A 66,537-nucleotide genomic window follows, 5' to 3' on the forward strand; every position below is an offset into this window, starting at 1 on the left:
ACTGTTTTATAAGCAATGAGTGAGATATACGTTTACCTACTGAATATGCTAATTCAAATTTTCATCAGGACAAGCTGAAAAATAGCATGTGTTCAATGCCATAAGATGCCTGTATACTCCAAGCTGAAAGCAGGTGTGTGTGCTGTGTTGGCTTGCTGCAGAGTGGTCCAAGGAACATTTCTAGAGCGACTTCCCAACTGTGATAGCTCTACTATGTCCTCGCCTAGAGAAATGACTTGTTTTTCCTTGAGGACAGCCCTTACTCTTGGGGCTGAGGACAAAGGTTATATCTGAATTATGAAAATGAACACTTACAAGTAAAGGCCAATGTAAACAGATCAGCAAGTGCTGAAGGGATACCAGATATATTAGAATAAAGAAAAGGACGATGCAGATTTCCTGAATTGTGATTGCTATAAATGCCTCATGGGCTCGGCCAGTGATGAAACAAGCTACTGCTCCTACGATAAGAGCCTGCAATAAAGAAAGGGGATTTGTTTTAATGAACATGTCTATTTAAAAAATTGTCAGAATGTAAATTTGATTATATAGCAATTGCCTGTTTTATTTTTTAAATTTTTCAGAAATGAAATAACATATGTAAATAATAAATAATAAAAATGCACATAATATAGAAAGGTTAAAAAATGTCAATTTTTTCTCCTCTCCTGGTCTCTTTCTGAAAAAGAAATCATTATTAACAGTTTACATTTCTAGAAAGAAGTCTGTATATATACTGGTAAAGTAAACATGTATTGATTTTGAAAGTGAGATGAGCCTCAATTTCTCTTTTCCCAAACTACTGCTAATTATCTTAACATCATTTATTGCAAAATGCCAGTATTTTCCCAATCAATCTGAAACCCAGCCTCTGTTGTATACTAAATCCTCAGATGTGTTTGGATCTCTTTTGAGACAGTTTTCTCTGCCAATTTGTTCTCTATTCTTTGCCCTAGTCATCCTCTCATTTCTCACTCTCTGGCTATTTATGTCTCCCATATTTGTCTTGGTCAAGTTCCTTAAACTAAGCCTTTGGTATTTTATAATTGGGACTTTGTTTAACTTGTAACTTGGAAAGATGACAAAATTCAGTCTTCCTGTTCAAGAATAAAGTATGAGCTGGGTGTTGGTGGCTCATGCCCGTAATCCTAGCTACTTAGGAAGCTGATATAGGGAGGATTGAGGTTTGAGGCCCAGCCCAGGCAAATAGTTTGAGACCACATCTCCAAAATAACCAAGCAAGATGGACAAAGAGACTGGAGATGTGGCTCAAGCAGTAGAGTGCCTGCTTTCCAGGTGTGAAGCCCTGAGTTCAACTCTTAGTCCCATGAAAAAAAAAAGAACAAAGTATGTCTTTCTGGTTATTTTAGTATTTCCCAGTTGAGTATTAGAGTTTTCTTGGTGTAGGTGTTCCATATTATTTTATTTACTTTTAGGTATTTGATCATTTTGATTGCTGTTGTGAAATATATGATTTGTGGTACTAGGGTTTGAACTCAGGGCCTCACACTTGCTAGGCAGGTGTTCTATTTGAGCCATGCTTCCAGTCCCAAGACTTTGTTCTTTTTTTTCATGGGACTAAGAGTTGAACCAGGGCTCACACTTGCAAGGCAGGATCTATGAGCCATCTCCAATCTGGCTTGCTCATTGAGATAGAGTTCTTGCTAACCTTGAGCTAGATTACGCATGAGCCACTACACTGGGTTAGTCTATGAACTCATTAGTCACTTAACTAAATTATCTACTTCTAAATTATTTCTCAGCTGATTTGGGGTTTTTAGATTTACAATCATATCAGCTGAAAGAAATATGCTTTGCCTCTTCAAAAAATTAAAAATTTCTTTTTCATATATATGTGTATATATATACATATGTATTTATAGACACACATACATACATATATATATACATACATACATATATATGTATATATATGTATGTATGTATATATATATATATATATATAGAGAGAGAGAGAGAGAGAGAGACACACACACACACAGGATCTCACTATGTAGCCCAGCTAGCCTTGAACTTGAGATTCTCTTGCCTCTGCCTCCTGAGTGTTGGAATTACACATGCATGCCACCATGCCTGGCTTCTTTTTCCTACTTGTGGTTCCAGAAAACTACTGAGTAATAGTGTTGGTAGTGGGCATCCTTTTTCTCCCTTGTTTTAATAGGAACACTTCATATATTTAATTAAAGATGATGCTGACTTTTGGGTTGAGAGGTTTTATGTTTTATGTCAATGAATATTCCTATTTTTCGGGTCTGTCCTCTTTCTCCTTTTTGAAAATCAGAAATGAATGTTGAATTTTGTCATTTTTTCTGAACCCTATTTGATCTAATCTCATAATTTTCTCCTTTTTTCTTCTAATAGATTATTTTAAGAGTCCTAATATTGAATCATCTGTTTCTTCATTGTGATATTTAAAAAATACTTTCCATGTTGTTAGATGTTTTTTGTTTGCTTGTTTGGTTTTTTTTGGTGGGACCGGGGCTTGAACTGTGCACTTTACAAAGTAGGCGCTCTACTGCTTGAGTCACACCTCCAGTCCTAAGAAATACGTTCTGTTATTACATTATTAAAATAATTTTTTTTCCATGCCAGAGATCCACCTCAGGGCCTAACCTATGATACAATACCCCTAGCCCATATACAAATATTTTGCTTTGGTACATATGAGATCTCTATTTTGTTTTTTCTGAAATTGATCAGATTTTGATATCAGTTTAAAACTGATTTTGAAAAAGTAGTTTTCTACTCTTTGAAAAAGTTTGAGTACTATCAGAATTGCATCCCATGAAGGTATGGAAGCATTTTAGCCTGTGAAAATGTCTGGGCCTGATTCATTTTTGGAAGATACTCCTTTGATACGTTCTCATTTTCTTCTAATATTTATATAGTGGTCTGTTTAGATTTGTCTGAACTGTTTTGGTAATTTATATTTTCCTGGCAAAACAAGTGTTCCATCAAATTATTCACACCTATTTGTGACCTACTCCTGCAGGTCCCTCCCTTCCCTCTACCAGTATTCATGATTACCTTCCCATTCTTTCTAATTTTAAATATGTCATATATTTGCCCTTTTTTCTGAATTACATTGCCCAGTGATTTATCAATTTAATAGGTGTTTCAAATGATAGCTTCTGTAATGATCAAATCTATCATTTGTATTTGCAAATTTACAAATTTCTGCTATAATCTTCATTGCTTCCTCTATTTCTTGTATGACGGGAAAGCCGAGGGTGGAGTAAAAAAAAAACCCACAGGGGAAAAAGCCAAATTTGGTTGTAAGGACTGAGTGTGGCGGGGGCACCGGGAGGTGGGGAGAAAAGACAAGGTGGCAAAGGACAAGTGAGTGGCATAGGGAATGACAGACACTTTCCCGAGGTGGCACCCCGGGGCCTCACTCCCCCAAGGCCATGCCGCCCTGCACCTGCCCGGCTAGGTCATCAGCTCTCTGCTCACCAATCTCAGGATCTTTAACAATCCGGTGGCTGAGAAGAAAAAAACCTTGCAGCCGTCACTGAATTTCTGCGGGACTCTGGCCCGGCCCTCAGCCCGCTCTTGGATGGCCGCGTCTGCTTGTATTTGCGTGGACAGGGCGCGTGGATATCCGGACTGCGCAGCGAGTGGGCGTGCTGTGGGAGTCCGACCCCACTTTTTGCGGCTCCCGGAAGCCCTTCGAATAGGCCGGGGTCTGGGACGCGCCGAATGCGGGGAACCGGTGGAGTTTACGGAGAGCGCTGACTGAGCAGTGGAGGACGAGGAACGCATCCCGTGGGGCCTCGCACGGGATGCATGGGGCCCTGGTTCTTCCAAGTGCCCGCTTTCCGAATTCATGGTGGGGGTGTCCTCAGGCCTGGATGTGTCAGGCAGGCCGGGCAGCTCTCCTGGGAACCAGCGTCGTGTCCAACGGCTGCTGGCAGCCCACACCACGTGCGCTGCGGGCGTGCGCCACGCTCTTGACGCCCCGAGGACAAGCCGAGCTGCCTTCCGGTAGCCTGGGAACTTAAAATTCTCGTGGAAGCGGGTTCCGGAGCCCTTCCTGGTGGGGCTGCTGCATTCTTCCCGCCACTGGCCCAGGAGCTGGGAAACCAGACCCCAGCCTTGTGCTCTGGCCTCCCTGGAAAGTTACAGTAAGGCTGCGTGCAGGAAATAAATCTCTGCCTCGAGCTCCCACATTGAGATTAAAATAAGAACTACAGAAAATATATGGAAGAATAATGAAATATGTTTAATATTTAGTATCAACTAAAAAGGCATATAAAATTACAAAACCTCGCTTTTGTCATGATCAGGCTTTTTCTGATAAGGACCACTTGGATTAAATAGAAGTTTCCGGTAAATAAGGGCGCCATCCGCAAGACAGCATGTTGCTGTCACGAGACCGAACACCTGGAAACAAAGACACACTGTCACTGCTTCTGTCATTAACAGTTTCAAGTGGTCTGCCCACTGGATTCCTCACCTCTAGGGTGCTCAGATGGCTCCCTGTACTGCCACCCAATACTAAAATGGGTGGGTTTACAGGTCATTGCCAATTTTTCCTAATACCTGCCTACAAAAAGGGAAAAGATCATTTCCGTGAGCAGAAATAGTACCGAAATGGTGAGCACTCTGAAATACTTGCCTGCTTTCATCTGTTCACTTGCTCCTGCATGTATTCTTTTAAGCCCTACTGACCATATTTAGTTATCAATCATTTTCTATCTCCAGTGTTCAACTGTTTGATTGTCAGGCTCCACTGGAAAAAGGGCCAAAGCTGTGGTGGTGTACCTCTGCAATCCCAGCTACTCTGGGATACAGGAGGATTCCAGGTTCCAGGCCAGCCTGGGCAGAAGGGAGTGATCCTATCTGAGAAAAAATAAACTAAAAAGCAAAAGAGGTGGGGGTGTGGTTCAAGTAGTAAAGAGGACCTGATTTCAAGCCCCACTACTGCAAAGCAAAACAAAATAGACAAAGACTAACATCAGCTCAAGATTAAATTATGGGTACCAATAATGCAATAACAGGTTTGGAGAACTAGAGTGATAAAATGATCCTAAGTGAACCCTCATAGGCTGGGTGACATCCACTTAAGGGGAGGAATGCCAAACAGGGTTAAACAAAACTGAGGTAAAGGGAACAAAGCAGAACAAGAGGGGGCTTTTAGGTGTTCTAATGACTGTTGGAGAGCTGGTACTAGTCTGGAGAAGGCATTCCTCACCTGCCATTCAGTCTGTCATAGTACCACCACATAAAGCCTTCTATGCCATAGCCAGCCATCTTTGCTGGTGGAAGCATAGCAGCTGACAGTCTGCAAGAGACTGTGCAGTGCAGAGCCAGTTAGGTACAGGCCAGTTGGGGAGCTAAACTCCTTTTCTGTGTTTCAGTTTTATCAGGCTGCCAGCAATGCTGGAATCCTGGCTCCTACAGCCTCCTTTTCCACTTGGTCTCAAGCCACTGCCTCCTAGGTTCTGACCACACTGAACACCTCTACCAATCCTTCTATGACTGGCATTTCTGCACATTGCTGGTTCCTCCTCCAGGAACCTTTCCCTTTTTCTTCTTAGTCTCAACAAACTGCAAATCCACTGCCAGAGAGGGGTGGTGATTTCCTCTGTTCTGTGCTGGACAGCACTCTGTCAATCACATATAGCAGTTTGCACTCTCCTGTGTTAGGCTCGAAGCAACCTGAGGATAGGTAGGATAGGTAGGTAGACTCATGTTCTAGCCCAGTACTATCCAAAGGAATATGTGAATCACCAGTGTAAGCCATAATTAAAGATCTTCCAAGAGTCACATTCAAATGTAAAACAAAAAGTGAAACTGATTTTAATATTTTGTTTAGTATGTCCAAAATATTATCACTTAACATGTCATTAATGTTATGTGTATTTTATGCTTACAGCTGATCTCAATTTACACCAGCCACATTTCCAGTGTTCAGTAGCTACATATGGCTGGTGGCTACTGGACTGAACAGCATAGCTATCCACTTGTCAGTACTTAATACACGAATGAATAAATAAGTTAGTGAACGTAAATTCTATGACTGGTCCCTCTTCGTAGCAAACAGGGATAAAACTGTGTAAAAATAACTGGGGGAGACTGTTGCTAGCATCTCCTTTCTAGAATAATTCTAATTCCTCATGAGTTTGCTTAGTTCTTAAAGGAGATGAAAACTGTAGATTCTGACATACTTGGTTGGGAGTGGTTAACTCTCCTGAGTGGCCCATATTATGAAAGAACAAGGAAGCAGGAGGGAAGAACTTTCTAATTCAATTCTACAAATCAGAATCTAGAAAAGTCAAATGATTTTGAACCTTGGAAGAATATCACATGGAAGTATAATTAAGTTACTTGACTCTCATTTTGGCTGGCTTCCCAAGATAAAGTCCAATTGCGTTGATTTGCTTCTCTTCAAGAAGTGTTCAAAATAATCATTTAGTTGCAAGGCTTCCTACCATATTCCCTTATCATAAGGCCCTCTATTATATGCCACTTGAAGAACTATCAGAACATTCTGTTTCAGCTTAACAAGGAACATGTATCCTCTTCTTTAAAAGGGAGAACTATGCACTCATCTATCATGTTTGCCTTTTGCTTGACATAAGGTTTCACAGAGCTAAGTGTTGTAACTGATCCTAGCAGCTTTTCTCAGTCTGGTGTAGCCCTATATACCTATAAGAAATATGTAGAAACCTCCTTATTTGACTAACTCCAGTTCTAGTATGAAATCATGTTCCTTCCTTTCAATCAGGGCACACTTTTACTCATATAAAACATTAAGTTAGGTACCGTATATTGGCCCAGGAGCTCCAAGGATGAATATCGAATAAATGCATTCTGATCAAACCTGAGGAAACTAGAAAGACCTCTACTTACCCCTCCAAGGACTGTGAACGTTGTGGTTTCTGGAATCAGTGCCAGTATAGATATAATGACCATGAATAACGTTGTTACCATTGAGTTGATAATGTCCTGAAAACACAGAATAGGCAGGCAGTTCACGTGAAGGCCAGCAAGCGACAGGGATGTAGGCCAGTTGTGGAGTGCTTTTCTAGCATGTGCAAGGCCCTAGGTTTGATCCCCAGTAACAATTAAAAAAAATGCAACAGACAACAGGCAATGCTTCAAATAAAGGGCTAGCTCTCCAAAGATTTTGAAAGCTCCATTTTATTAAATTTATTTAGCATATTATCTTTAAGGAAACCAAAATGCCAAAGTAAAAAGATACCTATATAGTTGTTCTAATAATCTACAGTGACATCTAGTGTTTCCCTTTACCCAGTCACTTAACTACTTAAACATTTCTTTCTTTATTTAACATAAATGTAGTTAGAGGGAGAACTCATCTGGTTAGGAAAGAAAGTAGACAATGTATTTTGTAGGTTTAGGATGGAACGGGTACCCTGGGAAGTCAGAACACTCATTTTAAATAAGGTAAGAGAAAATGTGGATTAGTCTATACTGTATGTCAAACAACTTTATGTTACTAAAATACAGTTAACAAAACTGAAAATGGTGCATATTTCAGAGATAGTAGTAATTTTCAGGATAAACCCTACATATGTCTATATGCAATGGCTGAGCTATTATGTTATTCCTGATTAGATAGCACATTCATTTAATAATTTTCCTAAGTGAAGCATTTTCACTCTGAACTGTGGCTTTTAGAGGTGCAATTTACATTTTTGAATGAATGTTTGGCATGGGGAAATAAATTGTCTTTATTCTGGATGGTTTATGTATGTTTGCAGTTAAGTAGGCAGGAAGGAATTAACAGAAATACTAAACTTTGAAATGCTGATAAATTAGAGTAGCTATTAAAAAGAAAGTAGGAAGAGATTTTATGGGAGGTAGGAGATTAGACATATTTTAGGAAGGAAAAAAGTTCCCATTTGCAGGAGATACTGAGACTGGCTGCCCTGTGTTAACCTCCTCTGTGCTGGGTATTTTGCTCTGCCTCAAGGCAACAGACCACACCACTATTTTAAACTAGGCAGTCCTGTCTCCAGTGAGAAATTTGGGCTTTAAGCAGCTTTGGATAAAAGTGTGTTCTAGGAAGTGCAGAGAACCATCAGCCAAAAATGATGTGTCTGTCCCAGAACATCAGTGATCCTTATATTAAAAACTAAACATCAATATGCCATGAAGCAGAATGCAAACTTAAATTACAAAAATGGAGGTTTCACAGAACCTTTGAGCCTCAAAGCCCTAGGCTGGCTCACTCTGTGTGTTGCATGTCATGGGGCACTTGAGGGTACAGGTTATGTCAGGGACTACAACTCTGGAACAATCACACGAATAACAAATCTGAGTGCAGCAGGCCAAGTCTTCTAAGCAGTGAGGACACTGACCATCACACACAAGTCCTTACACGTTACCTTTCTCCTACCTACAGATTAACTGCAATCTTCAGCCACTCGTGCACTTATATGCAGGAAAAGAGACCCTGGCAACTTGTCTAGCTGTGCTTTGCTCCCACTCTACCCAGCAGGGATCTTGTTCTGCTCATTACCTTTCTTTGTCCCTGACCACATTTCCTCAACTTAGTGACAGCCTCTCTGGATAGAGCTGTCTCTTTCCTTCCCTGCTCAGGGAATTTTTATACAATTTTCTTATTACCTGTCACTCAAGGCAAACCACTCTGGAAAAGGCCACCAGAGGCCTCTCTACAAACACAACCAATGACTATATATATTTCTCTGTACTTTTCTTTCTTTATATGACATTACTCACTGCTCTTTTCTTCTTGAAATGCTCTCCTGTGTGGCCTCTGTGACACCGGTTTCCCTTGGGTCTCCTCCTGCCTTTCTATAACCACTCCTCTTTCTCATCGTAGCTGTTGGTGTTTCTGTTTTATCTTCATCTCTCTCTCTCTCTACCCTCTTTCCAGGTCCTTCTGGCTAATCTGAGCTCAGTAGCCATCATCGGGTGAGGACTTCCAAACCACAGCTCCCTCTAAGCTTCAAACCTGTATGGAACATTTCCACCTGAATATCCCACAAGCAACAAAACTTAATTATTTCGTAAACTGATCTCATTGCATTCTGCACTCCACACCCTTCCTAAACCTATTCTTCTTACTTCAGTATCCTCCCAAGAAAGTTATTCAGACAGCAGGTATTCTCGCTTGTCATCCAGTCCCAGTAATTCTACCTTTCTTTCCAGGTACAGTTATAACCATAGATCATGACTTTACCATTTTCATGTCTGGATTATGATAACAGAATTTTGTTGTTTTGTTTGTTTTGAGAACACAGTCTTGCTATGTAGCCAACCCTGGGCTTGAAGTCATGATCCTCCTGCCTCAGTCTCCCAGTGCAGGGATTACAGATGTGGGCACCACACCCAGCTATTATAACAGACAAATAAGTGGTCTCAGAACCACCTCAAGTTTTTTTTCTCTTTGACCATTATAGACACTGCTGCCAGCAATTTCCTAAGTTGTAAGTTTATCATGTCACTCCCCTGCTTAAAACCTCCCAAAGCTCCCACCAGCATTTGGTTTATTAAAGCCCAGGACACACAAACCCTTGCATGCTCTGACTTGCTGCTGCCTAAAGACTCCACTCCTATTCCTTTTCTTGTCCACAACTCAATACTCCAGCCATTTGGAGCCCCCTGCAGTCATGCTGTACCTCCACCTGGACACTCATGGTGCTGCTTCCTCTACCTAGAAAGCCCTTTCTCTTCTATCAGTCAGCTAACGACTTCTCATCCTTCAGCCCTCGGTGGGCAGTTTTCCTTCACAAGCCTATTGTGATTTTGTCCCCTTTCCTGTGGATTTTATTTATTTACTTTTTGTAAGTACTGGTGTTTGAACTCAGGGCTTTGCACTTACTAAGCTGATGCTCTGCTACGTGAGCCACACCTCCAGCACATTCCCTTTTCTGGCTGGGTTGCTTTCACACCATCCTGCGTGTACATTTACCAAGCACCTAGTCAGTGAATTCTCATCTGTCTTGCTTTCTGGGTACATTTAAAGCTTCTCAGGTGCAAGATTTGTGTTTTATATTATCAAAGAGCAGATTACAAAATCTGAGATTAGCAGATATTTATTGAATAATTCATTAGATCAAGATCAAAGAGGAATCTGGGACTCAAAGTGGAGGAATAATCTAATTACTCATATAGCACAATTTTTAAGAAATTGCAGGATTGCCTAAGTTTGATCCTTAAGAGATCTGGAGACCATTCCTTTCAGTGAGCTACACAGAGACCACTCCTTCTCAGTATATTCTGTTAAACTTGGTGCTCCAGTTTTATTACTAAGTACACTTAAGAAGCTCCAGAGAATTATTAAAGTTTGGATAAAAGGGTTAAATGTGTTAGTTTCATTAAAACACTGAAGAAGGTGAAGAGCAACTATACCACCATTTCTTGAGTATAAGATCAAGAGAATGTGGACCAGTGTTTATTGTCTCCTTGAAGAAATCCTTAGAAAAATCTGGTTTAGCTCTTTCTGCCTCTAAGTGAGGGCCAGCTAAGGAAGACCTTGCAATCTCTTTTCCTAGACCTTGTTTTAATCTGGTCCAGCTCTGAAGTGTAGCTGAAGTAGGAATTTTGAGAGGTACTGTGAAGGTCCTCTGTTTCCCAGTGTTCCCCCTTTAAGGCTTTTTTTAGCTTATGATTAGCCTGAAATGCTTATCACTGGTCCCCAAAGATGGCTATGCTTATGGTTTGAGAATACCTCTAAAGTCCTCTGTCCTTAATAGGAGTTATCGACTTGGATATAAACACTTTGGAATCCAAGAGGATGAGATAAATGATGCAGAGGAAGACAGGGGAGCTACTAGTCAAAAGAGGGGAAGAACAGTGGGGGACCCAAGGGGGAACACCTTGAAAGAGGACAAAGAGGTGAAGTCTATCATAGCTTTTTGCTAGAACCAGCTTCCAGTCCAGACTAAAGATTCACATATTCCTTAACTAATATCATTAATCTACCCAGTTCGACAGTTTTCTGAGCCACTTGGGCATGTCACTGGGTAGTTACTTATAATGCTAAGAGTCTGGCAAGTGAAAGTATATATGCTACCAAATGAGGCTCAAAAAGACAGGTTAAAATTATTTAGCACTAATAACTGCAGACATTTTCAACTAAGACACCATTGTACTTCTTTTAGCTTACCCAATTAGTTTGATTCTCATTTAGTGATCAGGGACATACAAGGACAGATACTAGTGTCCCTCCATCTTTATCTGAGGTCATATCAGTATGTGTGTAAAAAGGAGATAAAGACTAAGAATGTTATATAATTTTATTAACATGATCTTAAATTTAAATTTCTTTAGAAGAGACTAAAGAGAATTCTAACAGAAAGGCCAGTCACACTGGTTGAAAGATGGAGTGCATTATGTTCTGGGGCTGCCCTGGATCCCTCAGAACCTCCCCCAAGGACAATACAGAACACCGTAGCCTGTCTGGCTTGCTAGGTGAGGCCCTGAGTTCAAACCTCAGTAATGCAAAAACAAAAAACAAAATTAAAAAATCCCCCAAACCAACCAACTAAACAAAACCAGAACACGTTAGTAATGAGTAGAGTTCCCCCTTCTTAAACCTATCAGAGACCACCTTAAAGTTTTTTTTTTCCAGTCTTCAAACACAACCTTAAAGGTTTAAGAGGACCAAAGAAACCAGTATTTGTAGCTCCTCAAGAGGTGGAGCTTGGGAGGGCGGGAGGGTGGACCCTCATCTCAAGCAATAAAAAGCTGGGTGTGGGGTGTGCACCTGTCAGCCCAGTTGCATGGGGAGCACAAATAGGAGGATGTGGTTCTGGTTGTCCTGGGCATAAATGTGAGGCCCTATTGGAATAAGAAGCTAAAGCAAAAGGGTCAAGGTTGTTGGTTGAGTGGTAGAGTGCCTACCTAGCAAGTGTGAGGCCCTGAGTTCAGGGCTGAGTACATACTCCCACCCCCCAAACAAAAGAGAACCAAGGAATAAAGTTTACTAAAATGTCTCACTACAATAGGAAAACACAGTTAAATTCTGATGAAACCGAATACTTACAAGCAAAGGCCAAAATAACCATTTCATCAAGCGATCAAGTCTGACTATATATAAAATTATGAAAAACAAAACAACTGCGACTTCAAATCCAGTAATAACAATGTATGGTTCAGGAGCTTGTGCCATGATAAAAAAGGTCATAGATGTCACAGTTACTGCCTAGAAGAAAAACAAACACGATTTAGTCAGTGATTACTAAATATAAGCTTGAGCTGCAAAAATGAACATTTTAATTAATTAATTAATTTTTTTGTGGTACTGGAAATCAAAACCAGGGTCCTGTGCATGCTAAGCAAGTGCCAAACCACTGAGATATCTCCCTAATCTCAAAACGATCATTTCTAAAACAACTAAAGAAATGTGTGGGTTTCTTTGCCATACACACATAAGAAAAACATGACTAAATGTTTATTGACTTCTCTTTGTGTTTTAGGGGACTAGTATCTTTCTTTGAAATGCAACTAATTATTCCACTTGTACTTGTGATACTAGCCTTTCCCATATCTCTTCTCTGATCTTTTACCCATCAAAGATCCTTCCTCTCACACCTTTAATCTGTCCTCCTCGAGTTCCTTTCTTCATCATCCTATAAATATAACTAAGTTGTCTCTTACACACGCACATACCCCTTTCCTTTCATCCTGCTCCCCACAGAAAACACTGTTCTGTTTTCTATTTCTTGTAATACATTTTTAAAGTCTGTCTATAATTCCACACCATCTTTTTATCATTCCTTAAATCTTTTTTTCTGGGACTAGGGATTCCTTAACTCTTAGCAAACTGGGATCTACTGTCAAACTTAGGTCTAATGCTGCCATGAAAAATACTTGTGGGGGGGAAGAGTGTAGTTTAAAACACATTGTAAAAGAAAAATTGTTATGTTAATAGCTTTATTACTAAACATACATTTTTATATAATTCCTCTTATTAAATGCAATGATGTTAGAATTAAGGATATTTTAAATGGAAAAAATACTCTAAAGATAATGAACCTAATCCACTTTCTTCATTTCCAAAGGAAAATACAGAACATGGCAATATACAGAATAAAGAGTTGTGAAGGAAAAAAAATGAGTCCCAAAGAGTTCTATGAATATCATGATGAGATCTGTGGCTCATGCTTATAATCCTAGCAAGTGGGGAGGCTAAGGTTGGGAGGATTGAGGCTCGAGGCTAACTTGGGCAAATAGTTTGTGAGACTACACCTACAAAATAATCAGAGCAAAATGGACTGGAGGTATGGCTCAAGTGGTATAGTGCCTGCTTTGCAAGCATGAAGTCCTGAGTTCAAATCTGTCCCACCAAAAAAATACAGCTTCATTCCAAGTTTGTGTTCTAGGTAAATGGTTTAGTTGAGTCTTACCCTGGCTAGATTTTTATAAATACCTTCCAATTAAAATATTCCCTTTAACTTTAAATCTATACAGGTTTATTCATAACTTTTGATTACTTTATTAGTATAAAAATATCTAACCTTTGAACTTCCAAATTAGTCAGTTTGACAACCAATAACTATCTACTAAATAACCATTCCTTATAATGACAGTAGCAATATGTTACCTCAAACCACTTCATTTAGTGTACTGGACCAAGGTCTTAAGGTCATGGATTGTGAAATAGAGGCTCACTTTTTCAGGGTCCCTCCTCTGTAACCTTTCTGCATCATGGTAATTGGTATTGGTGATGACTTCAATGTCTTAAAATTTCCTGTGATTTTTGTTCCTAGTTACCTTTTAACATCGCAAACATTTCTTGAAACACTGTACAGACACCGATTTTGTTAACATCAATGATTTCAGAATGAACATTTTCAATTCTTATCCTACTGGACCCCTATGACTTACTTGTCATTGGCTGTCCTTCCCCTGCTTCTCTCCCCTTTGGCTCTCATGTTGTATTTCCTAGTTCTTATACCTCTGTAACTGTTCTCTTTTCGTGGGCTCCTCTCCTTTTACCTACTCCTTTAGAATGCTGAATTCTCCTGGATTCTGTCCATATCCTGCTCAATGAATCTGGGTCTCTATCCCAGGTCTAACATCCACAATATACACCTGAATAGCTATTTGGGAACCCCTAACTGGATAACCCATAAGAATTTCAAATTCACCAAAACTAAGCTCAGGTCCAAAACTGAACTGAGTTTTATCCCTTCCTACTCTATTCACCACCCCAATCGGTGCTACTACAATGTATGTTGTCACCCATGTTAGGAACCCCAGACCATAGCTCCCACTCATTTCTCACAACTACTGAATAATGCCTAAAGATGCTTGGCTCTCCCTCCTCTTCACCCCTACGATGACTGCTCTTTGGTATCTTTCCCCATGAACTGCTATGGCAAAGATACTAGAGTGAAATTTCTAAAATGCAAATTTGTTTACATAGTTCTTTCTCTTTTTAAAGTCCTCCAATAGCTCTCCATGGTCTTTAGAATAAAGCCTCCCTCTACACATACTCCAGGTCTTTTTTGGTTCCGTTCCTATCTACTTCTCTAGCAAAGACTTGCCTCAGTTTAATCCATGGTATCATTTCAATGTTTACTTCTTGGTCCTCATTTTACTTGAATTATCATCAGATTTGCCTCTTGAGTCCCTTAAGAGAGTTTCTTCATTTAATCTCCAGTATATATCAAACTCTTGACTTGTCCTACCTCCTTAATTGTTCCATATCGTTCTTTTTGGCTAATTCCTCCTCTTCTCCCTGACCTTTTAATGTTGAATTGTTCCAGGGCTTAATCCACATTGTTCTTTGCTCTATCTACACTTCTCTCCTGATGGCCTCTTCAGTCTTGTGCTTTAAATATTTATATTTGTGAAACATGACCTCTCTAAAAAAATCCAGCTTTGTCTGTTCCAACTTCTTACTTAATACTGACACCTGGATGTCTAATAGGTATCTCTACTTTAATACCAAAACCTCAAATTGAACTTCTGGCCTTCCTTTCATATTTGCTTTATCTGTAGGCTTTCTGATCTCAATGGATGGCAATTCTGTACTTATAGTTGCTTAGGAAAAACAAGCTTTTGGAGTCATCTTGACTCCTCTTTTTCTCTTATCTCACATATGTTTCATTAGCAAATCTTGTTGGTGCCACTTTCAAAACACAGGTGGTGCATCACTGACCTAAAAATCTGAAATGCTCCAAAATTCAAAACTTTTTTTTTTGGTGGGACTAGGCTTTGAACTCAGGGCTTTGCACTTGCAAAGCAGGTGCTTTGTTACTTCAGCCACACCTCCAGTCTATTTTGCTCTGGCTATTCTGGAGATGGGGGTCTCAAACTATTTGCCCAAGCTTGCCTCCAACCTTGATCCTCCCCATCTCAGCCTCCCAAGTAGCTAGGATTACAGGTGTGAGCCACCAGCACCCTGCTCAAAATTTAAAACTTTCTGAGTGCTAACATGACATCAAAAGAGGAAAATTCCACACTTGACTTAGATGGTTTATGGTGTACAATCTTTGCTTCATGCACAAAATTATTTAAAATACTGCATAAAATTACCTTTTATGTGCATGAGATATATATAAAACATAAATGAATTTTGTGTTTAGATTTGGGTTATGTTCTCAAGATATATCACTGGTATATGCAAATATAAAAATCTAAACCACTTCCAGTCCCAAGCATTTTGGATAAGGGATGTTCAACCTATGTATTTCAAATGTTAACTACTTCTTATTACCGGCTCTGCTATCACCAACCACTAGGTGGCGGGATTGAGCCATCATCTCTTGCTCAGAACTTTGTCACAGCTCTAACATGCCTCCTTGGTTGTACCTCTGCCCCAGTCTTCTCCTGTCCCGCCCCACCAATCTCCTTACTGTCAACATGGCAGTCAGTGGATGTACTTAAAAAAAAAAGTCAGATTATATACTTTTTAAAACCTTCATCTCCACCTAGCTCCCTTACCCACTCCATGTCAGTGAGTGGTTTCCTTGCTCTGTCTTGACCCTTTAGGCACAGTCCTCTGTAGAGCCATTATTGGACTTTCCTCCGCCTTAAACAATCTTCCTCTACAAATTCTCACAACTTACTCCCTCACCCCTGACTAAATGGTTGAATTCTCTGAGTCAGGGACTTTTGCCTTGGTTCCTCTTTGTCGTTCCAGGGATTGGACCACACTAAATATTCAGATCATTCGTTTAAGGAAGTAATGTCAAAACTAAACTTTTTTCATAAAACCTTGTTCCTCTTCTAGGGTTCCAGAGCTTTCGTACGTAACAAAAAACTCCAGACCCACTTCCCTGATTGTTTATCTATTCCTAAACAAACTCCAGAACACTTTTTTGTACATTTCTCACACACATCCTAATCTGTATTACGTTATAATTACTTCTCAGAGTGACAGACTTTGAGTGTGGGAAGGGACTTACATGCAGTTTGTTTTACTCACCCACCAGAAGTCTGACTATCCTTTACACCATCCTCACAAGAGCTCATCTGCACTTGTCACCTTTGTCACCTGGGATGTACTGCCTTCCCAAAAGGCATTTACTTTCCAGACCTTTCCCAATACAAAACTCTTCCTCCTATTATGTGGAAATGTTTTCCTACCACTGTGCCCAATTTCAACCTCCTCTTCCACACTTCAGCTCTTCAAAACCTTTTTCCTTCCCCTTGAGTTTTCTTGAATTCCTTCAACTATGATAGCTTCTACTCTAACTTGCCAGGTCACTGCCCTCCAAATAATGACCCACTTTCTCTAAACCTCTGTTCAGAGATGACTTAAATGCTTCTGTTAAGTCTGAAGTCCTACAAAGGGCAGTTCCCTCTTTGTCCTTGCTCTGGACTGTATCAGCCTTAAGCACCATCCCATCAAGTGTGTGACTTTCAGTGACCATCGCATCCACCTATAAATAAACATATATTTAAATCTCGCTGGCTTCTGAGTAGCACAAGTGCAGCAGCCTCACTTGGTGGTAGGTAACCTGGACACAGGCTCGCGGGTTCAAGTCAAGGTCATTCAGGAAGACCTGCTGGTTTTGTTAAATCCTCTGAAGGGCAGGGCAATGTCCCAGGGTGCTCCTTCATTCCCCAGGGGGCAGAGCGACACGCCAGGCTGCCGGGAAGACGTCTGATCATAGCAAGGTTGACAGATAAAAGCATGGCCACGTCTCACCGCTTGGCCACCGCCCTGGAACCCGCCCAGGCCCTCACCAGCCGCAGCAACTTCACATGGCCTTTCACACTGAAGCAGAAGGGGCGATGTTTTCCTTTCAGCTGTAGCTTCTCCATCTCGCCCACAGACCCAACAGCCGCGCTTGACTTTCAACCCTTCCTCTCCGAGAATCGTCACCGTCCCAGCGCGCGGACACCACAACCACCGCGGCCGCGGGCTGTCGCGGCTCTGGGCTGCGCGTCCTCGCGCGTACGCGCACGGCCCCGCGGCTCCGCCCTGTGCGCATGCGCGGGCGCGAGCCCCGGCCATCTGCCCCGGCCATGGCTCCTGTCGCTTTTGCCTGTAGTACAAACGCAGACCTAAACCCGGGCCACGCAGGTCCAATCTGCCCCACCGCGCCTGTACTGATGACCACGGCGCTAACTGCTCTCCCCAGTAGCTTTCCTGTCGGGAAACACTTGCAGGATTGGGGTAGGGAACAGTGGACTGGCTAGGCAGGGAGGCCCAGGAAAGGCAGCCCTGTCCTTCCCAGACCTTGAGCATCTCAAATGCCACCTCTTTAGAGAGGATTTTCCTTGGTCACCCCGTCTAGAGTAGCCACTGTCACTCTCTTCTCACCTTTACCCCTAGCTGAGATACATCATAAGAATATGAATTCCACAGGGGAAAAGATCGATTAATGGGTACTAAGTTACAGTTAAGAGAAAGAAGTTCTGGTGTTTTATTGCACAGTATGGTTGACTATAGAGAATGATAACGTACTGTTTTACTTAAAAATAAAAAGCTAGATGTATGGACACAAAAATAGACATGAAGACCAATGGATTAGAATAGAAGACCCGGACATAAACTCATGCAGCTACAGCCAACTGATTTTTTACAAGAGAGCCCAAAGCACATGATGGAGGAAAAACACCCTCTTCAACAAATGTTGCTGGGAAAACTGGATATCCATGTGTAGAAGACTGAAACTAGATCCCTGTCTCTCACACTGTGCCAATATCAGCTCAAAATGGATCAAAGACCTCAATAGAAGGTCTGAAACTTTGAAACAACTACAGGAAGTAGTAGGAAATACACTGGAACATACAGGCATATGACTTCCTAAATAGAACTCCAGTGGCTCAGCGTCAAAGAGAAATAATTAACAAATGGGACTGCATCAAACCAAAAAGCTTCTGCACAGCAAAAGAAACAGTCACTAAAGAGAGTGATCACAGAATGGGAGAAAAATCTTTGCTAGCTATTCATCCGATAAGGGCCTAATATCCAGAATCTGCAGGGAATTCAAAAAACACAACCCCAATGAATTAACATCCCAATAAAGAAATGGGCACATGAATTGAATAGGAAATTTCGAAGGAAGAGGTACAAATGGTCAATAAAAACATGAACTGTTCAACTTCCCTGGCTATTAAAGAAATACAAATCAAAACTACACTAAGATTTCATCTCACCACAGTTAGAATGGCCATCTTCAAGAGCAAAAGCAACAAATTCTAGCAAGGATGTCAAAACAGGAACTCTTAAACACCATCTGTTGGAGGGATTGCAAATTAATACAATCATTATGGAAAGCAGTATGGAGATTCCTCAAAAAGCTAAACCTAGAACTGCCATATGATCCAGTGATACCTCTCCTGGGCATCTACCCAAAGGAACGTAAATTAGGATACAATAGAGACACTTGCACACAGGTGTTTATTGCTGTACTGTTTATAATAGCCAAGCTATGGAAACACCCCAGATGCCCTAAAACTGATGAATGAAGAAAATGTAGTGCAGTTTTACTCAGCCATAAGGAAGAATGACACCATGTGGTCTGAATGTAAATGAATGCAATTGGAAGACATCATGTTAAGTGAAGTAAGCCAGGTTCAGAAAGACAAAGGCCACATGTTTTCTCTCATATGTGGAAGATAGATCCAAAAGATAAGCATATACACAAAAACAAACATGACCATATACAAACATGTGTGTAATAGTGGAACTCCTTTATGGAATTTGGGGAAGGAGGGAAAGGAAAAGGTAGAGAATATAATGTTAAGTATTGAAAGCTGTTGAATAATGCGGGGTGGGAGAGAAGGAGTAAGGGAGAGTAATGGAAGGGGCTGAATGGACCAAAGTAAAGTATATTCACAGCAGGGATACATTAAGAAACCTTTGAACATTGACTTAGAAATTAGTAACGAAAGATAGGACTGTAAAGTAGGTACAGTGTGTGTGGGGTACTTGTGGGAAGGAGGAGGGTGAACGAAGGAGATTATGGTGAGGGAATATAGTTGATGAATTTCTATTCCTTATATGAACTAGAACAATGAAACCTCTTGCAATTGCTTTAAGTGGGGTGTGGAGGGGGTTGAGCAGGAGAGTGGTGGGAGTGATCTAACCAATGTACAATATAAGCCCATTTGGAATTGTCACAATGAATCCCCACTGCACAACGAATATATCCCAATAAAAAAAATTTTAAAAACCAACAAAATAAAAAGCTAGGAGTTTGAATGTTTTCATCACAAAGAAATGATGCTTGAGGCAATAGATTTACCCTGGTTTGAACAAAACATGTATGCATGTACTAAACATTGAATGGAACCCTGAAATTACATTTAATTTTTTACATATCAGATTTTTTAAAAGAATGTAAATTCCACAAAGTAAGGGTTCTTCTGTCTCCATGGTCTGGCACTTAGTTACAGTACATGCATAGCCTGAACTAAAGGACCTTGTACTAGGGCTTTGTGCAGTGTAGGTGTGTGATGTTTGCTTCCCACTGGTGCTAGTTTGTCAGTAGGTCGAACAGCCCGCATCCTTTCAGATGCTTGAATTCAGTTTGTGTTTTTTACAAGTGTGCCAATGAAGCCAGCGCTGCACCATCTTGGAGTGTTTCTTTTTAGAGATCAGAAGTATATGTTGCTCCTTTTATGTGATTTACTTATATGACTTAAGCCTTGGATAATTTGGCCACCAATCCAGTCCATTTGTATCCTGCCCAGTCTCAGCAACAGTTCATTTCATCTGACGAATCTGATCAGCAGTTATTTCCAACAACCTCAACCTGAGTCACTTACAAAATGTTGACCTTAATTCTGGTTTATTTACAGAGAGCACATTTGCTTTTGCCTAGGTGCATGGCAGATAAGCAGGAAACACAGGATGGGGTGGTGGTTTTCAGTAACAGATCTAGAGGTTTAGACTGAAAATGACTTCCTTCCTCCTGTCCAGGAGTGACTGCCAGCACCTTGAACTTCTGATAGGAGAGGCCGGAAACTTCTACCAATACACTGGAACTGTCCATAGACTCAAGAGTGGCAACAGCTAGTTACTGGGTCTGGGTCGGTTGAATGTATAGTAATTCATCTACCTTCAATCTGAGCTGAATTTTTACTGCCTGATTATTGATGGGACTTGGGCATCTGCCCTATCCTTATTTGTCCATCCAGTTGGAATATTGGTTGTGCCTTCCTGAGGGATCTAGCACATTTAGAGTGCAGACCCAAGCACTTGGACCACACATTTTATTTTAGTGGGGCTGGGGTTTGAACTCAGGGCTTCAGGCTTGCTAGGCAGGCGCTGTACTACTTGAGTCACTATGCCAGCTCTTTTTTGGTTTGAGGTTTTTTTTTTTTTTTTTTTTGGCTGTATTGGGGTTTGAACTCAGGGCCTTGTGCTTTCTAGGCAGAAGCTCTACCACCTGGGCCAAGTCCTCAGTCTGGGTTGAGTATTTTAGAGATGGAGTCTCTCAAACTATTTGCCAGGGGCTGGATTGGAACTGCGACCCTCCTGATCTCTGCTTCCTGAGTATTTAGGATTACAGGTATGAGCCACCATCACCTGGGGGACCCAAGCACTTGGGAGGCAAGGCAAGAGGAGGTTAGAGGTCAGCCTGGGCTACAGTAGCAGACCCTGTCTTAAAAAATTAAACCAAACCAATCAACCAACCAACCAAAGTAACTCTTTTTTCATTCTTCCAGTACTGGGGATTGAACCCAGGAACTCGTGCCGTGTAGTCATGCAATCTAACCCTGTGCCATTCTCTCAGCCTAAAAACCGTTTTGAGCATAGGCTTGGAAGATACAGAGTGGCTTGACTTCCAGCTCCACCTCTCCTTCAATACCCGCTTCTCCCCTGGCGCTGGGAATCAAACCCAGGACTGTTTTGGGCAGTTGCCCAATTCTCCAAGACTAGCTCAAGAGAACGAGAGTGGCACTATCTGCTTGTAGTGTCATGGAACACATGACACGAAGAGTGCAAGTGTGCCGGGTGTGGATGGATGGAGTAGGCGCTCAAGGAAGTAATCTGCGGTAACTCACGAACCAGTCGGTCCCTGGAATTATTAGGCAGCAATCTTTTACCACTTCTTAAGGAAGGTACGGGCACGTTTTCCCAGCTGCAGCTGCGCCTGCTCCCCCCCCCCACCCCGCTCTCGCCCCGCCCCCACCTTCCCTGTCTTGCACGGAAGGGGAAAAGCCGCGCAGTCTCTTTAAGAGCCGGCGCCGCAGGCTCCCGGGGGCGGGCGCGTGCGGGGCGGACGTGCGGCGGGGCGGTGCTCGCATCCCGCGCCGGAAGAGAGCCGGGGCCGCCGCCTCCACCCGCAGGGCCATGCTGCTGCGGCCGCTGCGGGGCTGGGCAGCCCGGGCACTGCGGGGCTTCGGGCGGGAGAGCCCCGGCATCCCCGCCCCGGGCGCCCGGCCGCCGGGGGCGCAGCACCGCGCCTGGCTTCCTGGTAATTCGTGCCTTTGTCCCGCCTCGCAGCAGTGGCGCAGCGGCCCCGCTCCCCTCCCGCCTTGCGCACGCGGTATCCGCTTGGCCCCGAGAGCCTGCGAGACACAGGACTTCCCGGGTCTGCGGCGAGGGGCCGACGGCCATTGGCCACCACCTGGTCGCTAGCTCGCTGCGAGCAGGCGGGACTGCGGGGCCCTGGGCAGCTCTGAACATTCAGGCTCGGATTCCCCCGCCCATTTCCTGGACACAGTTTTCCGGCCCTGGGGGGAGGTGGGGGCGGGAAGCTGCAGCTGGTGCCACCAGTGGGTGGCCTGGGGCGGGGGGGAAGAGAGGTAAGGCTCCTGGCGCCCTCCCACCCTGTGGGAACTCTCCCCTGCAGAAATGTGGGCCACTGTCTTGGACAGGTTGTGGCCTTCGCTGGTTTCAGGTTGCTGCCAGCTGCCCAAACCACCGGCGGAGTGGATGGGCTGCGCTGTCAGCCCTGGCCTAAAGGACAACCGGGGACTAGCCCCGAACCCAGCCTTCTGGGGAAATGGTGATCCTTCCCGAGCTGAGTTCAGGCCCAGGCTGCGCTGTGCCCGGTGTGAAGATCTTAAATATAAGATGCCTGGAAATTGAAAAGTATATTATGCCAGGTGAAAGGACCTGAGCACACATGGGGCCTGGATGTGCCCACACATGTGCATAGTTGTCACACCCACGTAGACATTGGTGCGTTTCTTCCTCTCACCCAAGGACTGTCCTGTTTTCCAGGAATGGAAAACATTTTTAGGTCAGGGAGCAGACATCAATATTACTGTTTTTGTCGTCATTTAGCAAATTAGTATAGAGGAGAGTGAGTTATTTAAAAGTTTATAAAAATTGATTTCCTTTGTTTTGTAGATAAAGGTAGAGAAAATGAAAAGGAGAAAAAATCAGTGGTAAGTCCCTCTTCTGAGTGCACTCTGCAATATAGAATAACATTTATTTTTGAGGAGGGAGGTGAAAGAATATGTGCACCTAGTAAAAAAACAAATACAAATGGACCTCCAGGGGTAAGAAAATCTGTTTCAGACCCCCTCGCCAGAGATCACCTCTGTTAACAATTTATGTCCTCCCCAGAGTTTGCACAGGTGGGAGCACACATGTATTCCTGTCCTCCAGGTGGATGTGGACTGCTAAAGCCAGAGGGGTGATTGTTAAAAGATTGAAAAATGCTCTCCCTCTGTAGGAAAGGTTGGTTTTGCTGTGGGGAGGGTGGGCTGACCACCTCCCCCTGCTGTCCTGTGCTGAGGCTGATGGGTGGAGGGAAGATCAGAGTGAATCCATGAGGGTCCCCAGATGTGGGTTCGGTCTTGAGGTAGTTTTGAGATCCTGGCTCTGGGGTGGGGGTGTAACTGGTGTGGTGTTGAAGGTCAAAGGAAGTTCAAGTTGGAGTTATCCGGGGATGTTGGATGCTTTAGTTGGCTGGGGTGGGGGTAGCATTTCTATTACCATCAGGCCAGGTGCTCAGTTCCTTAAGGGAGCTGGAATTCAGTAGCTCCAATGACTGGGAAAGAAGTGGCTTGGCTAGTGGCTGTGTAAGTATTTTGGCAAGGCTCTGCAGACGGTGGTAAGTGAGGGCATGTGCTGGGGGGACTCAGGGATGGAGGGGCTGGGGAAGGTGTGACATCACAGGCAGAGGACTGGTGGTTGAAATGCTTGGGACTCAGGGAGGTTTGTGGAATTAGAGGAAGGGGTGCAGTATGACAGTAGGCACCTTAGAAAGGGAGGGGAAGCTAGGTTGAGCTGGATGGGAATTAATGCATTATTGTATGGTTAATTATTGAGCTAGCATTGATGTCAGTGGGGCCTGTTCTAAGTGCTTTCTAAGTGTGGTCTGATATACCCCCAGACACACAGTCCACAGTTGGAAGTGGTATGGACTGCTGGGCTATAGGTAACCATTTAAATTCTGTGAGGTCCTGTGCAGGAGGCACTGGACTAGGACCTGGAGACCTGGGGTCAAAACAGCATCTCTTGTTAGGGAGCCCTGAAGTGGGTCTGATGGGGGAGATGACAATAAGTAGGCAGTTGTAGATCTAGAGCAGCAGTGAATCTGGAGACTGGGAGAGAGGGCTTGAGAAGCCTTGGTGGCTTCTGGGAGATGGAGGAGAGCTGGAGACAGAGTGTTGGAACAGAAGGAAGAGAACCTGTAGAGTAGCCCTAGAAAGGTGACTGGGGAGGGCTTGGGAGTGTGCAGAGGGACTGGGGACAGGTTTCAACACCTAGAGCCATGGAAGGACTTTACCTCTGGCTTAGTTCATTCAAGGGGCCAGCTTCTGGTGAGGGCTTTCATGCTGCGTGTGTGTGTGTTTCTCATCCCATGGATGAGAGCAAGAGAGCAAAAGTGAGACCATGAGGGGGGAGGGGCAGTTCATCCTTTTGTCATGAACCCACTCCTGTGTTAACTAAACTACTCGCTACTTGCACAATAACGGGTGGAGCCCATGTGACCTAATCTCTTCTTAAAGGCCTCACCTCTCAATACTGAGGCATTGGGTTTTAAATTTCCAACACTGAACTGTAGAAGACTCATCCAAACCATAGCATTCCCATGCAATTCCATCTGGGTTGCCTCATAGGAAGAGATGGTGGTGGACCATGGGTGAAGGGCCCTGCAGGGCAGGACTAGAGGTGCTGAAGCTGGGGAGGCTGATCCAACAAGGACTTGGCTAGGGGCCTGGTGGGGGTGGGGGGTGTGGACAAAGATTTTGCAGATGAGTGGGAAACAGGGCCCAGAGGTGTTGCTGAACGTTGCTGGGAGAGGAGAAATATCCAGGGTGTTTGGGCAGATGATGCAGGCGTCACACAGCTCTATTACAACATTAAAAACGTGAGCACCACAGCACGATTTTGTAATAAAACAATTGGACAGAGCTTAACATTCAACAGTAAGGATTTAATAAATCATGGGATATCTTATGCAATGGACTACATAAGCCATTATAACTTACATTTTTGAAAAATATGAAAGGTACTCGCTATGTGAAAGAATAATTAAAAACCCTCAAACCAACAAAAATGAAAATATATCAAGTGTGATCTAAATAAAAATACATAAACTGCACTTAGGAAAAAAAGCAGGAAAGAAATCTTACAAACTTATTGATATAGACATTCTCAGTGAAGAGAAAGTGGTGCGGTTAACAGGAGGTGTATGACAGAAGAAAGGGGAAGAGATTGCATTTGAGAGTAGTGGTCTTTGTTAAATGATGTTGAACTAGGTTCCTTTTTTTAAAAGCAACTATTATAATTTGCATACCATAAGATTCACCCATTTTACGTGGCAATGAGAGGATTTTTAGTAAGTTTTCAGAAGTGTACAACATTTCTGTGATCAAATTTTGGAACATTTTTATCACTCCAGAAAGAAACCTTGTGCCTGTCTACAGTCGCTCTCCTAAGGCCAGGTGACCATTAATCTACTTCTGTCTTTTTGCCTTTTATGGGCATTTTATAGAGAATGAGTTCTATAGCTTGTGATCTTTTGTGTCTGCCTTCTTTCACTCACACAGTATTTGGATACATGTGCACTGTAGCACGCATCAACACTTCATTCTTTATTGATGAATAGTGTTCTACTGTGTGGCTATACCACACTGTTTCTTCATTTACTAAATGTTAGACATTTGGATGACTTGTCTTTTTACTGCAGATTTCTCAGGGGCTTTGATAGGATATTTTAATGTTGATCGTATTTATTTATTTATTTATTTATTTTTGCAGTGGTGGGAATTGAACCCAGGGCCTCGTCATGCTAGGCAAGCATTCTGGCTCTGAGCTAATATCCCCAGCCCTTGGAGCTCAAGGCTGTTTGCCACCTGTTTGTCTTTGGTTTTGATTAAACATCCAACAGGCAGTTCTATGGAATTATGAGTGATTTTTATTTTCTTGTGATAACGCTGTATTTCTACAATGGGAATGCTTATCTTCCCTTTTTAGAAAAGGTAAAATGTTATTTAAAAATAAGGGTAGTGACCCAAGCATGTTGGTTTATGCTTGTAATCCCAACACTCAGGAGGCTGAGGCAGGAAGATTGAGAGTTTGAGGCCAGTGTGGGCTATACAGCAAGACTCAAAAAAAAAAAAAAAAAAAGTCCAGGTGTGGGAGAAGGAGATTGGAGGATCACTGTTGGAGACCAGCCAGGGCAAAAAAGTTAGTGAGACCCCATCTCAGCCAACAATCTGGGCATGGTGGCATGCACCTGTGGTTCCCAGCTATAGTGAGTAGGCAGGGATTGAGTGCTAGGGCAAAAACGAGAGACCCTATCCAAAAAAATAACTAAAGCGCAGAAGAGTCTGGGGGCATGTCTCAAGTGGCAAAACATCTGCCTAGCAAACTTGAGGTACTAAGTTCAAACCCTAGTACTGCCAAAAAAATAAAAATAAAAAATAAGGGTAGGGCTGGGGTATAGCTCAGTTATTGAGTGTGTGCTTAGCATGTGCAAGGATATGGGTTTGATCCCCAGTTCCATTGTAAATAAAAATAAGGGTAGGTAATTGAACAGTGACAGTTACAATGGCAGGAAATTGGACTCGGGCCTCAGAACAGAGGAAAGACGCGGTGAATCCGCAGACCCCTGGGCCAGGCCGGCCGTGGGCTCCCTTCCCCTTTTCTTTTAATTTGCTACTGCTTTCTTCCCCTCCCTCACCCTATGGTTGCTGGGACTGGTGCTGAGCACACAGTGCCTAGGACATAGTAGACCTTCTGTAAGCAGTTGAAAGATTCTCAAAGGTGAGAAATGTGCCTGCGTGGAATAGGCTAAAATGTAACTGTGTTTATGTCTTTGTATTGGAATTCTGAGCGACTTGATTTTCTTTAGTGAACTTGCAGTCCTTTTAAGATATTTTTAGACATCACTTTAAAAAAGGAACTGGGCAGGAGGATCATGAGTTTGAGGTCAGCTCAAAAGAGAAAAAGAGAGAGAGAAAGGAAAGAAGGAAGGAAAGGGGGGGAGGGAGGGAGGAAGGAAGGAAAGAGAAATGGAAGCTTTTCTTGGCTTAACTTCTCTTTTTTCCTCTTAATTCTTTCCAATTCATGCCTTTCCTCCTCTATACCAGGGCAGTGTGGGGAGCAGGGTTGGCTGAGTTCATTCAAGTTCTATAGGTGATAATAGGAACAATAGGTAGAAGGTCTCATCTGAACAGTATGTTAAAGTCCTTGCAGTGAACAGGAAAGAAAGTCAGTGTAGAATGGTGTCTAGGTTGAGCTTTTTAAATGTCCAGGAGAGGAAAAGTAGTTTTCTTCCAAGAACAACAGCAAAAATTCAAATCCACTGGTACCCTAATGGGGTCTTCATGTCCTTTTGCCTACTCCCTTGGATTCATTTTGTAGTTTCAGGTCCTGAAGGAGTGAGCTGGCAAGGGCCCAGGATTGGAGGGTGGCCTGGTGTCTCTTGAAGAGCGATTGTCCAGTTCCCTGGGATACCTGTTACAATCAAGGCAGGAGAAGACCTTTGAGCTCCACCTGCTAGGGAGTTTTGTAGTGGGTATGGTGAGATGAGATGACCAGTTGTGACTGGGATTGCATGTACAGTGTGACTGAGGCTCCACCAGGGGTCATGAAAAGCGGCCTGTCAGGCCAGGGTGTGAATTCCGCCCACTTCTGTTTCTGGTCTGCTGCCTGGGAAGTTACCCCAGGTTTGTCCGAGTGCTTCCAGCCTGGGTGTAAAGCGACAAGCCACTGTGGGAACATGACTTCTGACTGTGTATGTGTACAAGTGTTCTCATGGGTCAGCAGTCTGTCTTCTTACTTATGCAGAACTGTCCACTCCCTCTTGTGGTCTGCTGGTGCCAAAACCACTTGGTCCATGTCACCAGCAGTGCCTGACTGAGCAGAGCCTTGTCAGAATTGCAGGGCAGCAAGTTGGAGGGCTCCAGTCCAAGGTCTGACTGAGAGGATGGGTGCTACCTCGTGCTTCATCTTGTTTAACAATTCCCTCTGGGTCTGGCATGCAGCTCAGTGGTAGAGCATTTGTCTAGCATACACAGAGCCTTAGGTTCGATCCCTAGCACCATAATAAAAAACAAAACAAAAACCAAGCTTCTCTGTGCTTCTCTCCGAAGCCCTGTTTCTGAAGGTGAGTGGGGCTCAACCTTGCCTGCACTTGAAATCACCTGGAGAGCTTTACAACTTACTGAGACCTGAGTTCCACACTCAGAGATTGTGGTGTGATTGGTATGAGTCGTAGCTTCTCATAAAGATACTTAAAAGCTCCCAGGTGATTCGAAACGTCACCAGGGTTGAGAAGCACTTCTCTGAAAGCCTCTTTTCTTATGATGAGTTGCTTGGAGGAGGCCCACTGTCTTTAGTATGGACGGACCCCTAGGTTGCTGGTTATGGTTTGTCCCCTGACACCCCTCCCCTGGTGCACGCCAGGAGCAGGATGTGAGTTCAGGCTGTCCTCCTTACTTTATTCCCTTTTGCAAGTCTGTTTTCTGTGAAGAAGGTTCTGGTGAGGTTAAATGTGCTGATGTTATTGGTTACTCATCTTAACGCCTGGCGTATGTCAAAAGTTGCTTGGCCCACATTCTCATCGGTGTCTGACTTCCTCTCTCTCTCCCTCCCTCCCTTCCTTCCTCCCTCCCTCCCTTCTTTCTTTCCTCCCTCCCTTCCTCCCCTCCCTCTCTCCCCTACCCTCATTTCCTTCTTTCCTTCCTCCCCTCCCTCCCTCTGTCTCTTTTTCTTCTCCCCTTTTTCTTTCTCCCCTTTCCTAATATTTCCCAGGCAGTGGCTGAGTGCTTCTTTTCTGTATAAAGCAGTGAGTTATGTGTGTGCTTTCTGATCTCATGGCCATTGATTAGACTCTGGTTAAAGAGACCACACTCTTGCACCTGCAGTCTACACACAGCGTTCTGAGGGGTTGAGCTAGGAAATGGCAGAGCTGGGCTGAGTGGATAAACTGCACGTGGTGTAAGAGTTGACACAAAGGAGGGTCTGGTCTGGAGGGACCACTGGAGCCTACCACGTGGGGCCAAGGGGGTGATTTGTCTGTTATTACGAAGAGTGAGACCTTGGGTTTTCTGAGGAGTGTTTTGGTTTACCTATCCAAGTCTTGGACTGGACCAGTTATGCTGGTCGCCGGAACCTTTCCCCAGCGTATTTCCCTGATACTCCCTTAGACCTTGATTTCCAGCTCTAACATGCATGTGTCTTTTGCCAGATTTGTGTTGAGGGCAATATTGCAAGTGGGAAGACGACATGCCTGGAGTTCTTCTCCAACACGACAGACGTTGAGGTATGGTGTCTATGCTGGGGCTAAAGGACCCTGAAAAGACTTGATGGAGTAATTCAGTCAAGTCATAGGTCACCAGCACTGTCCAGTAAGAGCATGTGCAAGTGATTTAGCGTTTCTAATAGCCTCAGTTCAAAGTCAAAAGAACCTTTTACTTAATGCAGGATATCCCAAATATGATCACATCAATACATAGTCTCAAAATTGTCAGTGAACTATTTCACATTCTGTTTTTCATACAAAATGTTTGGAATCTGCAACGTTTTTCAATTTGGACTGCAGGCAGTCCCCAACTTAGTGATGCAATTCAGAATTTTTTTTTACTTTACAAGTGGCATAAAACCAATACACATTCAGTAGAAAGTGCACTATGATTTTAAGTAGATTAGGTGTATTAAATGCATTTTCAGTTTAGATATTTTCAACTTAGGATGGGTTTCATTGAGATATAACCCCACTGTAAGTCCAGGAGCTCTGTTGACACATTTTGATGTTGTAATAGTCACATGTTGCTCATGGCTACTGTACTGGACAACGTAGGTATAGATCTTACCACAGTCTGGTTAGGGAAAGAATCTACATATGAAAGAAGGAAAGTCAAGCTATTGAGCCCAGAGAGAATGTTACAGTGTGACATCTGAGTCATCAGTGTCCAAGCAGGGGAGTTCAATGTATGTAACCAGGTAATATATTTTCTAGTTATTTAAAGCCCAGTCACTGAGCATGACCTCACAGATGTTCAAGAATCATCACAAGACCCTTCTTCCTTATTCTAGATTTTAGTGGTATAATTCTGTCTCTTTATGGATCTTTTTTGTTCTAGGTAGGTATCCATTGTCTGAAATGATTGGGAACAGAGTGTTTCACATTTTGGATTTTTTCAGATTTTGGAATATTTGTGTATACATAATGATGTATCTTGGGGATGGGACCCAAGTCTAACACAAAATTCATTCATGTTTCATAGCCACTTACACATATAACTTGAGGGTAATTTTAGTGTACCTACATTTTGACTGTGATCTATCACATGAAATCCAGGTGTGGAATTTTCCACTTGTGGCATCAGGTCAGTTTGGATTTTGAAGCATTTTAGATTTCAGATTATGGATGGCCAGACTGTATTGTAGATCGTATAATTTCCACACCATTGAAGTAATTTTCATTCCCTCCTTTCCTGTTTTTATTTCTATTTAAGTCTTATTTAGCCCTTGTCTTGTTTGTGTTCTGCTACACATAAAAAAGTTGATGTAGCAGGCCCAAGACTGTTACCCTTATAGAGGCCTGCTGGAAACGTTGGCCCTTGGCCTTTCCTAACTGGAAAGAGTGGCTGTCTGAGCCTAAACTCTTTGTGAAAGTAGTATAATTTATGTTGAACACTTGCTTTGCCCCTGGGAACCTGGGATTTTGGTGCGTTGATGAAAACCCTGAATTCTCAGGCTCAGCCCAGCTTCTCTGGTAGATGGCATTTTTCATGTGTTCTCACAATTTGTTGCTGGGGGAATTGAGTATGTCCTGTGTGACTCCACTGGGCAAGGACACTTGGAAATTTGTACCTGGTTTCTCCCCAGGTACCTTTTCCCTTTGCTGATTTTGTTCAGTGTCCTTTCATGGTAACAAATCTTACCTGTGATATTGTATGCTGTAGCTCATGAATCATCAAACCTGGGGAGGGGGTCTTAGGTACTTCTAACATTTGGTCTGAGTGGTGTAACTCTCAGTGGTACTTCGGAAGTGATTATATTCTCACTGAAGACCTTGGAAGCAGTTGAGACAACAGCAGCAGTTAATACCTACCTAAAGTCTGTAATACTGTATGTCAGGCACTGTGATACATGTTCATAATATTGTCTGATTGATTCCATCCTTACATGAGTGATCCTTCTGAGGTAGGCACTTTTATTACCTCAGTTGCAGAAGAGGAAACCAAGAATCAGTAAGGGTAATTGGCTTATAAACTTTGCATGGTGTGATGGTTATTTTTGGGTGTCATCTTGACTGGATTAAAGAACAGTAGTCCCTACCGCCCCACCCCCTGCCCCCATTTGTTTTTTCACTTTTTATGGTTTCACTTGAGGTCAGTCATGATCTAAAAATACTAAATAAGACTGGTGGCAGAGCACTTGCCTAGAAAGTGTGAGACCCTGAGTTTAAACCACAGTACCTCCAAAAGATACTAAATAGAAATTCTATAAATGAACAATCCATAAGTTTAAATTGTTCACTATAACATCATGTACTTGATGAAATCTCATGCCTTCCTGCTCTGTTCCACTCAGGATGAATCATTCTTTTGTCTACCGTATCCATACTGCATATGCTACCCTCCTGTTAGTTACATAGTAGCCCTGTCTGTTATCAGATTAACTATAGTGGCTCCCAAGCTCAAGAATGGTGATACTGGCAATTTTATTACAGCATATTATTGTTATTGTTCTATTTTATTATTTGCTATTAGTCTCTTACTCTGTCTAATTTATAAAGTAAGCTTAATTATAGGTATGTATGCACAGGAAAAACATAGTATATTTAGGTTTGGTACAATCTGCAGTTGCAGGCATCCATTGGGAGTCTTGGAATGTATTCTCCATAAATAAGGGGGGGACTACTGTACCTAGAGAACTGATAAAGCATTATTTCTGGGTGTGTCTGGAAGGGTATTTCCAGAGGAGATTACATGTGAGGGAACAAAAAGGGAAAAGCATTGCCTCTGTCCTGGAGCTGGACACCCTTCCTCCTGTTCTTGGACATCAGACCTCCAGGCTTTCTGGCCTTAGAACCTCAGAACTTACACCAGAGGCTCCCTGGGGTGTTTGACCTTCAGCTCAGCCTGAGAATTCTACCATTGGCTTCCCTGGTTTTTGGACTTTGAACCTGAATTGAGCCATGCTACCAGCAGCCCAGGCTCTCCAGCTTCACACACCTGTCGTGGGACAGAGTTCTCAGTCTCTATAATTACATGAGTCAGTTTTCCTAACTAATTCCCTCTTGTACCCATCTCTATATTTATACTATTGGTCTGTCCTGTAGAGAACCCTGAGTAATATCCATATACGTGGCTAGTGTGTGGTGGGGCTAGCTCAGGCTGTCCAGTTCCAGGGGCCATGGCCTTGTTTGGGTCTGTGGTATGCAAATCTTTGTTGGCTTTAGGCAGGTCACTCAGACTTCAGACCCGGCTGATCTTCAGCTGTTCTCAGGTCATTTCTGGAAGTTGCCCCATCTAGCTGGAGTTGTGGCCTCACAAAGGGGGTTGCTCAGATATTTTGGCCCTCCCATTTTGACAGTGTCCCCACCCCCCTCCCCGCTCTCTTGCATGCTGTCACAGAGCTCAGAACCAGAAGCAGCAGCTCTCTCACATTTTCTCTCTTTCCAGGTGCTAATGGAGCCTGTGTCCAAATGGAGAAATGTCCGTGGCCATAACCCTCTGGTAAATGGCTTGTTTCTTCCATAAACCCTTAACTGCCTAGGAATGGTGGTGCTGAAACCCAAGCTCGAGCCTGTCATCATCCTCCCTGTTAGCTGGGTTGGACTATAGCAGGGACAAGCAGAAAAGGTGACATGTTGGTGTTTGTCCAGAGCCCAGGGACCTCTTGTTGGTGACCTGAAATTATCCCCAGTGGCTGTCAGAACCCAGGTGTCTTTGGGACTGTCCCCTAGGACCTAGCTCTAAGTAGTCAGATTCCTGGTGAATTCTTGATTTGGGTTTGTGCTTGGCAGCATCCAGCAGTAGGAGCTGCCTCTGGCTCACCCTGAAACCACCTGTCTGCTTTCCCAGGGTGGACCTAGAAAGCGTGTGCCATAGTGTCACATACCTCTTCTCCTTCCTTTCCCATTCAGAATGTTCTTCTCTGTGTGCTTGAAAGAGATAGATAGGGCTGGGTATGGTGGCTCATGCCTGTAATCCCAGGTACTCAGGATGCGAAGATCAGGAAGATCAAGGTTTGAGGCCAGCCTGGACAAACAGCTAGGGAAACTGTCTCAACAAACAAGCTGGGTGTGGTAACCCACACCTGTAATCTCAGTTGTGTGGGAGGCATGGGTAGAAGAATCTTAGTCTGAGGCCAGCCTCGGGCAAAAGAGGGAGGCTCTATCTGAAAAGAACAAAATCAACAACAAAACTAAAGCAAAAAGGGCCAGGGGAGATAGTTCAAGAGGTAGAGCACCTGCCTAGCAAGCTCAAGGATCTGAGATCAAGTCCTGGTACTGAAAAAAATCCGTTCTGCCACTGGGCTCCCATCCCATGATACAGGGGTTATTAGTCTCAGTGCTCAGATGAGGAAACTTCAGCTTATATTGCCTAAGGTCACACAGCTCTGGGTTTGAACCTTGGACGTGGAAGCCTGTGCTGCCTGTTCATTTCTAGCAGTGCAGTTGGCCTCTCCTCCTGTGATTCATCAGACTCTGAGTTCCACTGTAGGTAGGTCCTGTGTCTGTTTTGTTCACTGTTAGCTAGAACACAGGCACACTGCCTAGACCTCAGAAGGCACTTGTTTGTTCATTCATTCAGCCAGTATCTATTCCATGTCTTCTATTTGGCAGACACTGTTCTGGATGCTGGGACAGTGAGCAGCTCAAAGCCCCTTATCTCCTGGTTCTAATATTGCAGTGTGGGGAGGCAGGAGACAATTAGATGTAGCATGGTGAGAGGTGGTGAGAGGAGCTGTGAAGGAAGCTAAAGAAAAGGCAGAAGCGCTCAGAGTCTTCGAATAAAGAATCCCAGAGTTGTGAATCCTACTTTGTGCATGTGGGAGCAGATGGAATGCCAGTCATCTTCTTGAGCATAGCAAAGTATAACAAAGAAACTTTGGAAATGTTCAGTTCTCTAGAGGCCAGGCAGGAGCCAGGCCTGATTAGTAAGTAAGACAACTGAGCTGCAGATGTCAAGGATTATAGGTGACATATCACAGGACAGAATCAGTCTCAGAAGGCCGAGTATCCTTGGTACAAGTAGCATTTCCAAAGAGTGTTAAAATAAAAAATACGACAGAATTAGGCATTTTCACATTTCCACTCTGGACAGAGAGCCAGATGTATGCTTTTGTGAGCGGCATTGTCCATCATTCTGATTGGTTCTCTGACACAGAAAGGTGTCCGTTGCTGTACCTGTCCAGCTCCTGACCTTCCTCAGGTTTTCTTTCACCTGCAGTGAGGTGAGCCTGCAGTTTTCAGTGTAGAGCACCAGGTGTCATGAGTTTGCACCAAGAGAAAAACAAAAGCAGAAACATAGAATAAGATTATTAGTGAGCAGACTATGGGGCAGGAAGCGTTTTTGTATCTGAGGGTAATACAATAATTAGGGTGTGCATGCTTCTATTTTAGAAGGATAAAGTAGTTGGGCACCAGTGGCTTATGCCTGTAATCCTAGCTACTTGGCAGGCTGAAGTTGGGAGGATCCAGTTTGAGGCCAGCCCAAGCAAAAATTCATGAGACCCCATTTTAACCAACAGATTGGCATGGCAGTGTGTGCCTTCATTCCATCTATATGGGAGGCTGAGAGGGGAGGATAGAGGTTCTAAGCCAGCCTAGGCAAAAATGTTTGCAAGACCTCACCTCAATAGAAAAAAGGTGGGCATGGTGGCGCATACCTGTCATCCCTACTTTTGCAGGAAGCATAAGATAAGGGGATTGTGGTACGGGCTGGCCTGAGCAAAAAGTGAGACCCTATCTCAAAAACAACCAGAGCTAAAAGGGCTGGAGGTGTGGCTCAGGCGGTGGCATGATTGCCTAGCAAGTGTAAAGCCTGAGTTCAAACTTCAGTACTCCATAAAAATAAATCAATAGAAGTAAGGAAAAAAGAAAAGAAAGGATAAGGTGATATTTACAGAGACCCAAACCTGAGGGAGGGAACACGGCAGGCATCTGGAGGAAGAGTGCTCTGGTCTAAGAAGCAGCAGGTGCAAAGGCCCTGAGGTGGGCGTCCTGCTTGATGTGTTTGTGGGACTCTGGATCTCCTGTAGTTGGAAGCTGACTGGCCAGAGGAAGAAGGGCAGGAGATGCAAGAGAATGGTTGTGATTCTCTAGGGCCCTGTGGGCCATGCTGAGGGTTTGGATTTCATTCTGAATGTAATGCAAAGTCCATAGAAGGTCCAGAGCAGGGGATTTAGGTTTAACAGGGTCACTTTGGCTGCTGGATGGAGAACAGACCACAGTGGGCTCAAACAACATTCACAGAATGACCGTGCTTGTTCCCTAGCTCTTACTCCCCTTCTCCTTTCCCTTCCCCTAACCCTTCCCCCTCCATCCCTTCTCTCATCCCTTCCCCTTCCTCTCACCCCCATTCTGTCCCCCATCCCTCCTCCCATGCCTTCCACTTAGGGCTCAGTTTGCTTGCTAAGCGGGTGCTGTATCACGTGAGCTACTCCCTCAGCCGTGTGTGTGTGTGTGTGTGTGTGTGTGATGTTTTTGAGATAGGGTCTCACTTTTTGCCTGGGCTAGCCTTGAACTGTGATCCTTTTGATATTTGCCTCCTCAGTAGCTAGGATTACAGGTATGAGCCAGTGGTGCCCGGCTCATGTAGATTTCTTGAGGTGGCTTTCAGTGATAGACCAGAATTCTGCAGGTGCCACTTGGATGCAGTGTTGCTTTCTTCCTTCTGCAGGGTCTGATGTACCAAGATGCCTGTCGGTGGGGGCTCACCCTGCAGACATATGTGCAGCTCACCATGCTGGACCAGCACACTCGTCCTCAGGTACAATTCGGATACTTGGTTTCAACCTTCTCAAAATTTCTTTCAAATTTAGGATATGTGATTGCCAGGAAGGGAAACCGTCAGTGCTGCATAGCCTTCTCTGTGGCAAGGTCTCCTGTCCCCACAGCTCTCTGAGGACCAGCCTCCAGTGTCCCCCACCCACCAACTTCAGCCAGCTAGGCGGCCACTCTGATGTTATCCTGAGCTCACATCTCCATGACGTGACCACTGCTGGGCTCTACACCATTTAACTCCGTTCTTCTCAAAGTGTGGTCCCTGGCCAGCAGCAGCATTTCCTGGAAACTTGGTGGAAATGCACATTTTCTGGTCCCACCCCAGACTTGCTGAATCAGAGATTCTGGGGATGAGGCCCAGCAATCTGTTTTATGCAGCTGTCCAGGTGCCTCTGATGCATGCTTTGTGTGTCTGCATGTTTGAGAACCACTGCTCTAACATTCACCAGGTCTGGCTCTTAGTTCACATTCTTGAAAGAATCCGATTGGTTCAGCCTGGGTCAGATGGCCAGCCCTGGTTTGATCAGTTGTTGGGGCTGCTTAGGCCCTTCCATTGGTAGGGACATGACTAGGGGTAGACTATCTTAGAAGACAGGGTGCTTGGGGAGATCCTGATTGGTACCTGTGGCTCAAAGCTATAAGCATCCCTAAGACACCAGTGTTAGATTCCATGAAGGGGAGTAGTATATTTTGTGTGTATGTAGGATTTAAGAAAACCACTCAAATTGTTAACATTTGGCTGATTTTAACCAGCAAGCCACACCTACATTGGCACAGCCACTGGGCCGGCCAAGCAGTTTGATCCAGGTTTGGCCACCTATAGATGTAGTTATCATTCTTCTGTTGACACAAATCTGTGTCTTTTAAAATTGAAAGATGTGAGCAGAACATTTTTGGTGGATATGAATTTCTCTCTCTCTAAACATCTTTCTCAGTAATATAGATCAGAGGGTCTGTGTTTAGTGCATTACTCCCTTGCCTTACCCTGCTTTCCCCAAGCAGGCACTCAATTGCAAACTTAAATAGTATTTAATGATATCTGAGTACAATGGGATGCAGGCAGAAATCTATTGCTAAGGAGGCAGAGATGGAGAGAGAGAACTGGGTGGACTAGGAAGGAAGGATAGCAGTGTGAGTGGGAAGCCAGTGGAGCCACAAGAGATGCAGGATGGCAAGAAAGATGAATGCACAGAGGTGGGGAACAGATAGAAAAGGAGGGAGAGCTGGGAGATTTTGGGTTATGGCTTTGACTGTGTCTTTGTGTCTCATGGGTGCCTGGGCCCATGCAGAGCCAGAACAATGTCCACTTGGTGTCAAGGTTAAGGCCCCCTCCTGCTTCTCAAGGGGACTCTGTGGATGAAGGGAAAGTTTGTCTGTGGAGGGTATGAGCACCTGGCAGAGAAAGACAATGTCCAGTCATCCTCCTCCCTCTGAGCACAGTACTTCCCAGTTTCCACAGTCAGAGCCCCCAAAAGACAGCCCTCTCAGACTCTACCTCTGGATCTACACAGATCCCTGCAAAAGCACTGTCACTCTGTTCAGAGCCTTACTCATTACACTGTGCCTCCAGGAGACAGTATGGGCAGTGTTTCCAGCCCCTCTCACCTTCCAGTTGAGCCTCGCCTCTTTCCTGAAACAGGTGGCAGCTTACAGCCATCAGCCCCGCAGTGCTGTGCGGTCCTTCCTGCTTCCAGGTGAAGCCAGTCAGGGTGGAGGGAGGGGCACAGCTGAGCCTTAGGTCAGACTTGGCTTTTTCTCAGATCCTGTGCCCCCTCTCGTGGCCTCTTGATTAAAAGATGGGGGGCCATGTCTGGGAGGGTAAGACAGGTTTTTCAGGGCTTCCTTACCCCTTCCTCTTCAGAGGTTGCTGAATCACCTTTTGTTTTTTCTTAGACATCACCAGTTCGGTTGATGGAGAGGTCCATTTACAGTGCAAGATACATTTTTGTAGAAAACCTGTATAGAAGGTACAGTAGTTTGCACGATTGATAATTTATCAAACCACTGTATTTTTGAAATGACATTTGAACTTATTTAATGGCAGATGTGGAGTACTGACTTTGTTGCATCAGTTATCTGTTGCCATAGGAGTGCTGTGGAACCAACAGTACAAACCTCAGTAGTGACAAATATGTGCCATTGTTACCAGGTCAGCCTGGTGGCTTCCTGACCTTGGCTGGGCTCAGTGAGCTATCTGGGAGTTGGCTAGACTAGGATAGACTTTGCCAGACTGACAGGGGCCAACTCATCTCTCTTCCTCTTGCCTGTCATCCTCCATTTGAGACCAGAAGCAAGCCTGGTATTCTCATATTGTGGGGACGACAGAGGGCAAAAGCCCCAGTGGACATGGACTTCAGGCCTTTGTTTAACGTTTGCTGTGGTCACGTGCGCATAGGGTGGAGGGAGGGAAGACCTGGGGAGTCCCATGGCAGAGTGCAAGGGACGAGGAAGGGTAAAGAATTTGGAGGACTGGAGCATATGTATCTACCTCCCCCACATGCTATTTGTGGTGAGTTCACTCAAAGCTGGCCTCTGCCCTCAGGTCAGGGCACAGAGCGTGTACAGACATAGCTGGAGGGCTTCTGGCGTCCATTCCCAAGGCTCAGGGGTGGGGCTTCTGTTCTTGTGCTTAGCTGGCTATTGATTTTCAGGTGTCTTGGGGGAGATGGGTTGCAGGCCAGAGTTGCAGCTTGTTCTGAGCGCCTCATTGTCCTTACCAGTCTCTCCATTTTACCACTTCTACTCTCAGCTTGGAGTGCTTTCTTTCCTTAGGGGAACTGATTCTGATATTAGCACAGGATACTCCTGCTTCCACTCTTCATGCTGGTTTCTGGATATTTTCCTCCTAGCCATAGCTGTCCTCAGTGACCCCCAACTCTTCCCAACTACCCTCCCTAGATGGGTTGAGCCTCCCCCATTTTTTCCTGCTGTCGAGTATGGAACCTAGGGCCTTGCACATGCTAGGCAAGTGCTCTACCATCTCCAGTTCTCTTCTTGCTTCTCTTGATGACTTTCTGTTGGTTTTCCTTACAGTATTCAAGAGACAACCATATGTATTGTTAACATTTGGCTGATTTTAACCTGCAAAAATGGCATTTCATGTGGTTTAACTTAATACTAAATTTAATTGTTTATTGCTCATTCCCAACTAGGCTGTACACTTCTTGAGGGCAGAGTCTGCTTTCCTTGCCTAGTGTGGACCAAGCACAGAGCAGCCCCTGGGCCAGTGCTTATTCACTATTACTGGATACTTTTTAGTCTCTAGCCCAGCGATGCCCTAGACTCTGGCCCCCTGTTCACATGCTTTCCTTTGAGGGGGCCACTAAACAGACTTTAGCTGGTTCCAAGCTCTCATGGATTGTGTTTTTGAGTCTGGGGGGCTCCCAATATGTCCATTGCCCCCAGGCCAGTAAGTATTAGATCAATGCTATGGGGGCCAATGCTGGCAGCTAGGGAAAATTCTGACGGAAACTTTGTCCTCTGACTTCAGACCTTTCTTGTGACTAGCTTGTGCTTCCAGTAGCTAGTACTTCTGACACAGGGCCCTCTCTTCTCCCTGCTGTCCATTTTCCAGTGAGCAGGAGGTGGACACTACTAGGTTTAGCCAACCCTTTACTCTCCTCTGCTCCTTAATGTCTCAGCAAGAGGGAGGAGGCAAAGAGAACCAAGGACAGAAAAAGAAAGCCCTGTGGTATTTGGTTACTGCTCTGAGAAAGTAGCCAAGACAGGCTAAGGGGCAGTCCTGGGTGGTGGAGCATGGTTTCCAGTGAACCTTGTAACCAGGTTGTCTGCATTCTGATTGCCATTAGCTCAGCTGGTTCTCTGTGTCAGCCCTTTGTGAAGAGGGTAACCAAGACTAGAATAACCAGAGGTTGGAATGTGGAGTGTGGAGTTAGGTGGACCTGGGTCCCATCCCGCCTCTGGACTTTGCTGTCTTCGTGAGCATGACCATTTTTCTAAACTTCTCGCAGCCCATTACGCATGTGCAATTCCTGCTGTCCATCTCTGAAGAGCCTTGGGACCAGTCACCTAGTTTGAGTCTGTGACCCGTATGAAGGTGCTTGCTCACCTTGGTCTCCATGAAATTTGCCGGTCGCCCCCATACATACCTGTAGGGCTGCCTAATGCCAGATGAAATTCCCAGGAACTGTTGGTCTGTGCTTATCCTAGGCCACAGTTTTAGCTGATGTCCCTGGGCTCTGGAGACTCATTACGACACTTCCCACTAGGTTTCTCACAGGTGACTTTTGTGTGTCTCAATCTCTGTGGCTGTAGCGTTGGTCCAGATAGCATGGGCCTTGCTCTGGGCTGTTTTGTGAGTAGTATGTGCCGATAGGGTAGCTTTACGTATACATGCATACATATACAATACCTATCTTTTTTTTTTTTTTTTTTGGTACTGGGGTTTGAACTCAGGGCCTGGTACTTGCTAGGCAGGTACTCTACCACTTGCAAAATGCTCCCAGTCATTCTGCTTTTAATTTATTTTTTTGGAAAGGGTTTCGTGTTAACTTTTGCCCAGGCCAGCCGTGAACCATGATCCTCCTCCTTTTGCCTTCTGAATAGTCAGATACCTTACCACATCTGGTCTTCTATATTCTTTCTCTAGCTCTTTTCCTGCCCTGCCGACTTCATATTTATGCGGGCGGTGGCCCTCCCACATGCCTTTCCTGGTGTCTGTGGTTCAGATTTCTGTGGAACCATGGCCAGGAGGTACATTGATTGTCTGCTTGTGGGCTCTTTTTGGCAGGTGAGGAACTGAGAAGGGAGTACAAAGCAAGCCAGCTCCTTTATGATGGCATAAGAAACTCTCTGAGACATGGGAAGGTGTTCTGTACCCTGCTGGATGGCTAAGCCAGGAATAAGGAAATGGTGAAGATGAGTAGAGTTCTCTCATTCAGGCCAATGCTTCAGGGCCCATAGGAGCCCCCAAAAGCTTAAAATCCGCAAGTGTGGGCTCACGAGACCCCTCTTTTCACACAGGCCTTATTACTGGCTTCTCCCTCTGTCACCTGTGCATCCCATCCAGTGTGGCTAGGCAAAGCCTAGGAATCTACATGTCTTACAAGTGCCCAGGTGAACTGCTGCTCTGAGTGAGAGCCAGCAGATACCAGCAGCCAGGTGGTTCGCAGGGAGCTCTCTGACCCTACACCTTAGCCCCTTGCCCCTAGGAGGCCTTCAGGGATCATGGGAGCAAGAACTGTTCCTTAGAGTTGTCTTTGAGAATCTAGGACTTAACCATGCAGGATTTCCTGTTTCCTGCACCTGATCTGCTGTTTCTTCCTTTCACATTTGTGGCCTGAGATTTTGGTTATTGGGTTTTGTTGTGTTATCTTTGTTTTAAAGGTTTCTGGAGAGGACAACTATAGGCCAAAGGTTTATTTCTCTTGAGACAGTGAAAAGTGTTTCAGGCCATAGCTTCAGGCTAAGCTTGACAAAGATAGGCTTTGGTCCGCTGGAATGTACCTGGCCCTTCTCAAAAACTATGTGTCCAGCATCAGTTAAGAAATGGTCTGGGCATCAGTGCTTAGCATACTATCTTGGTTGACTATCTTAATGACTTGGTTTGTTCTATAGAGCTTGGGATATATGTCAGGATCGTCTGGTGGGCAAAATAGACCTTAAAACCAAGATACCTGTAGTCATGTCAAGCTGGGTCCCTACATTTATTTTGAACCTATATCAGATGGAGCATAGAACATGATCCTTTGCCCATACCTGAATCAGGACATTTTGGTTCCAATCTGCAAGAGCTTAGCTGGGTTCTAGCATGTGAGGGGCAGGAATTTATATTTCTTCACTTTCTGGGATGCTCAAGAAAGAGGCTTCTTAATGAGTTCTGGTGGAGGGGGTGGGGCTTTCACAGGGCAGTGGGGAAGTCACTGCCCCTTCAGGGCTGGGCTTGATCTTTTTCTAAGGAGCCCTGTAGTCTTAACTAGGAACATGTGGGGGCCTGGATGAAGGGAGCGTGGCAGGCGTGGTCTTGCTGTATGCAGTTGTAGGCCTGGGTTTTTAGAAAAGCCCACATACACACATTGGAATTCTGCATCTCCTCAAAACAAATTTTTCCTAAGGGTGTTCTTGCCTTTTGGACCTTGAAAAGTGAAGAGCTCACCTAGGGAGAGACCCACCTCTTCCTCTTATCCCGCCAGGGGTTTGAGAGGGTTGTGTTAATAGCTGAAGAGGAAGGTTTCAGTTGCAGGGTGTCCTCAAAAATGGGGACATCTGAGTTGTGGGCACCAGGCTGCAATGAAAACTGAAGGTGGTGAGAAAGCTTCATGCAGCTTTAGAGACCATGCAGGCAATTGTGTGGCTGAACCCTGTGGGCTGAATAATTGAGTGCAAAGGCTTTGCAGGATTGCCTGGGCCTCCTTTTCTGAGTACAGAAGTAGAGCATTGAGTGGGGCCTAGCAGGAGCCATGGCAGCTGACTCACCTGGCATGTTGGAACAATGGGGAGGCCCTCCCACTTTCCCTGCAGGCCTTGGGATTCCCCAGAGACCCCAAATCAGGGACTTAGGGCCTGGTTCATGGGCCTAAGAGCTGCAACTTTCCTTGTGCTCAGGCCACAGAGATCCATGATAGCCCTGTAGTTGACAGGCCAATGAAGGAGTGATGCAATGGAGAGTGGATGTGTTTGGGGCCTAGGGAGGGCCAGGCTTGAAGCCCTGCTCAGACATCATTGGACCTAACTTTTCTGAGCCTGTTCTCCTCATCTGTAAGTTTGGACTAAAACTGACTTTGAATGTGGAGTTTTAAGCCCCAGGCCCAAGCTTTAGGGCTTCCACATCAGGTCAGGCCACTTGCCCAAACAAGTCAAATAAAGAAACAAGTGATGGTTAAGGACAGAGAAAGGAACTTTATTCTAAGGCACAGGCAGCCGCGGGAAGAGAGCTCTTCAGCCCATGTTTAGCCACCTTCAGGGTACAGACGTGAGCTTTTGGCTTAAATGGACAAAGAATTTGGGCAGACGTGAAAGCTGTGCGTGATGATGAATCAATCAGTAGTCCTAATGACAGATGTGCCTCATTGATCATTATCTCAGTCTTGGCTTTGGGAGGGGTTCCGGAGAAGTGGTTATTACTGTCATCACTTGAGGAGAGTACTCTAGTTAAGAAGAACAAATCATTGCTGTCTGGCAGGCAGTCTGTCCTGTGGAGGCTCTGTGGTTCCTTTCCTTGGGGGCAGTTTCCTCCATCCCTAGTTGTGAAGATGTTATCAGGCAGTCCTGTCCTTCCTGGATTCCAAAGTGATTATAAAGTGACTGCAGAGAGAACAGCTGAGAGAAAAGAACACAGATGCAAAAATGGAGGCAGGGATGCCAAGATTTTCTCCTGTTTTTAGTTAGTATGTACATGCAAGTTAGGAGTCAGTGCTTTGTAGCAAAAGCTGCTTAAGTACCTGTTACAGCCTCACAAGGGCTTATGAAAACAAAAGGAAACAATTCATACAGAGTCACTAGTATTAGCATTGGAAACTTCTTGTTTGGCTGGTTTTAAAATTTTTTTATTATTATTATTGTTATTATTAGTGGTACTGGTGCTTGAACTCCGGGCCTTGCACTTGCTAGGCAGGTGCTGTACCACTTGAGCCACACCCAACCCTGTTTGTTTCTCTTGAGATAGAGTCTTAAAGGCTGGCCTAGAAGTCTATCTTCCTGATGTTACTGGGTTTGGGATCACTGGATCTGGGGACAAGAAAGTTCTTGGTCTCCTCAGAGAAAGAATTCAAGGACAGACACAGAAAACACTTAAGCAGGAGCAGGCTTATTAATGCAAAGCAAAGCAAAAGTGCACCCTCCAGATAGGAGAGTGGGCAGACTTAAGGAGGAGTGCTGCACTGGGGGCATGGCTCAAGTGGTGGAGAGCCTGCCTAGCAAGTGTGAGGCCCTGAGTTGAAACCCAAGTACTGCTGAAAAAAAAAAAAAGAAAAAGAAAAATGAATCAAGGAACACTGCCCTGGAGGTCCGAAGAGCTCAAGCTTTTGGTAGGATCTGTGGATGTAGGGGTGGTCAGTCCTGTAAAACTTCCAGAGACTGGGTTTTGAGTCATCTGCTCCTCCCACATGTTGGGAAGGGGAGTTCTTGGCTTTAGGTGGTCGGACTGGGGCTGTCATTTGCCACAGGCTATGGGGGCTGTGGTCAACAAGACCCTGCTGTATGTTACAAGTCCTTCTGTTAACATCAGCAGGCGAGGATGTGATTATCAACATCTAAGGTATCATTCTCAGCCATCAGGTTTCCTAACTCCCTGCCTGACTCCTGTATCACTCTTGCCTCAGCCTCCCAAATGCTAGGATTACAGGCTTGCACCACCACGCCCAGGCAGTTGGTTTCTTAAACATCAAATATTCTTAGCTGAAGTAACTTGAATCCTGACTCAAAGTAGCCTGAGCAGTGAGGCTGTCATTGACTCAGTTAATGGGCCAGTTTAACTCAGTGGCTATAGCTCTGATTCACTGCATTTTCCTGCTGTGTGTCTTGTTTTTGTTCTTAGTATAATCCCCTCATGGTGCCAAAATAGTTGTGGCACTGTTAGGCTTCTGACTTGCTTGTTGGAGTAAGGGCGGGTATCTTGTCAGCAGTTTGCTGCAAACTGTCCACCCATCTTACTGGTCCCTATCCTGGGGAGATGACCTGCACGATTGGCTCATGACCCCATCACTGGGGTCCTTTAGCTCCTTTGGGCCTTCCCAAATCTCAGGGCTTTCCTGAAGCACTCAGGGACAAGCCCTGTGTACAGTGGGCTGCTTTTCCAGAGGAGGTAAGAGGAAGACTGGCAGGGAAGCAGCCGCAAGGTCCTCACATTAACTGCATGCCCTTTGGCTGGGGTCCCCGCTGCAGTGCTGTAGGACTTTCTCCCACTCCACCCTCTGCAGCTTTCTCAGGTTTTTCTGGTGTGCTTGCCATCCTGCATGTTCCTCTGTTCTGGTGACCTTGCTGAGGTCTGCTCATGACTAGCCCTACTGTTCTCTTGGGCACCATACACTCCTGCTACTCTGTCAGGCTCAACTATGCTCTGCAGGGGGTATCCTGGTGGTCCCAGGGACAACAGGAGAATGTTCCTCTGCAGTCTGTGTCAGGCTCCGTGTTTGGACCCCAAAGCATGGCTGCTGTGCCTTTGGTCTCTCAGAGCATCTCCCTCATGCCTTTTCTAGTTTCTCACCTCCTTCCGTCTTCCCCCATGGGGCCGGAGCTGGCCCACAACTGAGCTGGGACAAGCCCCTTCCCATGCCTTGCCCTGCCTGCCCCCCTTGCCTTCAGGACCTCCCTGCACACAACCTGAACTTATCCGTTCTCCCTGCGGTCAGACTGGCCACACTCAGTGCTGAGTGGCTCTTACATGGAGCCGCTGGTAGAGGACAGGACGTTAAAAGGGAGAATTCCTCTCCTGGGCCTGTGAGGGCCCCTACTGCCTGGTTTATGCTCTCTAGCTGCTGCCATTCCCGGCCTTCCCTATCCAGGTCCTCTCAGGATAGGTCCTGTGAGGGCAGAGGATCCCCTGGGAATGCCAAGAACAGATGCCAGGTCTCTCCTCATTCCTGTGCTATTTCTTCCTTCCCCCCGTTTTGTTTTTGGCTTTCCTTCCTTGCTTTTTAATATGTAATATTAAATGTAGTTTATATGTTTAATTTATATATGTAATAGTGCTTCCTACCCCTATTTCTTCTTTTTTTTAAATCCACATGTAACTTTTTTCCCCCTTCTCTGGTGGCACTGGGGTTTGAACTCAGGGCCTCATTTGTGCTTGCTAGGCAGGTGGTCTACCACTTGAGCCACACCTCTAGCTCCTCTCCCTCTGATTTGTGAACTAATATGTTGTTAAAATTTGGAAACTACAGAAAGAATAAAAAAATGTCTCCTGTAGCTCTACAGTTCAGAGAAAAGCACTGTAAACATTTTGGTGTTTTTCTTTCTAGTGGTTTCAAAACATGTGAGTGAGTATTTTGAAAATTGGTTGAGGTCATGCTGTGTACACAGTTTCATGTCCTGCTGTGTTCACTGAACATTAGATTCTGGGCATCCTCCATGGCATTAAGTATTACTTGACAATCTTTCAGTTACAGCAAGCTTTTCTGGTACAGAAATAGGCCAAGACTTAGTTTCTCATTTTTAATAATGCCGTAGTGAGCCTCATGGTTCTTTTCACAAAAGAAATTTCTAGGAGTGAAAATGATTTGCCCATCATCTCCCAACCTGAATGCTGCCTCCGTTCCCAAGGGACAAACATTAAAGCCCATGTCTGTGCTTGGAGTTCAAATTCCAAATGCGTTCTCCCTTGCTCAGTGCCATGGCTCTTGCCACACTGTGCTGCAGACCGTCCCAGCATAGCAAAGGTCAGGAATACTCAGGGTCCTGTCAGCACCTCATGTCCATCGTATGGATCACACTATGCACAGTGCTTTTGATGATGTCCTCTCAACAAAAGCTGTCCCTGGCTCCTTTTCTGGGAATGGCACAACCCAGAAGGTTTCTCATGAGTGAGTGAAATCCTTACAACTCTCACTGCAGTGGGAAGATGCCTGAAGTGGACTATGTGGTTCTGTCCGAATGGTTTGACTGGATTGTGAGGAACATCCAGGTGTCGGTGGATCTGATAGGTAAGAGGGCATTTTCCTGCCCCACCTGTAGGCTCCCCTGGGACCAGCCAGGATGTGCTTGTCAGGGCCTTGCCCCACAGGGACTGTGGGGGTAGGGGACACTTGCCATTGGTGATTCCTTCCCCATGTTAATTCCATCTTTCCCCAAAGGCAGACAGAATTTTGGGGCTTCTGGGCTCTTATGGAGAAGAGCCTGGCCTTGGTTCCTTAAGCTGCTCTCCCCTGGGCCAGCTGCTTCCAGGCTGAGTCCATTGGGATTTGATAGATTTTCTGGGTTGTGAAGGATGGGGACAGACAGAATCTGGACATTTACAGAGGCTCTTGGCATGCCAGACCTCGTGCCAAGTTCTGTCCATGGATGGAATTGCTTTCAGGCTCACAGTGGCCCCATGGGATGGGGACATAGACAGGAAACAGGACTTGGGGGATAGGGGTCAAGATGGATGTTGGCCACACAGCTGGCCAGTGGTGGAGCTGAGAGTTGGCCCCTAGTGTGTGGTTCTCCTGCTCGACGAAGCAGCTGTTTTCCATCCTGGGCCCTTAGGCCTTCCCTGGCTTTTACTCCCAACCCATGATAGAGCAATCAGTGCCACGTGTATTTTTTAACCTCAGTTTATCTCCGGACCACTCCTGAGATCTGTTACCAGAGATTAAAGATGAGGTGCAGGGAAGAGGAGAAGGTCATTCCACTGGTAAGACCACCCGGAAGCCACCTCCACCCCAGCCACTTCCCCTCCCCAGTTCCTCCTGCCATGACACCATCATGCAGTTGTCCACAGAGAGTGGAGGAGGTTGGGAGAGGGGACTCTGACTTCCTCTGGGGCTGTAGCCCTTTTAGATGTCAGAGCTACTCCACTTCCCATGATTCCTGGCTCCATCTTCTGTACCCCTGTGCTCAGAGGCATTCTTTCCTGCCCCACCTGATGGCATCCTTTCCTCTTCCTGCCTTGGCAAGGCCATGGCTTGTCTGCCCCTCCTCCTGAAAACTTTGGCTCTGTGTCTCCTCTGGATCCTACTAGCATGTGAGTTCCAGGAGGGCAGGACTGAGCCTTTCACTCCCTGCCGCATCTAGTGCTTACTTAGCACAGTGCTCAGCGTGGGTATGGTGCTTAGTGCTTGGTAGAATCTGCACAGCACAGGGTTCTGGCTTTCTGGCCACATCAATCTAATTGGGACTTACGCAACAGGCTTGGTCTGTTCTTCTTGCCCTGGTCCTTCACCCTCCAAATCTCCCTCCAAAATCTAACCCCCTTCCTGGGTGAAATTTCCACCACAGAATACCACTCATGCAATTCCTCAGTCTGAGACCTGTCAGGGCCTCACTGCTGTCTGCAGTTCCCCACTGTATATAGCATGGTCTTCAGGATCCCACGTGGCCTGTAGCCTCTCTGGCGTTGTTCTTCTACTCCCTGCTCTCCTTTCTGTGACACCCCTCCCCCTCCACCCCACCCCCCCGCCGCCCTGCCACACACCGTAGAGTTATGTAAATGTGCACAGTGGTTTCCTTTGCTTTAAAAGTTCAGCTCTGATGTCACCTCTTCCAGGAAGTCTTCCCTGACCTCCTGTCCATTGTACCTCCCCTGCCCCTATGCTTACTGAGACGGCCCTTAGGACAGTATACTGACAGTATTTGTTTATGCCATTACTCTCCAACCCTGACTTAACTATGAGATTTTTCAGATTTTTTATCTCCTTCGTGTTCTCAGTGAGCTGGGGCCTGGCACCTGGTAGTTGCTCAGTTAATATTGAACAGACTGCCTCACGTGAGCAGCTTTCACCAGGGGAGCAAAGACAGATGTGGGGCAAGCATTTAGTGGACATTATGGGCCTCTGGACTCAGGATGGGCTGCACTGGGGGCCCTGAAAGCCTTGTCCAATCCCTGCCCTTGGCCAGCAAGGCACATTTGAGCCATGAAAACTGGGACCTCACTCTGGGGAGCTCCTTTGAAGTCCCAGAGCCAGGAGCAATAGGAGAATGGAGAGCTGAGGGCAGAGCCCAGCTGGGCCATGCTTTTGGGGCATGGCAGCTTTGTGCAGTGACCCAGATGCTCACAAGAAATGCCACAGTGAGTCCTTTGAAGCCATTATTCAAATGGTTGACTTAACAATTTTGATAAGGCCTATGGGCTAAACGTGACTGGTGCCAAGGGAGAGCTTGGTGGCAGGTGAAAAGGGGTAGCACAGTTTACACAAGAGCTTCTGGGATGGCAGGTAGAACGCAGCTGGGGAGGTGCCCATCGGTGGCCTGCACTTGCTAGCCGATTGTTGCAGAGTGCATGCGTACAGGGCTGCTCAGTGTGGAGGAACCCATGGCTTGCAGGGTGTCTGTGCCCCTTCCCCTCAGGCTGCACCTTGCCAGGCTTCTTGCAGGTGGTGCTCTTCATGGTCTGCAGGGTCCCTCTATGACGTGAGTGGTCTGGGGGTGGAAGTAGCAAGGAGACAGTTGCAGTTCTCTTGGCAGGTGGGTGCAGAGGCTGCCTAGGTCTGGGAAGCCTGTCACCAAGCAACTTTGCTCCCCTTCCTGATCCTAGCAGCCCATGCCTTTATGTCTCCCTTGCAGGAGTACCTGGATGCTGTTCACCGCCTCTATGAGGAGTGGCTCATCACAGGAGGCCTCTTCCCAGCTGCGGCCCCTGTTCTGGTAAGTCTCTCCCTCACAGGGCAGAAGAATTCTACAAGGATGGGTGCCTAGGGTGTCAGCCAGTCTGCAGATGGTCCCAGTCCCTCAGAACGCAAGGATTTGTAGGGAGGAAGGTGGGAAGGCTGGAAAGGGCTCTTTCTTTCTCAGTCTCCCTTTTTGGACTGAGTCTCAGAGTGACTCAGACAGACTCGAGAGAAGGCTTTCTGTCCCAGTGCCATGATAGCTTGGGATCTCAGTAACATGTCACTTATCCAGCATCAGCCACGAACAAGTACCCCAGATGCCTAAAGCATCTGCATCTGGGTTTGGGTTTGGTCCTTTTTCATGGTCCCTTTGCAGTGACCTTCCTTCTTCAGAGATGATACAGCTTCAGCTCACCTTTTTGTTCTGTGACTCAAGGCTATTGGAAGGAACATCAGTGGCTGCTCTGGGCTGTCACACAGTGATGCCCTTGGGAGGTGTCAAGGTGCGCAGGACTGTTTGCCCAGACTACTGCTGTCTTTGAATTCCTGTGTTGGCTTTTCATGATAACTCTCCTTTCTCTTGCTGACATGTGCCATTTCTAATGAGTACCAATGTGTCTGTTCCAGTCAGTTTTTCGTGCTGCCCATCCCCAGTGTTCTGATGTGCTGTTCCCATTTCTCCAGGCAGGTAGTCAGGACCTGAGATTGTTGTCATACAATGGAGGACCACTTGCTTTCATGCATGGCCTTGGCCTGCACAGACACTAGCATAGGGACAAATTACTGTGGGGGATTTTAAAATCCACCTCCTCCCCAATTATTAAAAAATTGGAGACTGTAGAACAATGAGAAGGGGTTGGGAATATAGCTCAGTGGTAGAATGCTGCTATGAGGCTCTGGATTTTATCCCCAGCATTGGGAAAAAAAGCAAAAACAAAAACCCAAGAAGGAAAAAGCACTCATGAGCTCCCTACAAGGACAACTGTTACGTCTTAGGCAAAAATCTCGTTCAGTGTAGACTGCCCTAGATGGGGGAGGGGGAGGCGCTCTTTGGCCCTGACCTTCCTTTCCTTTCTATCTGCCTGCGTCTTTGTGCTTCTCTGCCTCTCCTGCTTCCTCTGTAACCTGTGTGTTTCACTCCAGGTGATCGATGCTGACCACAGCATGGAGAAAATGTTACAGCTCTTTGAACAAAACCGGGCCTGGATGTTTACTCCTGAGAATTGGAAGCGTGGCCCGTAGGATGGGAAAAGTCTGCAGGACCATGCCAGGAAAATACCCGTTAGCTATCAGGAGCAATTTGAAAAAATCTCTTACCAGGGCCTCTTATTTGGCCAGATTTATTTTTCTGATGACCTTTTCCACTTGGTCGGTGTCTTCACCATGGGACCAGTGGGTTTGTCTGCTGGCCCTTTGGTGTTTGCAGCTGCACATTCCCCCTGGTGGCTTCCCACTGGGTCCCTCCATGGAAGCCCTGAGGAAGGACGCTTGCATCATGCTGGGTGCTGGGTGTTTTCAGACCACCTGGCAGGGTGGGGTGGGGTAGTAGTCTTACATCCCAGGTGAGGAGTTGAAGCTCAGGTTCAGGTTCCACTGGACAGGCTGCCTCTTCCTGAGCACCACTCCCCACAGCCCTGCCTCCTGTTGCCGCCCCTTGCACCTTCATGGGGAGAGCTGGCAGTGCGTGGAGCTGATCTGAGCTTCTGATTGTTGAGCAGTTCTCAAAGACAGCCAGCATTGTAGACTTCCATAAAACCGTGCTGTTTGGCTCAAGCCAAGTGGTCTGTGGCTTCCTGACGTAGGCATTGCAGCCTCCACCCCTCCATCATCTGGACTTCAGTGGCTGCAGAAGAATCCCAAGTCAGCTCCTGAATGGTGCCCAGTCTCCTTAGGGATGAAGGTGCAGCCCAGCAGTCACCATTTCCATGTCAGGAAGTAGGATTTGGGGCCTGGACACTTTGACTGTTTCCAAGCAAGGCCAGGAGCAGCCTGCCCTGGCTTCCAAGGCTCCCTCACTCCCTCACCCCCTCATGTCCTCATGTGAGGAGCTTTGCCCTTAGAATGACTGAGCATTTGTGACCTAGGGAGAGAGAGAAATGGCCACAAGTGTTTTGGAATGTTTTTGCATGCAAGGGGACCTAACAGGTCATAGAGCATGACACTGTCATTGGATCAGCTATAATGGTGCACTGAAGGGGCAATACGTCATGAACCAAGTGGGAAACAAAAGAAAGGAAGAACTTTCTCTCTATGGACAGTCTGAATGGAAAAGTCAAGGTTGGCCAACAAAGGCTCTTGATACACTGCAGCTTCTGGTATTCTGGAGGTGGGTGGAGAGTGCCCCAAGAAAACTGGGCACAAGCACAGGAGGGGTTATTGTGAACTCTGGAGAAATACAGCAAATGCAGTTCCCCCAATGCTAAATATGGACACCTGTGCACGTGGCACTCTATCAACAGGTGCTAAGTGGTCAAGGATTCCAGGTCCTTTCTGTTTGAGCCAGTTTTGGGCCCTGTCAGCAGGATGAGGAAGGGACAGCAGCACAGTGGGATAGGGGAATCGTGTCCAGCAGCACCTGCAGCCCAAATGCTGGTGATTAACCAGAAAACTGAGGAAGGCAGGTTCCTTCGTTCAGGAAACCTGACATACTGGGGCCATCTTTGGGAATTTGTAAATGAGCAGTCCAGTACTTCCCCCTCAACTGAGGTAGAGCATCTGTTTTGGGAGAAACGTCATTTTTCTCTAGCTCAGTGGAAGGCAGTAAATCTTTCATTTGAACCCTGGCGTTAATTTTCAGGTGCTTCTTATGCTAGTGACTTTAGCTCCGTGCAATATCCTTTTTTATTTAAACATTTTTTTCCATTTTTATTAAGATATATTTCTTGTACAGGGGGATTCATCGTGACAATTCCAAATAGTCCCTGCGATATCCTTTTGCCAGTAAGATAATGTGTTCTTATTTTTAAACACCGTGTTTCTTTTTTTATTATTATAATTTTTATTAGATCCCCCCTCCCCCCGCACTACACCATGTTTCTTAATATGTTGTGTAAGGGTCCAGAGAAGCCTGCTTGTCCTCACACTCTGGCATCTTGGAGAGCAGTGGTTGGGGCTGATTGCCAAACCTCCCATCCCAGGTATCACACCTGAAACAGCCAGAGCCAAGCTTGTACAAGGACTGCTGTCTTGTGTGACGGGGACTGGTGGAAGCATGTGTCATGAAGTGGTTCCCAACGTTGCCATGAACCTGGGCTGGAAAAGGGCAGATGGCACATGGTAGACATGACAGGGACTAGTTCTTAGACACAAGGAGGCCTCCTGAGAGCCTCCCAGAAATGGCTAAGAGAATCATGGCAGAAGCTGGCATCCAAGCATATTGGATTCACCCTGTTCTTACTCTGAGGCTGAGGATCTATGTCAGTATATCCAGAGCTGCCTAGGCTGCTTTGACTCCTATGAATTTTTTAAAAATTATCAAATAATATACATATTTTCTTTCAGTTTTATTTTTAGTGAGATTCAATTCATATTTAAGTTTTTTGTTTTACTTACGTACCATGCTATTAAAACCATTAAAATATTTCATGTATCTGGTGATTTAAAAACAAGTTATAAATATCCTTCTCTTTCACATGAAAAGTATGTGTAGCTGAGCACCAGTGGCTCATCCCTGTAAACCTAGCTACTTGAGAGGCTGAGATCAGGATGATCCAGGTTTGAGGTCAGCCTAGGTAAATAGTTCTCAAGACCATATCTCCAAAATAACCATAGCAAAACGGACTGGAGGTATGACTCAAGAAGTAGAGTGCCTGTTTTGCAAGTGCAAAGCCCTGAGTGTAAACCCCAGTCCCCCAAACAACAAAAAAGTGTGTACAGGTCCAGGGCTTTGTGGCCATCACCATCCAGCTCTTCCTTTCTGTTTCCTGTTCCAGGCAGTTCCACTTCCAGGTTCTTGGCTTTCTGTTTTCCAGGAGCCTATCTAAAGATGGCAGCCAATGGGACTTTGTGGGCCAATGTTGGCAGTGGGACTGTGATCGGGCTGAGTGCTCTAAGAAGACACTCATCCAGAAGATCCCAAGTTCTTGTGTCACCTGAACAGAGAACTGGACAGAGACACAAATTGCAAAACTTTACTGAAAGAAAAGGAAAGAAAGTAAGAGAAGTGGTGGGCTCCTGCCAGGTGGCATAGAAGCATTGATCTCTTTGCTTAAGCCCAATTTATAAGTTGTAAGGTAAGAAAGTCCTTAGGTTGGGGCTAGGGAGGTTGGCAGATTTAATTAACACAGCCTTATCACATAGTATGGGGTATTCTGCACAGTGCTTATGCTAATTTCCAGGTCTTTAATTGTAGGTATGAGATGTGGCCAATATCCATAAGGTCTTAAGTAGAGGACTTTTCCTAAGAGGTCAAATTGGGGGCAGACCTTTGTTTTGTTTTTTTGTTTTCTCCAGGCAAGCCAGGCTCAGAGGTGTCCCTTTGGACACTATCTTGCAATGATATTTACGACCGCCAGGGGATTTACAACTCAGGGGATTTATTGCTCTAGAGATGACTCAGGGCTAAGCTAGGAGGAGTAGTGAAAAAAGTCTAGCATGAGGATATCAGTTTGTTGAGAAGGGAGTCCCATGGTGGATTTTTTTTTTGTTGATAGCCTGCCTCAGAGCCAGTGCTCCCCATTCTTACCTTAATTCATATTTGGATAATGACCCTTTCCACAGGCATATCTGAGATGACAGAACTTCTAGAGACTTTGGTAGGAGGAACACAAGAGAGAAATTGACAGCCATAGACTGGGCCACATCATCTGGCATCAGCTCCTGGTGCCCTCAGGGTCCCACATCATTGTCACCCTGTCCACCTTGTGCTATGATGTCCTTGGCTCAGCCTGCCTCTCATGCCAGGCATAGCCCAGGAGGAGTGAGTCATCATTCCTTGGACATGAGTGACCAAATTCAAGAATTAGTGATGAGGACTCTTCCTTTGACATGAGTGACCAAATTCAAGAATTAGTGATGTGGACTCTGGGAAATGATGTCACCTAGCTTGTTTTTGCCTTTCAGTTTCTCTTCCTGCTACTTTCATTTCCATCTGAGCCCTTCTCCTAGAGGAGACCTGCCCTCCATAATGGGAATACATCCATCAGAAAAATACTCCTCTGTATGCCCCAGACTCTCAGTATCAGGGAGGGCGATGGTGTTCAATTCTCAGAGCAGGTATGAGATATTTCTAAACCCTGTCTGCCTTCAGGGTGCTGCTGAACCTGGACTCCCTCTGTTTTCCTAGAGCCCTGGGGTCGGGTGGGCGCTTACTTCAAAAGCTTACGTATCTGTAGAATGAATATCAACCCCTGGCTTATCCACCTCAAAGAGTTACTTAGTGAAATAACATGGGCTCTTGAACATGTCTGCTACATTGTTCAGAATATAAAAATGCCACCTGAACCTTTGGGATGTGGTACAGGATTGCTCACTGAAGGCCCATGGTCTCTGGCACTAACTTTCTTTTTCCTAATCACCCCAGTCCTGCATTTCACTTGAGGCTGGAGTGCATTTTGTTTTCCTTTGGTTTACATAAGGCCAGGAACTTGGCTAAAGCTGTTATTAAACAGAAGGGAAGAGAAAGCTTGTCTCGTAGAGTTCAACGGGTGCTGGCATTTACTGCTCTTCACAGAAGTGATCTCGAATTTGAATTTCTGTATTTCTTCGCTTTTTCTTCAAGACTGGTGCTGACCAGTCTGGGCTCTTTGGACCATGGGCATCCTGGGGGATAGTTAATTGGTGCTCTGAGAAAGCATCTGGAGGCACAGAAGTTTGGGAAACCACCTGTGTCCTTTCTCTCACATGCACAAGGCACACTAGCCTAAATAAAACTCAAGGGGCCTCACAATAAAAACACTTGTTAAACTAAAGGCAGGGGCCCTCAAACTTACTTGCTGGTGGAACTCCTGATTTGGAGACCCCATTAACAGTTTCCTGAGCACTCGTTTTGCTGGACCACACTTTGGGAAGCAGTGCTATAGATGTTTGCAGCTGCTGATGGCTCCTGGCTTCTGTGCTGGAGGGATCTGAAGCTCCTTGGTTCTCAGACTTTGGGACATCCTAGTCACACAAGGCTTGTTAGGATGTAGAATGCTGAGTCCCACCCTCACAGTTTCTAAATTAGCCCATGGTTGGAGGTGGAACTTTACAAGTGATGATGAGGCTGCTGGTCCAGGAACCTTCTTTTTGAGAAACACCTCTCTAGCTTTATGCGTTCTAGAACCAGTTATCCAGGACTCCAAGGAAACCTTGCTATGTTATTCAACCTCTCATGAGTCCTGGCTGTCTTACCTGTTAAATTACAGCATTGCTTCTCAGAGTTCTGACGCATGTGGAATAGGCCCGGACCAGGGTCTGGTATGTAGCAAGTGACTGACCAGTAAATGTTAGTTCAGTCAATACGCCTGGAAGATCTAGGCTGAGATGTAGTTAGTGGGCTCAGTAACCCCTGTTTTCCATGTCCTCAAATGGATGCACTGTCTCACAAATTACTCAGGCACCATCCTGACTGACTAGTTAGGAACAGGCTGACCCTCAGATCTGTACCTCTGAAAAGTGCTCGTATCATTTCTGCAATTACATACTAGTGGGAAAAAAGTTGGCCTTTCTTTTCTTTTTAAATGTTCCCACTTTTCATGGATCTCTAGTTCCACACCTAGAATTCTGTAGCACAAGGGAAGACTGGCAGAGACTGGGCTGCTTCTCGAGCCCTTGACACAGACACCTCTTTTTGTACTAATGAGGCCCTGGGGTTCCTTACACAATACACTGATAGTCTGCAGTCACTTTTCTTGGAAGACCTGTTTCTCAGTGAGTTAGGTGACCTCTTACCCTACCTTTACCTTAACGCACAAAACAGACTTATCAGTGGCCAAGGATGGACAGAACTTGGCAAGTCTAGGAAATGCCTAGAAAAATGAGCAGTGAGCAATGACTCTTGCCTTTTGAGATCCACTTGGTGTTGTGGATGGGGCTTGGGCTTTGGGGTCATAACGGGCTGGGGTCCCAGTTTCCTGATAATTGGCTGTGAGACCTCGGGCAGGTCATACCACTTTGCTATTCTTGCTTTGTTTCGTGGACACTAGTGTTCTATTTCTGTACAGACTTAGGAAGGGGCAAGTTAAATGGATAACCGAGAGGGTCTACCTGGTTCCTTTTAATCCCCTCCGCACTCTGTGCTTGGCCTCAGAAATGACCAGACTTTCTTGCACTTTCACTGGTGAGATATCTGGAAGGGAAAGTTGTTATTGGTGACCTCACAAGCCAAGGTAGTGAGACTTGCTTTACATTTTTGGAATATGCTTCTCCACCAGGGCTATGGGGAGACATTGTCTCTGCATCCTTGTCAGCTGTTCCCTTGGCCTGGAGGCCCCAGGTGATTCCTAAGCAGGTGATTCTCCTTGCTTCTCAGACACTACCTGTGCCAGGCCTACCCTGGTGAACAGGATAGCCATTTACCCTCTTCCCATGAGCCATGTTCCTCACAGCTGACCCACATCCCTGAGGAAACCCTCACTCAGATTCCAGCCTCAACAGCCCTGTCTGGTTTATAGAATTAATCGCTTTACAGTAATATTCCCCAAAGTCTCAATGATAAAACCAGTATGATAAAATCTCAGTGAAGTGACAGTATATAAAAGTGACATACACAGACAATGAGCAGAAGTCACAATGCTAGTGAAAATCCCACTTACCATAGCAGCAAAGATGATTAAACACTGGAATAAATTTAACAAGAAAGGTGCAAAACTATATGGGAAAATGCTGAAACACTTCTGAAAGACACTAAATAAGATGAAAAAGGTAAAGACCCCTCTCTCCCATTCTTGGATATAATGATGTTAGTTCTCTGTAAGTTAATTTACAAATTAAATTTTTAAAATTTTTTTGGCGGCACTAGGGTTTGCACTCGGCCTCATGCTTGTTAGACAGGCACTCATCACTTGAGCCAGCCATCAATGCAACCTTAATAAGAGCACCACAGACTCTTGTATAGAGTCAGATATGTTATGGTTAAGTTTATATAAGACATGCAGAAATAATCATGAAACCAATAAAAAATTAAAAAGCATGATGGCAACTAGCCATTAAAACACACTTCAAAACCTCTGTAATTAAAACAGTGTGGTATAGGCACATGGAATAGAATGGAGAGCCCAGAAATAGACCCAAGTGAAAGTTGAAATTTAGTATTTCAAGTCAAGGCGGGTAAGGTGGGTTTTTATTAAGTTTTTTTTTTTTTTTTTTTGGTGTACTGGAGTTTGAATTCATGGCTTTGGGGTTGCTAGGCAAGCACTGTACCAATTGATCCATACCTCTAGCCCCTAAAGGTAGGCTATGGTGCTGAGTTGACAGGGTGATCATATGGAAAAAAATAGAAATAGATCCATATCTTATACCATACCCAAGGATAAACACCAGTGGTTAGGGATCCAAACATAAAAACAAATCACATGGTACTGAAAATATATGGATGAATAAAACCTCGATGCAGGGATATCTCTTCGGCTCCCCCAAAGTGTTCCTCACCAGGGGAGTGAGTTAGCACTTCTGAAACTACGTTACTAGAATTGAACAAATAAGTTGGTAGACTACAGACTATGAGCACCAGGTTTCTTACTGTTGGAAAAAGAAAATATAAAGGGAAAGACTAAAATAAACCCTGTGGTGGTGGATTAGAATCAGAGGCATGAGTATAAATTTATGGTTTCAAGACTGCCTAGACAGGTACAGAGTAGAGAGATGTGTACACAAGCACAGTTAGTGTATACATGTTTTCTCACTGTTCCCTGAGTGGGCCTACAGGCAGTGTACCCACTGATAGTGAGCACACTTGGCACCTAGATCTTCATGTCTAAACACTGCTGTCCAATAAAGGAATCAGGACTCCCAGGAGAAGTGATTGATTTCACAGAGAAATCACCAGATGAGTCTGGGACATCTCATGGAGCTGGAAAGTAAAGAAGTGCTCAAAACCAAGATGAGTTCTGGGGATGTGATTCAAGTGCTAGAGTTCTTGCTAGCAAGCATGAAGTCTTGAATTAAAACCCCATCACTGCAAGAAAGAAAGAAAAAAAGATGGGGACATTGTCAAAGGGCCATGGGGCTCACCTAAAAGAAGATCCCAATGGCCAAAACTGGACTAATTTGAGGAGCAAAATAAATGATAGCACCAGATTTTAACCCATAGACTAAACCCCTATAACAATTAGGTAATAAATAAGAAAATTGGAGAGTAGGGGACCTAAAGGAAAGAGAATAGAGAATTACCATTAGACAAACACCACAAGTAAAAAATACTGCAGATGAGATTTCCCTGTGAATGCTAAGATTAGTGTTTACAAGGATTTGCATAGTCTCAGAGTACATTCCCCACTCCACTTACCAAGTAGAAAGAGAAGGTAACGTGGCAGTGGAGAAATCTGGCGAACATCAGCTTATTAAGGGACCAAGATACCACCAGTAACGAGACAAATTGACATCATGAGCCCTTTGATAAGATGCACATAGAAGGAAACAGTATCATTTTTTGTAGTATTCTTGTCAAAATGCATAACTTCACCCCAATAATAAGAAAATAGCATTCATGGTGGTCATGCCTAGTACTTGAGAGACTGAGGCAGGAGGATCATGCAAAAAGAAAACATCAGAAAGAAACAAAAATTGAGGGACATCCAACAAAACAACTGATCCAAAGACTTAGTGCAGTTAATAGTGCTGTGCCAATCCTCATTTTCCATTCTTGATAATTATACTGTGGTCCTATAAGATGTGAACTCCAGGGGAGGCAGGGCGGAGGACATGAAGGAACTCTGTACTATTTTACAACTATTCTTTTAAGTGTGAAATTAGTTAAAATAACTCCTTTCCTGGGAAAGAAAAGCAGAACAAAACATGAATATTACAACCCCCAATTTTTAGTATATGTGTATATAGAAAAAAGGCTGGAAGGAATACCTAAGGGTGTGTGTATGTGTGTGCGTGTGTGTGTGGGTGTGCACGGCCTGGATGTAACCATGTGTGCACATGCGAGTGCATGGATGGGGGCTGGTGGAGAGAGTGCCCCCCTTTGAGGCTCAGCCTTGATCTCCGCAGTCCAGGTGGGTGGAGCCCTGGCTCTGGATGGATAGCAGGCAGGAGAGCTCCCATCAGAAGCTGGCTGGGAGAAAAGGGAGGCTAGTAGGGAACTTTGAAGCAATTAAGGGTACACTCCATATCTGCTTGTCTTACATCTCTACTCTATTTTTTTGGAGGTACTAGGGGCTGAACTCAGGACTTCACACTTGCCAGGCAGGCACTCTACCACTTGAGCCACTTTGTCAGTCCTTTTTGCATTGGTTATTTTTGAGATAGGGGCTCTTTTTGTGTCCCGGGTGGGTAGACCGCGATCCTCCTGTCTGTGCTTCCTCACGTAGCTGAGATGACAGGCAAGTGCCTCTGCTTCCCCGTACCTAGAGGTTGGGTAGGCCCTTCTACCCCTGGTCTTGAACCATAATCCTCCCAATCTCTGACTCCCAGGTAGCTAGGATTACAGGCATGAGCCACTGTGCCCAGCCTCTGCTCTGCTTTATTCTGCACTATCTCAGGTGAATTGGGCTTTATTGGTGCTGAGGGAAGTTGCCACTAAAAGATGCTGGATGACCCACCCGAGGTCACACAACTGAGCTGGGATGTGGAGGGGACTGGAAGCCTCCTTGAGGGGCCCTTTCCTGGGCCAGGCACTAATGGGTGCTGTGCACCCCCGCCACCCACTAACACTTACCAGCCTCTTGCAAGACAGGTCTGAGCACAAGTGAGGAGAACAAGGCTCAGCCAGATGGAGTGAGTTGCCCAGAGTCATGTCAGTAAGTGGCAATGCTGGGGTTTGAGACCAGTGGGGTTAGCAGACTGGTTCCTGTGCCTGACAGGCCTCCTCCTGCTCCCTGCCATCCTCTTCCAAGTCTTCCCTTCCCCGTCCTAGAGCTAGCCACTCTCCCTCCATGGTCACCTTCTAGCAGACAGTCTGCCACTGTAACATCCAGGGGTGACACCCTCAACCATTGCTGGATGGTGTCCTTGGGTGGGAACTGGCACCTTCGGCTGAGTCCTATGCCCCTCCCCCTCTCAAGCCCCCTGCCACAGGGCGACATAGTGAGTGCTGGGCAGCTCTCATACAGGTGAAGGGGCCTGGTAGACTGCCAGAGCTGAGTGACCCTACTATCTGGACTGCCACCATCACCAGCTGGCTCTGGCCCCCACACGAGGCCCTAGTTGTCCATTCTCCTTAACCCTAGGGCTGGAGAAGGTGCCAAGGGTGGCCTGCCAGAGTTAGGGGCCCAAGAACATGGAAGAGACACACAGAGCTTGTCCATCTTCGATGAGGCACTTGAGGGGCCAGGCCCATGTCAGTACTCAACCACAGCCTGGCTGTGCTTCTGGCCTCAGGTCTAAGGACTGCCTTGGAGAGACTGGAGACCTGGTGTCAGCCAGAACTAGATTGGGATGGTGACCTCTGGGCTCTCACAAGCTGCGTCAGGGACAGAGACTGCTGACTGCTGCTACCCCAGAGGGTGGCCAAGTCTCCTGAGGAAGGGCCAGGGGCTGGGGCTGAGCCTTGGAGTTGGGTTTCCCTCAGGCTGCTCAGGAAAATGTTCTTCAGGAACAAGGGTGTATGGTGAGGACCAGGCCACTGTAGCAAGTGAGGAACTCACTGTCTGAGTGTGTACTGGTCCAGTGCCAGGAGATGGGGGTGGGAGGACCAAGGGTCCATTGAGGAGACTATCAGGGGTTATTGAGATCTCCAGCAAGCTTGGAGCCACAGGCAGGAGTCTCTGATGGCAGTGTCCCTAGTCAGTGCCCTGATGGACCCCACCCTCCTGAGAGGCCTTCCTGCAGCCCCTAGCTCCTGGAGCCAAAGACCTTTATCAGCCTTCTCCTGGAGCTGTGCCTGATGTGAGGTCTGGCCAGCTTCTCTGTGCCTGGCCTGAGGATCTGCGTGCCTGTACTTCCAAGCGTGGCCTCACATGTTACTTTGTCCAGGAAGATCTCAAATGCCATCTGCTTGGTGTCCTGTTCACTGACAATTGGGTCAGAAAAATGTCAGCCATAGAGGTGGCCCTGTAGCCCAGCCTACTCAGCATAGTGTCCAGTGTGTGTTTAGATGGGCCACACCTAGTAGGCAAAGTTCCAGAGCAAGCAAGGGTGTTTGTGACAGGCCTCAGTAGAGTGGCTGAGAGAGGCTGGGCCAGGCAGGACCAAGGGCAGATGCCCAGGGACTCTGAAGCTCGTGAGCAGCAGGTGAGTGAGGGCGCTTGAAGAAAAGCCTGGCACATGATCATGTTATCCTGTGTCCCATACACAGAGCAGGACACTGAGGTTCAAAGACAGAACAGGACCTTGCAAGTCACACAGCAAGATGACTGAGCTGGGGTAAAATCCTAGGTGTCCTGGCTCCCAGCCCAGCACTTGGGGCTGGGGCTGGAGGGGAGAGACAAAAGCCCCCCAGCTTCTTTCCAAAGCCAGACTGTACCTTAGTGTTTATGAGGTCTTGCTCCTCCTCTTGGAAGACAGTGGTGTCTTACAGTGGGCAGGAGTCTTTGTGCCACTTGCTAACTGCTGACAAGTTGTATTCACCTCTTCAGCCCTCAGTTTCTCCCACTGCCAAATGGGACCAGTGTTGGTGGGTGTGTGGGTCGTGCTTCTCCCTATAAGGCAGAGCCCAGCCCCTGCCTGTGGTGCCCTTGCTTAGTGGCATGGCAGTGCCTACTCAGGAACTTGATTTTCTTCCTTCGGGGAAGCAGAAGCAGATTGACAAAGATGAACTCCAGAACATCAGTGCCCAAAGACATGGGCAGGGTTGCCCCCCAGCAGCTGCCCAGAGCAAGGGCCACTGCCTCTGATGAATGGAGCCAAGAATGGGCACTCCTGCACAGGAGTCACCTGGTCTTCTCCCTCCCTCCCTCTTTCCCTCCCTTCCTTCTTCCCTCCTCCCTCACATCTGAGACTCTTCTGGATGAGTCAGTCTGTGTCCAGTATGGGTTCTTTCACACACATTAGCCCATTCTGAACCTCAGAAGGATTAAGTAGCTAGTCTAAAGGGTCAAACCTGGTCACCTCTTGGTTTCCTCATGTATGTCCTCTTGAACTGAAGACATAGGTCAGGCCAAAGCAGAGCACTGTGGGAGAGCAGGGGGAGAGGGTAATGTCACAGCAGAGAGGCCTCTGCCATAACTCATTTAAACCTTCCTTTCTCCCTTTCGCAAAGAAGGATACTGAGGCAAGGACAGCAAGAACTGGGACTATAGCCTAAGTGTATTAGCTTCCAAATGCTGCTGTAATAAGTGTCTATAAATGTAGTGTGTTTAAAGTGAACAGATTTATTATCTTGTGATTTCAGAGGTCAGAGTTCAAAATCAGTCTCACTGGACTGGTTCCTTTTGGAGGGTCTCAGGCAGAATTAATTTCCTTGCCTTTTCTGGTTTCTAAAGCTTGCCTGCATTCCTTGGCTTGTGGTCCCTCTATAGTTTGAATGTCTCCACTAAAACTCATGCTGAAATTTATACCCTGTTGTGAGGTATTATGAGGTGGGACTAGATGAAAACTTTAAGAAGTTATTGGGTCAGAGGGAGAATGATGGAGGGGATGTGCAAAACCTAGGTACATTGTACGAAGATGTGAAAATGTTACAGGGAACCCCCCCTGTCCAACTATTCTATACCAATAAAACTGTTTAAAAAGTTAAAAAATGAGATGACAGGTTTGAGATGTTTTTGTTGTTGTTGTTGTTGTTGTTGGTGGTGGTGGTGGTGGTGTGTGTGTGTGTGTGTGTGTGTGTGGTACTGGGGATTGAATGCAGGACCTCATGCTTGCTAGGCAGGTGCTCTATCACTTGAGCCACTCCACCAGCCCTGCTTTGTATCAGGTTTTTTGAGATAGTATCTCACAGACTGTTTGCGGGGCTGGCTTTGAACTGTGATCCTCCTGATCTCTGCCTCCACAGTAGCTAGGATCACAGGTGTGAGACACTTGTGCCGGGTGTTTTTGTCTTTGAGACAAGGTCTCACTTTGTAACCCTGGCTGGCCTTGATCCACCACCCTGGATCTCTTGCTTTCCTCTTATAGGGACCCTTGCAATTACATTAGGCCCACTGGAAAATTGAAGGTGCTTAATCACATTTGCAAAGTCCTTTGCTATGTAAGGGAACATGTTCACAGGTTCCAGGGATGAGGACAGCTGGGACCAAGGACATCTGATACCAAGGTCATGCTTTGTCCAGGATAGCAAAAATTTGTAGATGAGAGTGACTGGTTTTGGGGGTGGATAATATGTAGGGTTTTAGACTCTATAGTTATCTTGAAGGATATGGTCACCAGGCCAGGAAGTGTGGGCTTTGGGAGGGCCAGTCTAAATGAAAGTGTCTCAAATCATTTCTGTCTTTCTTTCCTTGGCCCCAGACAGATTTGCTTCCTGGGGAGATGGCCGGAGTGGTTTCATCTATACATTCAAATTAATCTCTTTTCCCTTTCTGTGATTCCCCTATTGCTTTTAGTTACTTATTCACTTAACTACTTCACTCTTTGTGGACATCAGAGTCCTTGGCTCTTGAGTAGCCCATTGTGTCTCCCCTATCTCTAGAAGGATGGACAAGATGGTAAGAGTGAAAACACCAGCTGCAGTGCCTAGAATTACCTCTCCCTGTTCTCTTACTCTTGAACCAGCCTCACTTCTCCAGGTACAGCTTCCTGGATTAGGACCAGCTTCCCATTGGCTTCCCATGGCAGCCTCTGTGAGCTGTTGACGTGGTGTTAATTACATTGTTCACAACTTCTGAGCTTTGGGGAAACTGATTGGGTTGGTGAGAACCTGCTTTCTCTGCCTGCTAGTGTGACTAGCTTTGGGGGGACAGTGGGAATAGGTATGGAGGGGGGACAAAGAATTCAGGGGATGGGTTTGTTGATGAGAGGTAGGGAGCCTTCACTCCCACAGCCCCGGGGTGACTGCAGTGTATAAACTCAGAGACTATGGGGAAGGCAGGTTAGGTGCTGCCTGGGCAGGGGGTCTCAGGTCTGGAACTCTGCACTTAACTGTCATCAAATTCATGTGTGATACACAGGGAGCCAGTTGTCCATGCCATAACTCCCTTGGACTCTCCTGGCCTTACCACTTGAAGGGGAACCAGTTGAACTCTGACTCTGGGTTCCCAGTGTGGGAAGGATGACTTGTCACTCAAGGACAGTCCAGGAAGGGAGGAGACAGAGGGAGGAGAGGTAGGAGCAAAAGGTGAGATGGCCCCTGGGGAGAAGTTGGTGCCTGGACTGGAGGCTCAGTCTGTTTCACAGATCCACTCCTTGGCCTATTGCCCAAATTTATGTTTCTCTTAAGGAACAAAGCCTTGTAACAACCAAAGTGTGGGTAGTTATACTTCTCATGAGGGTCTTGCATGTCCATAGAATGCCCACAATGTGGAGTTTTGGCACTGTGGTTCCTTGAAGCTGGCCAAAGGCTTCTCCCAGTGGGCATTGGGGCTGAGCCTCTCTGGTTCTAGTGTCTCCCTTCTCTGTAACACTGGAGCTTTGGAAAAGACCCAGAATGAAGTCAAAATGGTGCCCAGTGAGTTCAGTCTAGCTGGAGGTTGATTCTGACTTCCCTGTCCTCTGTTATGGGCCCTGGTCAGCAACTATCCTCTGCCTTCCTCTGCCCTGTCACATGCCCTTGTCACTGTGTGGTCACTGTTTACCTTTGGTTGTTGGTGGTGTTCAGACTGAGGGCTGGTAGGTAGGGCCTGGGCCTGTTGAGGGAAACATGGCAGAGCCTGCTGTTCTGTGAGAGTCCAGTCCTCCTAGCTTTCTCCCATCATTCCTTTGGAAAACCCATTCCAGGAGAGAACATTTAGTTCCTCCTTCCCTTGCCCTCCCCAGAATGGGCACATGAACAAGGCTCAGCCAATCAGACTCTAACCCTAGTCACAGCCATTCAGAGGCTCTGGGATGAGTACATGTCCAGGCTGATTAGTTTTCTCTGAGGTTTGATATCTTTTTTTTGGGGGGAGGGGGTAGTGGGTAGGTGGTTTCTTTGTTTTGAATCAGGAACCAACCAACATAGACTTGGGATTTACACAGCCGTTGTTCCAATCAGAGAACGAAGGCAACGTGGCAGAGCCCAGATCCCAGAGAGACAATATAGCTGCTCACATCCTTGAATTTCCTGGATCCAGCCATGCCTAAAGTCAGAATTAGCACTCTGACCATTCAGCTACAGGAAGCAGTAAGTGTCTTTTCTTGCTGAAAAAGATTCAAATTGAGTTTCTGTCTCTTGCAGTTGAATAGCAGGAGAGGGTGATGGAGCTCAGGATCTATCAGGGGGTGAGGGCCCCCCTTTCAAGAGATGTTCTCCAATTCTATCCTATAGTGCAAGTCATAGGTTGTGGACCAGTCACCACCAACTGTGGAGAAGAAAGACAGGCAGTCCCAGGTCCCCAGGAGTCACACTGGCAAAGATGGTCAGTTGTGGTGTAGTTGAGGCTGGGACAACAGTGCATGGGAACCTCAGTCTTGGGATTCCTTGCAGACATCCCAAGGCACAGTTGTGCTTCTACCCTGGGGGTAAAGGTATGCCCAGGCCCCAGGCTCAGACACCAGCTTGTCTTAGACAGTGGGTCTTGGGCTCCAGAAAATTCCCCTGGGTTGGAGAGTTGCCATGTAAAGTCAAGCAAAGCAAAGCTGGAGCCAAAGACTTACCCCCTCTTCTGACGAGGCCCCTGTCCTTGCACTGCTATGCCCAGACCCTGTTGGCCATGCAAGAGGATATGACGGGGACAGCGGACTGTGAGCACTGTCAGCATTGCAGAGCACAGCTTCCAAGTGTGCATGTGGGACTCCTGTGTGTGTGGGCTCTAAGGGAGGTCACTAGTGTGGGGACTGAAGCTGCCTGAGCAAAAGTGTACAAAACCACAGATGGTGCGAGCCAAGTGATGACTTGTGTGACTTGTGTGTGAGTGTGTTTGTGTGTGTGTGGCTTGGCTGGCATGCCAGTGGATGCACACATCCACTTGGTGGCTGTGGACAGCCATAATTTGTATCAGTTCCTTTTTCCTTCTTGGGCAATGCCTGTTGCTCGGGTGTGGCAGAGGCCATCTAGACCAAGGAGCTTGCAGTGCCCATGCAAGCAGACTCAGCAGTGGCTTCTGCTGCCCACTGCAATGGCTTTGTCTGCCAGTAGCTGCAGCTCCCCTGTCTGATGGCCTTTTTTGACCAGGAGCCTGCTTGTCCTGCACAGGGCAGGGAATAACACTCTCTGGATGGCAGCCTCCAAACAACTTGTGCTGAGTGCTGTGTGGATGCTCCATCGCCACCACCCTTAGGATCTGACTCTGAGGCATGACCTGCCCTGTGTTTCAGATTGCTAGTGGGACAGAGTAGGGGCATGGGGAGAAGCAAGTGGTAACCTGCTTGACATTGCCCTCCCAGGCTTCCTTCCCCTCCTCCTCTCCCTGCCCTATTCTCTTTGGCATTTG

At 45.8% G+C, this 66,537-nt stretch overlaps 2 protein-coding genes across 4 annotated transcripts; one reads left to right on the forward strand and one right to left on the reverse strand.

Moving 5' to 3' along the window:
• Positions 1–4,220: 4,220 nt before the first annotated feature.
• Positions 4,221–17,371, reverse strand: Cklf (chemokine like factor). The gene is made up of 4 exons (XM_020174559.2): positions 17,161–17,371; positions 12,005–12,163; positions 6,877–6,972; positions 4,221–4,404 (listed from the first exon to the last, which is right to left on the reverse strand). Exons 1-4 carry the CDS (start codon positions 17,236–17,238, stop codon positions 4,279–4,281), a joined length of 459 nt encoding a protein of 152 aa, XP_020030148.1. The 5' UTR covers positions 17,239–17,371; the 3' UTR covers positions 4,221–4,278.
• A 4,329-nt stretch (positions 17,372–21,700) lies between these two features.
• Positions 21,701–52,587, forward strand: Tk2 (thymidine kinase 2). Of its 3 annotated transcripts, none has more exons than XM_020174555.2 (10): positions 21,701–21,848; positions 22,730–22,767; positions 29,031–29,105; positions 32,476–32,529; positions 35,701–35,790; positions 37,698–37,771; positions 46,314–46,402; positions 47,015–47,094; positions 48,963–49,043; positions 50,150–52,587. In XM_020174555.2, the coding sequence occupies exons 1-10, from the start codon at positions 21,725–21,727 to the stop codon at positions 50,246–50,248; spliced, it is 804 nt and encodes a 267-aa protein (XP_020030144.2). In that variant the 5' UTR covers positions 21,701–21,724; the 3' UTR covers positions 50,249–52,587. The 3 variants fall into 3 exon arrangements, with proteins under 3 accessions (XP_020030144.2, XP_073912005.1, XP_020030147.1); XM_074055904.1 differs by lacking the exon at positions 50,150–52,587 and adding an exon at positions 49,443–50,130; XM_020174558.2 differs by lacking the exons at positions 46,314–46,402; positions 47,015–47,094; positions 50,150–52,587 and having other exon boundaries at positions 48,963–49,047.
• Positions 52,588–66,537: the final 13,950 nt, after the last annotated feature.

This window comes from Castor canadensis, chromosome 15, assembly GCF_047511655.1.
Source record: "Castor canadensis chromosome 15, mCasCan1.hap1v2, whole genome shotgun sequence".
Taxonomy (NCBI): domain Eukaryota; kingdom Metazoa; phylum Chordata; class Mammalia; order Rodentia; family Castoridae; genus Castor; species Castor canadensis.

Excerpts from the sequence above, each read along its gene's own strand:
- Tk2 (XM_074055904.1), top strand. The coding sequence starts at position 21,725 with ATGCTGCTGCGGCCGCTGCGGGGCTGGGCAGCCCGGGCACTGCGGGGC. Across the intron at positions 21,849-22,729 it reads GCACCGCGCCTGGCTTCCTG|ATAAAGGTAGAGAAAATGAA; the intron begins GTAATTCGTGCC and ends TTTGTTTTGTAG. Across the intron at positions 29,106-32,475 it reads CCAACACGACAGACGTTGAG|GTGCTAATGGAGCCTGTGTC; the intron begins GTATGGTGTCTA and ends CTCTCTTTCCAG.
- Cklf (XM_020174559.2), bottom strand. The coding sequence starts at position 17,238 with ATGGAGAAGCTACAGCTGAAAGGAAAACATCGCCCCTTCTGCTTCAGT. Across the intron at positions 12,164-17,160 it reads ATGTGAAGTTGCTGCGGCTG|GCAGTAACTGTGACATCTAT; the intron begins GTGAGGGCCTGG and ends TTTTTCTTCTAG. Across the intron at positions 4,405-6,876 it reads CGTTCACAGTCCTTGGAGGG|GTGTTCGGTCTCGTGACAGC; the intron begins GTAAGTAGAGGT and ends CTTTGTTTCCAG.